General features: G+C 37.2%; 3 protein-coding genes, 1 long non-coding RNA gene and 1 other non-coding gene across 6 annotated transcripts; 3 read left to right on the forward strand and 2 right to left on the reverse strand.

Annotated features, from left to right (window-relative positions):
• The first annotated feature begins 27,422 nt into the window (after positions 1-27,422).
• On the forward strand, positions 27,423-30,611 carry LOC107761398 (putative disease resistance protein RGA1). The gene is given in 2 exon segments (XM_016579624.2): positions 27,423-29,618; positions 29,620-30,611. Coding segments are annotated over 2 exon segments (2,472 nt in total). The 5' UTR covers positions 27,423-27,783; the 3' UTR covers positions 30,257-30,611.
• Positions 30,612-31,958: 1,347 nt separating this feature from the next.
• Positions 31,959-38,452, reverse strand: LOC107761397 (guanine nucleotide-binding protein-like NSN1). The gene is made up of 9 exons (XM_016579623.2): positions 38,157-38,452; positions 37,820-38,064; positions 36,731-36,848; positions 36,430-36,603; positions 35,741-35,958; positions 33,406-33,673; positions 33,127-33,306; positions 32,811-33,022; positions 31,959-32,604 (listed from the first exon to the last, which is right to left on the reverse strand). Exons 1-9 carry the CDS (start codon positions 38,173-38,175, stop codon positions 32,221-32,223), a joined length of 1,818 nt encoding a protein of 605 aa, XP_016435109.1. The 5' UTR covers positions 38,176-38,452; the 3' UTR covers positions 31,959-32,220.
• On the reverse strand, positions 38,436-38,521 carry TRNAM-CAU (transfer RNA methionine (anticodon CAU)). Its single transcript is given in 2 exon segments — positions 38,436-38,471; positions 38,484-38,521. It is a non-coding gene; the product is annotated as a tRNA-Met (tRNA).
• Positions 38,522-40,158: 1,637 nt separating this feature from the next.
• On the forward strand, positions 40,159-47,518 carry LOC107761396 (uncharacterized). 2 transcript variants are annotated; one of them, XM_016579620.2, is made up of 10 exons: positions 40,159-40,295; positions 41,384-41,577; positions 41,823-42,128; positions 42,250-42,472; positions 43,081-43,227; positions 43,312-43,436; positions 44,667-44,871; positions 45,243-45,496; positions 46,416-46,488; positions 47,138-47,518. In XM_016579620.2, exons 2-10 carry the CDS (start codon positions 41,474-41,476, stop codon positions 47,312-47,314), a joined length of 1,614 nt encoding a protein of 537 aa, XP_016435106.1. In that variant the 5' UTR covers positions 40,159-40,295; positions 41,384-41,473; the 3' UTR covers positions 47,315-47,518. The 2 variants fall into 2 exon arrangements, with proteins under 2 accessions (XP_016435106.1, XP_016435108.1); XM_016579622.2 differs by lacking the exons at positions 46,416-46,488; positions 47,138-47,518 and adding an exon at positions 45,814-45,986.
• Positions 47,519-54,864: 7,346 nt separating this feature from the next.
• LOC107765211 (uncharacterized) lies at positions 54,865-56,125 on the forward strand. Its single transcript, XR_001643383.2, has 2 exons — positions 54,865-55,528; positions 55,743-56,125. It is a non-coding gene; the product is annotated as an uncharacterized LOC107765211 (long non-coding RNA).
• Positions 56,126-72,089: the final 15,964 nt, after the last annotated feature.

Here is a 72,089-nt window from a genome sequence, read left to right on the forward strand (position 1 = left end):
GATAGTTTCTACCACAGTTTGAACCTGATATTTTCTACCGGTGTAGGGAACGTGTTATGTATTGTGATTTCCTCCTGGAAGGAAGCAAGAGAAAAGTTTCTAACTAACCGGGTATGTAAATTGTTGGTGACTCAAAGTTGATAATGAGATTCTTGTGCTTGTCACATGATGGCATGATATATGTGGTGTGTTGTGCGGGATTAAGATTTACATGTACAAGGTAGCAGTTCATTCTTGATGGGAAAGTCACGAATTCTGGACAGAATGGCCAGTTTATATATTTATATCAATGTTATAACTGCTCGGTAATCCCTGAGAAGTGTGCGCATTTCAAAAGGCGCATTGTGTTTTGACTTTCGGATCTCATCAGTATTGCGTTACTCACCTAGTTAATAGACTGCTGATATTCAAATTATTGATATGTGGCACGGAAGAATTATGAAAATATTTCTAGTGGGATGATCGTGCATGAAGGATGTGATAGTCATTCGAGTGTTGGAGTTGTGATCAGTTACGATGGTTCATATGTTCTCTGAATTTGGGGAACTGGGAGTTCTCAGAAGCATATTATTTTAGGGTTGCGGCCTGTTTGAGGTGAGTATTTTATTTAAACTCAATGAAGGCACTAGTTGCGTTAATTATTTGTCATAGAAATGCCGAGGCGTACGACCCGATCCATCATAACATTGCCAAACCATAGATACATATATTTTATTGTTGATACGAACGATCCTGTAACGACCCGACTTGTCATTTTAAGAATTATCGTTCCGTTCGGTGGCTTAATATCTCGAGCAACTTTGAAATATATATTATGACTTGTGAGGGTGGTCAAGTTTGATTTTTTGGATGATTCGGGATTCAATTGAAAGAACAATTCTTGTTTTGGAAGTTTAAGTTAAAAAAGTGACCGGATGTCGGCTTATATGTAAACAATCTCGGAATGGAGTTTTGATGATTCCAATAGCTCCGTATGGTTATTTTGGACTTAGGAGTGTGTTCGGAAAATTATTTGGAAGTCCGTAGTGGAATTTGGCTTGAAATGGCGAAAAGTGAATTTTTGAGAAGTTTGACCGGGGAGTTAACGTTTTGACATCGGGGTCGGAATACAGTTCTGAAAATTTTTATAACTCCATTATATCATTTATGACTTGTGTGCAAAATATACATTTCATATTCAGTCATGCTCATCCATGTTATTATTTGAACATTTCCTACGTGTTAGAGAAATTGAGCTGAGACTCTTATTAAAGATCATGTTTAGGCTACGTGCCAATATTTTGGGACTCATGGGGTCGTGTTACTGTTAAATTAATTGTTTTAAAATATACATTTCATACTCGGTCGTGCTCATCCATTGTGAGGATATTTATGGGATCGGACTGCCCGCCTGCAGCAGGCTTTATTATTATATCGATCGGGGCTGTTCCACCTGCAGCAGGCCTTATTGGCTTTGTTATTATATGGATCGGGGCTGCCCGCCTGCATCAAACCTTATTGACTTTATTATTATATGGATCGGGTCTGCCCACCTGCAGCAGGCCTTATAGGATTTATTATTATACGGATCGGGACTGCCCACCTGCAGTAGGCCATATCGACTTTATATTATGCTTGGGCTGAAGGAGCCTCTCTGGAGTCTGTACACACCCCCAGTGAGCATAAATGATTACATATATTCGGGATGGATTTTTCTAGGGCATGGACTTGCCTTATTTATATTGTGATGAATTTACCTGGACATGGATCTTGTCCGTATCATTTACATTTGGGGATAAATTTCCCAGGGCTGGATTGTCCTTATACGATACCGAGAGACTGATTATTAGTCGATGTGTGTGTGTGTGTGTGTGTGTGTGTGTGTGTATATATATATATATATATATATATATATATATATATATATATATATATATATATATATACGGGATGGGATATCCCTGGGCCGGATTGGCCATAAACATTACCGAGTGACCGAATGATTTGTGACCAGTATTACATGAGATCTTTCCACTGAGATGTCATAATCCTCATATCATGCAATATTGATCTATTTTACTTGTACTGAGTTTAACTGTTGAACTTGAAAGCATGTCTACATTTATGTACCATTATTTATATTGGATTGTACCTGCGGAGCTCATCATTACTTTAAGCCCAGAGATTAGTCTTGTTACTTAATTGAGTTGGTTGTACTCATACTATACTCTGCACCTCGTGTGCATATCCAGGTACTTTCGGACACTACGATTGTTATATCTCAGAGTGTTATCCGTTGGAGACTATCAAGGTAGCTGCCTGGCTTCCGCTGACCTGGACTCTCTCTTTCTCTCAGTTATTATACTGTTCTATACCGTCAGACGGTGTTTTTAATCAGTCAGGCTTTGTATTCATTTAGATGCTCATGTACTCAATGACACCGGATTTTGGGGAGTGTTTATATCTATATTTGTGAGATTTCTCCCGCTGAATTTAATTATTATGTTTTCAAATTTAAAAGATATGGTGGTTTATTGAGATTGTCGGCTTGAATAGTATTGAGATAGGCTCCATCACGACAAGTGAGATTTTGGGTCGTGACAAGTTGGTATCAGAGCTTAGGTTACATAGATCTCACGAGTCATGAGCAGATTTAGTAGAGTTTTGCAGATCGGTACGGAGACGTCTGTACTTATCTTCGATAGGCTTCCGAGCCCTTAAAAAATTTCACTTTCTTGTATTCTATCATACAGAATTGATTCCACTTGAAACATAACTCTTTGAATTCCTTCCACGCATTCGTGTGCGCATGTGAGCGCTTGGTATCAGTTGTGCATCACTGGCTTGTGATTCCATGAACGAGGTTCGTGATATGTATTATGTGTTTTGGTGATGGGCCATTCTGGAGGACTTGAGGCGAGGGTTAAACCACAGCTTAAGCTCGGTAGCTTCAGTTGTGTGAACTTTTACATTTAGACTCATATTTCCGGTAGTGTCCCTATGAGTGGAATTTATGGCTCGATGAGCGGTTGAATGGCTATATGATAAGTATGATGTGATTGCGGGATGTGTTCAGATGGGTTGAATGTGACGAATGAAGTTTACTTATGACTCAAGAGTTTGCTATTGGGTACTTGATTTCTGTCTTGATTTGATGTATAGTCTCAAGTTGTAAGTGTATTGAAGGATCTTTCACGTTGTTAAATTGTGGGATAGATTAAATTCTCATGTCTTGTTAATGAGTTTGGACTCAGAAAGATTAAGTGATTGCGTAGTAATTGTGGCTGCGAAAGGGTATAACAAGATGCCAATTTGAGGCTAAGCAGGTGGGTTATCTCCTACAGAGTAATCTACGTAGGTGTGTTCCTTATATTGTTGAGTGGAGAGTTTCTTTTCTACCAGCGGAGTGTATGTGCTGAGATTTGAATTTGAATCTGGTTGAGAAAGTTGACTTGATTGTCACGAGAATGAAGGCGAGCTTAGCAGATGAATTGAGGTATTTTATGGTTTGTGTTACCTGAGCTTGTGAAGAATTTTTGTTGAACTGACTGTAGTATTATGGCAGTAATAGAGTATGGATATTGTGAGTTATGAAATATTTTATTCTATGGCTTTGAGCCATGTGGGGGAGCCTGATATTGACGATTTGATTTCATGATTATATGTTATACTGGTTTCGGTTTGAGGCATACATGTGATTCGGTTATGACTTGCAAAGATTGATATCGAGGATGACTCGAGCAAGAAAATTCCTAGATACAGGTTATATTGTGCTTTCTGAGTATATTAAAATTATGGGATGAGTGAGTTGTTATTGTGAAGGATGTAGTACGAACGAAGTATGAATTTGATCGGTGGTGTTAAGGCAAGGTTACTTCTTTGGGTGTTGTTGTGCTAAGGGGGCACATGTCTTTCGGCCCGTTTGGGCGGTACAATTCGGATTTGAGCAAAGTGCGTGACTCTAGAGAGGGTTCTAATGGATTCAAAATGTATATGTGGCAATTGAAAATTTTTCGGATTCGTATATCGCTAGAATCGGTTATCTACACCGGATGGTGCCAGGACTTGCAGTAATTCTGTATGACTATAGATTCTATATTTTAGTATAAGAAAGGTAAAAAGGAACAATTTTAAGTCCACATAAGGTCTTTTCAATGTGGAGGTCTCGGTTGTGGTACTTTTATGGTGCTTAAGAAGAATACAATGGCTTATGGGCCTTAGGGCGGTATGGTTTTATGTTAGGATGTCTTGTAGTAAGTTGTGGGGTAAGGATAGTAGTGTTCTGACAAGGAGAAATGTCAACTTAAGGGTAATTCAGAAGAAACTCGGAGAAAATAGGACAAATGGGTAACAAGTTGGATCAGTATGGTAATGGTATGCTCGGTTCATTTGGTAATTATGATGTGGTGAGATTTTTACAAATGTTTTGGTGGTAATATTCTTGGGTTTGATGACCTGCGTGGCTTGGTCGAATTGGAGGAATTTAGTTCTGATAGCTTGATTAGGTGCAAATGGATTTCAAATTGTTCTTGATAGTTTCTACCACAGTTTGAACTAGATATTTTCTACCGGTGTGGGGAACGTGTTATGTATTGTGATTTCCTCCTGGAAGGAAGCAAGAGAAAAGTTTCTAACTAACCGGGTATGTAAATTGTTGGTGACTCAAAGTTGATAATGAGATTCTTGTGCTTGTCACATGATGGCATGATATATGTGGTGTGTTGTGCGGGATTAAGATTTACATGTACAAGGTAGCAGTTCATTCTTGATGGGAAAGTCACGAATTCTGGACAGAATGGCCAGTTTATATATTTATATCAATGTTATAACTGCTCGGTAATCCCTGAGAAGAGTGCGCATTTCAAAAGGCGCATTGTGTTTTGACTTTCGGATCTCGTCAGTATTGCGTTACTCACCTAGTTAATAGACTGCTGATATTCAAATTATTGATATGTGGCACGGAAGAATTATGAAAATATTCCTAGTGGGATGATCGTGCATGAAGGATGTGATAGTCATTCGAGTGTTGGAGTTGTGATCAGTTACGATGGTTCATATGTTCTCTGAATTTGGGGAACTGGGAGTTCTCAGAAGCATATTATTTTAGGGTTGCGGCCTGTTTGAGGTGAGTATTTTATTTAAACTCAATGAAGGCACTAGTTGCGTTAATTATTTGTGATGACTACGTGTGTGTGTGTGTATATATATATATATATATATATATATATATATATATATATATATATATATATATATATATATATATATATATATGAGGTTTGAGCCCATGTGCGAGCATCGGGGCAAGTATTCAGATTCGGAAAAATATTTAGGCTATGATATGCCTAGAGTTGACGGTTAAGCGTAAAGTTATGATGTTTCTCTTATTCGTACCTTTGTTGAGAACTATCTAGGTTATACTTGAGGTTACCAAGAGGCTAATTCCCTAAATAAACTAGGTAGTTACTATTTCTGTGTTAACTGCTGATTTGAGCTACGATAGCACACTTTGTACATGCCTACACTTTAGCATGTCATTTATACCAGTCCAGGAACATGAGAATCTTATCATATTCATCATATACCTGTATACCTATTTAAATGCTCCCATATGATATATTTGGACTGGAGGCATGGGACTATACCTGGCGGGTTCTATTGTTAGCAGGTGAGTTGTACGTGCAGTGTGTGAAATTTCTGTTTCCTTGATCATTTATCTGATTAGATGTTTCATTCCCCTACATGCTATGCTATCGCCTAATCAGGGCAATTTGAGAAGAAAACAAAAAACAATGTGCACATGCACACACACATGTTCTTTTCACAGAATTTGATGAGTTGGTTTTAAATAATATTCTGTGTTGGAAAGGCAAGATTACACTGGAATAGCTAAAATTGTTGTGTTTGGTGATATAAGGTCATTGGACCTAGAATGGATACTATCAGGTTTGATTACAACGTGTTGGAAGAATAATTTAGAATTCGGTTGGCTATGGTACTTGTTGAACGAGGGAAAGCTCTGTGACTTGTTGATCTGGTAAGTGATCATGAAATTTTGCTTGTTTTTTCATTATCGGCAGTGTATGAAGGTTTTGGAATGAGGTGTTGTTTGATATGGGATTTAATACCGGTATCGGGTTTTTTTAGCAGCTACAATGATTAGAAACTATTGCGAGTATGCGGTTTGTGTGGTATATCATGTGACTACATCTGGAGTTATGGCTAAGTCTTAATACAACTTGTTAAGACTCATACAGAGTGTAGATGTGAGATTCGGGTCTTGAAAAGAAATTTTTGGATGTTGGAAATTGGATTCCAAGGTTTATGGGCTACTGCTAAATTAGTAATGTATGTGGTGTCGTCAGGCCTATATGGAATATGGTGACGTAGGATCGCCCCCAGGTATGTGCGTGATAAGGTGAAATAGTGATTTGAAGGTTTAGAAACAACTCTTGGCACGTTTGAGGACGAACGTATGCCTAAATGGGGGAGAATGTAACGACCCGACTTGTCATTTTGAGAATTAGCATTCCGTTCGGTGGCTTAAGGTCTCGAGAAGCTTTGAAATATGTATTATTACTTGTGAGGGTGGTCAAGTTTGGTTTCTCGGATGATTTAGGATTTAATTGAAAAAACAATTCTTGTTTTGGAAGCTTAAGTAAAACTAGTGACCGAATATCGACTTATGTCTAAACGACCCCGGAATGGAGTTTTGATGATTCCAATAGCTCCGTATGGTGAATTTGGACTTAGGAGCGTGTTCGGAAAATTATTTGGAAGTCCGTGATAGAATTTGGCTTGAAATGGCGAAAATTGAATTTTTGGGAAGTTTGACCGGGGAGTTGACGTTTTGACATAGGGGTCAGAATCTAGTTCTGAAAATTTTCATAGCTCCGTTATGTCATTTATGACTTGTGTGTAAAATTTGAGGTCAATTGGACGTGATTTGATAAGTTTCGATATTTAATGTAGAAGCTGGAATTTCTTAGTTTCATTAAGCTTGAATTGGGGTATGATTCGTGGTTCTAGCATTGTTGATGTAATTTGAAGTTTCGACTAAGTTTGTATGATGCTTTAGGACTTGTAGGTATGAATTGACGGGTCCCGAGGGGCTTGGTTGAATTTTTGGATCATTGGTTGAGAGACTAGTAAAGTTAAGAAATTTTGGGGTTTGACCATGGTCAATATCGGTTCAAGAGGATCTCTTTTCAGTGTTTTGAGGTCGCAAGAAGGTCCGTAGCATATTTTATGATTGACATTCATATATGGTTTGTGTCCGGGAGGTCCCAGATGATTTTCAGGGTGGTTTCGGATCATTTCGGAGAAGTTTGAGTTTGCTGGTTTCTGGTGAGGTACTGTTCATTCGCAATTGCGAAAACACTGTTCACTCGCAATTGCGAACAATGTTCATAGGAGGTACTGTTCATTCGCAAATGCGAACCTGGACTGAATGTTTAAGATCTAAAAATGGGACTTCGTCCCATTTTCCAATTTTAACGATTTGGATCTCGGGGAGAGGCGATTTTCGGGAGATTTTGAAGGAAAACATCGGGGTAAGTGTTCTTAACTCAATTTTGGTTAAAATACCTAAATCCATTGTTGTTTTTATCCCTAAATCAGTGAATTGGGTTGAAAATAGTAGAAATTTTCATAGACTTTAATTGAGGATTTGGAGGTCGAGTTGATGTCGGAATTTGGTAAAATTTGTATGGTTGGACTCGTGGTTGGATGGGCATTCATATTTTGTAACTTTTCTAGGGTTCCGAGACGTGGGCTCCACGGGCAAATTTTGAGTGCAATTTCGGATTTTATTGGAAAGAATAGTATTTTCATATGGAATTAATTCCTATAATTTGCATTGACCGAATCAAATTAATTGTGACTAGATTCGAGGCTTTCGGAGACCAATTCGCGAGGCAAAGGCATTGCAGAGTAAGAAATTACACGGTTTGAGGTAAGTAACACTTCTAAATTTGGTTTTGAGAGTATGAATCCCCGAATTAGTGTCATATGAATTGTTTGGAGGTGACGCACACGATAGTTGACAAGAGTGTGGACGTACAACATTGAAACTGTGACTTGAATAAATTCTATGAAGTTGTAAAAATTAAATAATCATGTTACTATCTGAACATTTCCCACGTATTAGAGAAATTGAGCTGATGCTCTTATTAAAGATCATGTTTAGGCTACGTGTCGATATTTTAGGACCCAGTCGTGTTGCTGTTAAATTAATTATTTTAAAATATATATTTCATGCTCAGTCATGCTCATTCATTGTGAGGATATTTATGGGATCGGGTTGCCCGCCTGCAGCAGGCCTTATTGGCTTTATTATTATATGGATCGGGGCTGCCAGCCTACAGCAGGCCTTATTGGTTTTATTATTATATGGATCGGGGTTGCCCGCCTGCAGCAGGCCTTATAGGCTTTACTATCATATAGATCGGGGGTTGCCCGCCTGCAGCAGGCCTTATAGGCTTTATTATTATACGGATCGGGACTGCCCGCCTGCAGTAGGCCATATCGGCTTTATATTACGCTTGGGCTAAAGGAGCCCCTCCGAAATCTGTATACACCTCAAGTGAGCGTAGATGATTATATATATTCGGGATGGATTTTCCCAGGGCATGGACTTGCCTTACTTATTTATATTGTGATGAATTTACCTGGACATGGATCTTGTCCGTATCATTTACAACAACAATAATAACAACAACCCAGTATAATCCCACTAGTAGGGTCTGGGGAGGGTAGTGTGTACGCAGACCTTACCCCTACCATGAGGTAGAGAGGTTGTTTCCAATAGACCATCGGCATCCTTCCCTCCAAGAACTCCCCACCTTGCTCTTGCGGTGACTCGAGCTCACAACCTCTTGGTTAGAAGTGGAGGTTGCTTACCATCAGAGCAACCCCTCTTGTCTGTCCGTATCATTTACATTTGGGGATAAATTTCTCAGGGCTGGATTGGCCTTATACGGTACTGAGAGACTGATTATTAGTCTATGTGTGTGTATATATATATATATACGGGATGGAATATCCCTGGGCCGGATTGTCCATAAACACTACCGAGTGACCAAATGATTTGTGACTAGTATTACATGAGATCTTTCCACTGAGATGTCATAATCCTCATATCATGCAATATTGATCTATTTCACTTGTAGTGAGTTTAACTGTTGAACTTGAAAGCATGCCTACATTTATGTACCATTATTTATACTGGACTGTACCTGTAGAGCTCATCATTAGTTTCAGCATAGAGGTTAGTCTTGTTACTTATTGAGTTGGTTGTACTCATACTACACTCTGTACCTCGTGTGCAGATCCAGATGCTTTCGGACACGGCGACTGTTATATCTTAGAGTGTTATCCGTTGGAGACTATCAAGGTAGTTGCCTAGCGTCCGCTGACCTGGACTCTCTCTTTCTCTCAGTTATTATATTGTTCTATACCGCCAGACGGTGTTTTTAGTCATGCATGCTTTGTATTCATTTAGATGCTTATGTACTCAGTAACACTGGGTTTTGGAGAGTGTTTATATCTATATTTGTGAGATTTCTTCCGCTGAATTTAATTATTATATTTTCTAATTTAAAAAATATGGTGGTTTATTGAGATTGTCGGCTTGCCTAGTATTGATATAGGTGCCATCACGACAGGTGAGATTTTGGGTCGTGACAGGCCCGCTCCCATGAGAGTATGGTACATAAATCTTGTCGAGGCGTATGACCTGATCCATCATAGTGTTGCGCACTGCCGAGGGTCGAACTACACGAACCATACATGTATCTATCCTGCCAAGGCGAACGGCCCGATCCCATTAGAATAAGAAGTTTTGACGGGTCCTTGACCCCACTCACTAATAGACGTGTGAGTTATAAACTTTTAAGGGAAACCTTTCGGTGAGAACGCATAACGTGGGAGAAATTCGTAAGAGGAGTACAATTATCTTGCGGCTAATCATGAAGCCCGTCGAATATCTACAATAGCAATTATATCACTCTACACAAGTCTAGTCTCACGTCTCAACGTAATATAAGGGAATTCAATATAAAAGAGACAACTCAAATAGTAAAGTTATAGCATGGCGGAAACCTAAGTCTACCCGGACATAACATGAATCTAGCTACGCACGGACTTTCATCACCTGGTGCGTACGTAGCCCCCACAACATGTAACACATAACAAATACATCTCCTAGGGGTAGTTTCCCCCTCACAGAGTTAGACATGAGACTTACCTCGCTCTGAAGTTCCATAACCGGCTCCAAAGCCTCTCTAACACCCCAAATCGATGCCCGTCGATCCAAAATTATTCAAACAAATGCGCAAACCAATCAAAATATATTCTAATACCCATAATTAATCATTTTAAACATTTCCCAACTCTATTCGAAAAGTCGATAAAATCAACCCTTGGGCCCATGTATCCGAATTCCGAAAATTCTTGAAGATAAACCTTACCCATAATACCACGAACTCAAATATATAATTTATTCTCAATTCCATGTCCAATTTCGTGGTCAAAATCCAAAAATACTAAATTCTAGGGTTTCTTCCAAAAATCCCAAATTGTTACTAATTACCATGTTTGAATCCTTATACAAACTATATATTTACCTTGTAATAGGTGAGAATCACTTACCTTGTATTGCTTGATGAAAATGTCCCCTTAAAACTCTCCAAAATTGCCCCAACCAAGTGAGAAAATGAGGGAAATGAGCAAAACCCCGATTTAAAACAATCTGCCTAGCCGACTTTCCACACCTGCGGAACACCAGACACACCTGCGGAATTTTCATCGCAGGTGCGATTCTAACTTAGTCCAGGTGCGTTTGCATCTGCGGACCCAAATGTGCATCTACGCTTCCGCTTCTGCGGCCAAGGAGTGCTTCTGCACACCCTCCTGCGGGCCTTTCCGCTTCTGCAATCATCAAACCTCCCAGGCCTTTTCGCTTCTGCGCTCCTTCCTCCGCAGAAGCGACTCCGCTTCTGCGGTCTTCACGTCGCACCTGCGACCACATGCCACCTTCTCCAGGTCTGCTTCTGCGCCCAAGTGCTCGCTTCTACGAGCTCGCACCTGCGGTCAATCTCGCGCAGGTGCGATTACACCAGAGCTAGTGCACTTCATCCCTTCACACAAGTCCAAATCGATCCGTTAACCATCCAGAAACTACTCGAGGCCCCCAGGACCTCGATTAAATATACCAACCAGTCCTAAAATATCAAACAAACTTAGTCAAGCCTTTAAATCACATCAAACAACGCTAAAAATACGAATCGCACATCGATTCAAGCCTAATAAACTTTAAAACATCATACTTCTACATCCTATGCCGAAACCTATCAAATCAAGTCCGATTGACCCCAATTTTTCACACAAGTCCTAATTGACATTACAGACCTACTCCAATTTCCAGAATCAGAATCCGACTCTGATATCAAAAGGTCCACTCCTGGTCAAACTTCCCATAAATCATTAAATTTCTAACTTCTGCCAATTGACGCCGAAATAAACTACGCACCTCCAAATCAACATCCGGACACGCTCATGCGACCAAAATCATCATACGAACCCGTTGGGACCTTCAAATCCTGATTTTGAGGTCGTTTACTCACAAGTCCAACCCTAGTGAGTTCTTCCAACTTAAAGCTTTCGAAAATAGAATTTTCTTTCCAAATGAAATCCCAAACTCCCGAAATTCAATTCTGACCACACGTACACGTCATAATACCTAAAGTGAAGCTACTCAAGGCTTCAAACCGCTGAACAATGCGCTAGAACTCAAAACGACCGATCGGGTCGTTACAAATAATATATTAGTAGCAGTTGAAGTATATTGTTGCAACATAATATGATACTCACATGGTATATTATCATATACTGACAGGATATCATAGAAGTCCGGTTCATTCCTTTCAGAAATATACTCAGTTCTCTATGATACCTATATGTTATATACCATATATTGACATGATATGATGTGTCATTCCTTCCAAAATAACACTCAGTCTTGATGATATCCAACCTAGTATATATCATATACTAACAGTGTATCACATAAGACTAGTTTTTTCGTTCAACAAAAAAAATATTCATCAGTCTTCTATGATATCCACATGGTATATATCATATACTAATATAATATAGGTCTTGTTCATTCCTTAAAAAAAAGAGTTCAGCCCTTAAAAAAGAGTATATGCTATGGTATGTATCATATACTATTTTGATGTATAGTATAAATTCATCTTTTTCGCTAGCTCAACTTAATTTCAGTCTAATGTTTACAATTTTAGTGCAAAATCTTTACCAAATTGGCTAAAAACTTTAGCCACAACATCCATTAAATATTTCAAGCTAAATTATTTTGTTTAAGAAAAAAATTTAAAAGGCATGAAGATTGTATTGAAATATTGAAAAAGGTTCAAGTGAAAAAGATACCAACATGGTATATATTATATACTAGTAGGATATCATAGAGGACTGATTCATTCCTTTAACAAAAAAAACTCGTTAGTACTCTTTGACACCTACATGGCATATATCATATACTGACAGAATAATGGTCTGGTTCATTCCTTCAAAAAAGAGTTCAGTCCTTTATCTATGATACCAAATTGGTATACAAGTATACTATTTTGATATACAATATAAATTCGTCTTCTTCGCTAGTTCAACTCAATTTCAACCCAAATTTTACAAATCTAGTACAAAATCTGCATAATTGGCTCAAACTTTAGCCACAACACCCATTTAACATTTAAAAGTAAATATTTTTGTTTAGAAAAAGATTAAAAATGCATGAAAACTCCATTGAAACATTAAGAAAGGTTCCGACGAGAAATTTTAAAAAAAATAAAAAGGATCAAATTGTAACAATATAATATTACACTATATTGTATATTACAACAATATACTGTTGGAATACTTGTCACGATTCGAAATCCTACCACATGCGTCGTGATGGAACTTAGTCTCTAAGACTAAGTAAGCCGATCATAATAACAATTCAATCCTGTTTTTTAATTCAATACAAGTGTCAAAACCAACAACGGAAATATTCAAACAACCTCCCAAGGTTGGTAATACTGAGTCACTAACTCTAACTGAATACATACAATGATCTCAAGTATCAAATATACAATATTGTTCGAATAAGAGTTGGCAGTACAATAAAATAGAAAGACTCCAAGGTACTGCGACGACCAAGAAACTCTACCTTGAATCCTTGCTATCGATACACTAACTATGCCTGAGTCTGATATCTCCAATACCTGGATCTGCACAAAAATATGCAAAGTGTAGTATGAGTACACCACAGTCAGTACCCAGTAAGTAGCAAAATGAACCTTGGTGGAGTAGTGACGAGCTACAGTCAAAACACTCACTAGTCTAATAACTTGTGCAACATAGCATACAAAAATAATAGAAAACAGATAGCAGTGATAGCAACAATAATTTACTAGTGATATAGACAGCAATTCAACAAGAACACCATAAATATTGCTCAAACGAATCATGAAGGCAAGTACAACCAATTAATCAAGTCCTTCAAAATATTTATCTTTTATCTATAAGTTTTTCAAATAAAAATCTTTAGAATGTAATCCTTTCAATTAAATATATCTCGAATATACTTTCTCCAAATAACTATCTTACGAATATAAATCTTTCAAATACATATCTTCCAATATAATTCTTTCAAATAAATATCTTTTGAACATAATTCTTTCAAATAAAATTTTTCGAATATAATTCTTTCAATTAAAATATTTCGAATATAATTTCTTTTAAGTAAAATCACCGTATGATACCTCACTTCATAATCATAAAGATTACGGGTCTCAGCCCACTTTCATATTTTCACGGCACTCCAAGCCCATATTTCTATCAAAACTGCACGGACAACTCACGTGTCAATAATAAAATCATCATATTTCTCCGGCACCTCGTGCCCATATTTCTTTCATAACCGCACGGACAATTCACAAGACAGAATACATAATAATATAATGAAATGACTGAGAAGTGAATAATGAGAAATTATAGAAAGACAACAACACAACAAATAGAGGTAAACAACAGGGGCGCTCCCGAGGTACCACCTCGTAGTCCCAAAAGTAAATACACAATAGGAGAATCTTCTGAGGTACCGCCTCGTAGTCTCAAAAGTAAATATACAACAAGGTATCTCCTGAGGTACCACCTCATAGTCCCAAAAGTAAATATGCAACGGGGGATAGTCCCAAAAGTAAACATGCAACAGGGGATCTCCCGAGGTACTGCCTCGTAGTCCCAAAAGTAAATACACAACAGGAGGATCTCCCGAGGTACCGCCTCATAGTCCCAAAAGTAAATATGCAACAGGGGAGATGGAAAAATAACTCAGCAAGAATAACCCCTTCTTAAATCCAAATTTATGATAAATTTATTAACGTCTCAATTTAAACTTATTTAATTAATTATTTACATATGAAAAATCCATAATGTAATTATTTCCAAGAATTGTCAACTCAACAAGCACACGGAATTCACATACAATTCAAAGTAGCAATCACACTAAATTATCATATAAAACAAAGTCGACAAACAAAGAACAAGGCATGACAAATAAGGATTTAATAAGTGCCAGCAATTTCCAACTTAATACTTAAAAAATGCCCACGACTTTAAACCAACAAAATTTATACGTATAAACCCGAGTACTTACTCGTCACGTCGCGTACACGGCTTTCACATTATACAAATGGCACATACGACTCAATGCCTAAGGGGTAATTCCCCCACTCAAGGTTAGGCAAGATACTTACCTTTTTGAAGTTAGGCCGATATTCCAAAATAGCCTTCTTGCTTGAATTAACCTCCGGACAGCTCAAATCTATCCAAATTAATTGTATAACTTCATTAAAATTCATCAAAAATAATTCTGAATAATAAAACGTCGACTTAAAATTTTACATTTAAAAGTCAACCAAAAGTCAACGCGGTGCCCGTCTCTTGGAACCCGACATAAATTTCACGAAATCATAACACCCATTCCGATATGAGTTCAACCATACCAGTTTTATCGAATTCCAATAATAATCGTCCTCCAAATCTTGAATTTCCGTTTTTGAAAAGTTTCATAGAAATCCCAATTTCCTTCATTAAAACTTGAATTAAACGAAGAATATAACCATGCTTTTATGAAATATAATCACTTTCGGATTTAAATCACTTACCCAAGTTGAAGTCGTGAAGAAATCCTCAAAATCGCCCAAGACCCGATCTCCAAAAATTGCCAAATCGAAAAATGGCGAAATTACCATATTTCGGTCCTTAATGTTTTTGCGTAGTTCCACTTCTGCGGAACAAATTGTCGCATCTGCGAGCGAAATCACGTTTCTGCAAAGTCCACTGGCCAGTTGAAGCCTCGCATATCTGGAGGAATTTTTGCTTCTGCGATGCCAAATGCGCATCTGCGATGCCTTCCGCTTCTGCGCCTTCTCTGCCCGCTTCTGCGATCACACAGGTGGGGGAATTGCTTCGCACCTGCGACCTCTGCCTAGTAAACTCCCATCCACTTCTGCGAAGAGCTTCACGCTTCCGCGACCAAGACATCGCATAAGCGATTGCACCAGTTGCTTCAAGTCCAAATTAATCCGTCAACCATCCGGAATCCACCCGAGGCCCTCGGGACCTTAACCAAATATACCAACACGTCCCAAAATACAATATAAACTTAGTCGAGGCCTCAAACCACATAAAAAAATGCCGAATTTACGAATCGAATTATAAGTTTTCAAATCTTTCAACTTCTATAATCTGCGTCGAAACATATCAAATCAATCCGGAATGACTTCAAAATTTGCACACGAGTCATAAATGTCGTAATGGAGTTGTTCCAACTTCCAGAATCTAAATCCAACCTCGTTATCAACCAATCGACTTACGGTCAATTTTATGAATATTTGAAGAACTTCATTTTCCAACTTTTCACCGAAATGTGCATAATTGTCCTACAGACCTTCAAATCCAAATCCGGACATACGCCTAAGTCCGAAATCACCATACGAAACTATTCACATCATCAAAATTTTATTCTGGAGTCGTTTGCTCAAAAGTCAAACTCCGGTCAACTCTTTTCATTTAAGCTTCGAAAATAAGAATTGTTCTTTCGATTTAATTCCGAATCTTCCGAAAACTAAACTCAACCATACATGCAGGTCATAATACACTTTACGAAGTTGCTCGGGAACTTAAGTCACTGAACAGAACGTTAATTCTCAAAACGACAAGTCGGATCGTTACATTCTCCACCTCTTAAAATATACGTTCGTCCTCGAACGTGCCAAGAATTATTCTGAGGACATTAAATTACTGAGTGTACTATAGCAACCTACTCGTGATGAGTCCACGTCACCGTAATTTTAACATGGTCCGACAACACCATCTCAGTTGAGATTATTTCTTTTATAAACTTTAAAATCAATTTCTTACACTCCAACATTTTCAAAAGGCCTGATTTACACATCAACACACGGTATTATTCTCAATCAGTTGTAGCAATTTCGTGGCTACGCACACATCATACGTATGCCCATAACCACATCTATGGTCATAATAGTTGTTCATAATTAATTCCAACATCGTCAATTAAACTCACATTATCCAAAATCTCATTTCAAATTTTCACAACACTGATAGCAATACGCGAGGCATGAAGGCCTCATAATTATATACCCGAATTAACGAGTCACATTTAACGTCACTTGGACACTCATCTCATAGGCTAAAACTCAATAGTTACAGCACAAATATGGCTAAATATGTACAGAATCACGTAAAGGAATTATCAAATAAGTTTAACAGGCATGACTCCCTATTAGTACCATAGTACAATTTAAATTTCACAAAGGGAGAATTTAAAATACATGAACTTAATCACAAGGATCTCATCCTGGTATAACTTCCATTGCGGCACGTAGCCTGGGTTAAACATATCAAATCACATTAAACGCGAGGACCCCATCCCCAACTCTGAATCACAAGTACTTTTCACATTATGCCAACTAAAATTTTCCATTTCTTTTCTTTCTTCTTTTTAATAAATTTCGTGAAATAATTTCACAACACATAAGGAACCCATATACTGGTAGAGCATATAATTCATAAAATTGAAATTAATTATCCCGACATTACATCAAAACCCATTGTAGTGACTAATAGAAAGTCAGTTTTGGACTCATAGCCCTCAATAGTGTACAACACAAAATAATAGACATGGCTATCGCAATAAAATCTCCCATCAGTGGTAAACACATAAGTAGGTTACAGAATTACGAAGCTCACCCATAAGTGGAGCGTAATAGGAGGGCTTGTCCCGATACTCAGAACCGAATCAAACTAAGGAAAATATTCCTTTATAACAAATCGGGATCGTACCTGTAATGACACCATCTGGTGTAGCGGCCTCGGCCATACCATAGCAATTATATCGACGGGTTGGACCTCCCTCTCTAGGGCGCCCTCTACCCATCTGTCCTCCACCCCTAACTGTCTGTGCATGGAGGGAAAATTTATGTCGTGACAGCTTGTAGCTGGAGTGTTCTTATGAAATCCACCCCTCCCAAGTCTGGGACAATCTCTCATGATGTGCCTAGTATCACCACACTCATAACAACCCCTCTGAGGTCGCGGCTGCTCGTACTGAGTCTGTGCCGGATAACGGGAATAACTACTGTAAGAACCTCATACCGGTGGTGCACTAAAAGTATTAACTGGAGCACTAAGAGTACTCTGAATTGAGGAATGGGATGACCGATTGCCCGAGCCTCCGCCATGATGAGTCATGTCTGCAGAGTAGAATCCACTGAATCCTCCAGAATTCTGAGACCCTTTGACCTCCTTAGACTCCTTTTCCTCACTTCGAACACGTTCTAACGTAATGGCAATCTCTACTACTTGCTGAAATGGAATGCCAGTCTGCAACTCTCGAGCCATACATATTTTAAAATCATAATTGAGCTCATCGATAAATCTGCAGACTCACTCTTTAACTGTAGGAACCAAGATAGGTGATTAGCGGGCTAACTCACTGTACCTGATAGCATATTCTGACACCATCATGGTACCCTGACGCAACCATTCAAACTCTATGCTCCACGCATCTCGGAGAGTCTGGAGAACAAACTCTTTCAAAAATATCTCCGAAAATTGAGCCCAAGTTGGTGGCATTGCATTGGCTGGTATGCCTTCTCCATAAACTTGCCACCACTCACTTCCATAGTACCCTAGGTGTAGAGAATATGGTGACACTTTTCTAGAAATCCCTGGGCATCCTCGGTAGTTGTGCCACTGAAGGTAGGTGGACTATACCTCTTAAATCTCTCAAGTATCTTTTGTTCTTCTTCTGATGCCTCTGGCCTGAACTCAGGCTAAACCGGAATAACATGTTGTACCAGTACTATACCCGGAACCTGAACAATGTGAACCTGCTACTCTGGAGTACGGGCGGTAGGAGTCTGAGCTCCTCTCCCAATCTGTGAAATATTTGGTGAAACGAAGATCAATCTCGTCTGAGTAAATGTACTAAACATGTTCAGGAACTGTGATAAGGTCTCCTGAAGTCGGGGGGTAACAATAGGTGTCTTTGGTGCCTGCCCCCAACTGGAGCTACTGGCGGCTCCTGAACTGCTGCTCTGATAGGTGCTCTAGCTGCGGCACGTGCCCTTCCTCGGCCTCTACCTCGGCCCCGGCCTCTTGCGGCCCTAGCAGAATGCGCGAGAGTATGCTCAGCTGAATCGGTAGCACGTGTCCTCACCATCTGTGAGAGAATAGGGATACAAAGGCTCAAATTTCAAAATCAACAAATCCGCATGATAGGAATGAAAGAAGTGGAAATTTCCTAACGGTTCTATAGCCTCTCGAAGATAAGTACAGACGTCTCTGTACCGATCCATAAGACTCTACTAGACTGGTTCGTGACTCGTAGAACCTATGAACCTAGAGCTCTTATGCCAACTTGTCACGATCCAAAATCCCACCACAGGAGTCGTGATGACACTTAGTCTCTAAGACTAAGTAAGCCGATCATAATAACAATTCAATCTTTTTTTTTAATTCAATACAAGTGTCAAAACCAACCGCAAAAATATTCAAATAACCTTTCAAGACTGGTATTACTGAGTCACGAACTCTAATTGAATACATACAATGATCTCAAGGATCGAATATACAATATTGATTGAATAAGTGTTGGCAGTACAATAAAATAGAAAGACTTCAAGGGACTGCGATGACCAAGCAGCTCTACTTTGAATCCTTTCCTTGCGATCTCACTTTAATTCTGTTCGAGTCTGATAGCTCCAATACCTGACTTTGCACAAAAATGTACAAAAGTATAGTATGAGTACACCACAGTCGGTACCCAGTAAGTATCAAGACTAACCTCGGTGGAGTAGTGACGAGGTACAGTGAAGACACTCACTAGTCTAATAACATGTGCAACATAGCATACAAAAATAATAGAAAACAGATAACAGTGATAGCAACAATAATCAACCAGTGATATAAACATCAAGGCATCAAGAACACCATAAATATTGCTCAAAAGAATCATGAAGGAAATTACAACCAATTAATCAAGTCCTTCAAAATATACATTTTTTATCTGTAAGTTTTTCAAATAAAAATCTTTAGAATGTAATCCTTTCAATTAAATATATTTCGAATATACTTCCTCCAAATAACTATCTTACGAATATAAATCTTTCAAATAAATATCTTCCTATATAATTCTTTCAAATAAATATCTTTCGAACATAATTCTTTCAAATAAAATCTTTCGAATATAATTCTTTCAATTAAAATCTTTCGAATATAATTTCTTTCGAGTAAAATCACCGTATGACACCTCACTTCATAATCATAAAAATTACGGGTCTTAGCCCACTTTCATATTTTTACGGCACCCCGAGCCCATATTTCTATCAAAACCGCACGGACAACTCACGTGTCAATAATAAAATTATCATATTTCTCCAGCACCTTGTGCCCACATTTCTTTCATAACCGCATGGACAACTCATGTGTCAATAATAAAATCATCATATTTCTCCGGCACCTCATGCCCACATTTCTTTCATATCCGCACGGACAATTCACAAGGCAGAAGACATAATAATATAATGAAATGACTGAGAAGTGACCAATGAGAAATTACAGAAAGACAACAACACAACAAATAGAGGTAAACAATAGGGGCTCTCCCGAGGTACCGTCTCGTAGTCCTAAAAGTAAATACACAATAGGGGAATCTCTCGAGGTACCGACTCGTAGTCCCAAAAGTAAATATGCAATAGGGGATCTCCCGAGGTACCGCCTAGTAGTCCCAAAAGTAAATACGCAACAAGGGATCTCCCGAGGCACCGCCTCATAGTCCTAAAAGTAAACGCAAAACATGGGGATCTCCTGAGGTACCGCCTCGTAATCCCAAAAGTAAATACATAACAGAAGGATCTCCCCAGGTACCGCCTCGTAGTCCCAAAAGTAAATATGCAACAGGGGAGATAGAAAAATAACTCAGCAAGAACAACCTCTTCTTAAATCCAAATTTCTGATAAATATGTTAACGTCTCAATTTAAACTTATTTAATTAATTATTTGCAGATGAAAAGTCCATAATGTAATTATTTCCAGGAATTGTCAACTCAACAAGCACACGGAATTCACATCCAATTCAAAGTACACTACAACACAGTGCTACACCGCAGACCGATGAAAACATAGAACACCCCAAGCCCCTTTCATAATCCACTGCAAAAGCTCGATACTTGACCATACCACGAACTCGAAATCCTTAGGCACCACACTTAAATTTTGAACCTACCAGGACCATTGTTGAGAGTCACCCACTCTGACTTGTTCCCGAATACAATCAAATTCCAAGGCCCTGCTAGCACATGAACACCCTCTCAAAGAAACAACCGGCTGAATTCTTTTCCTTGTACATCACATCCACACGAAGCATAGGCTCTGAGTCTTCCCAAAACCTGAACATGAACCGATAAGACCAAATGTAGCACACATTCCTTAAATCCTTTTGCTCAAATTACCATTGATGTTTTCTTTCCTTAGTCATAATAACCCACTAATACACTGATAACCAGAAACCGCACAAGTAGACAACCACGCAATCTAATCATAGATGGTGGGCTCTCCCACTTAGCTTGAAGCTACAATTACATAACCCTGGGACCCACCGAGATTCCTTCTTCCCCATCGACATCAGCTAAAAGTCCAACAATACATCCCAATCTCGAAGTCATGTTGCATCCAAATAAAATTCGTGGACCTAGTCTCTACCCATCATGAATTCCCAAATGGCTCCAAACTTTCCTCAAGGCATATGGCTATCCTACCACAGAACCCACATGTTACTTTGTCACTCTCCCACTTTGGTTAAACCCTCTCCTTTAAGCAACTCCTCGACTTCTGTTTTTCATACTTGACCTTCTAGTAATTTAACCACCGCAAAACGCCTCCCACATGACCTTCCTCGTCCTTTGCTGCCCAATTGTTGCCTCAAATCCGAATCCATCTCTGTAATGCTTGATCTAATTATTGCCACCAACTAAGGCTGTCCCGGTCCCGTCCCGTCCCACTTAATTTTAAACGGGATGGGCCCATGTTAAACGGTACACGGGATGGGACGGGATGGCCATTTCTTCCCGTTTATCCCATCCCATTTCTCTTAATTTTCTCGCAATCAAGTGATAAGTTTCAAGTATTTGGGCAAATTTTTGGAGCAACTTTCAAGCTTCAAATTAGTTCGTCAAGTATTTGGAGCAATATTTTGGGCAATTTCTTCAAGTTTCAATATTTAATCACGGTGCACTCGTTCCATCTCCTAATTTTAATATATATTTTTTGCGCATTATTTTAGTGCTTAATTTTTGTGTTTACTTTACGTGTTCTATTTTCGTATTTTATTTGTGTTTTTAATTTTTGTGTTAACTTTTTAAATTTAATTTCGTATTTAAGTTATGGCACCTAAAAATGTATTTGGCGTATTTAAAAAAATGAGTAAAAAAAGTAGTAAAGGTGAAAGTAGTAGTAATCTTAATCCTAGTCCTAATCCTATCCCTTCTCCTATAATTAGAAAACATATAGATGAAATGACTCATGTTGATGAAACTTCATTTTTCCAACCCCCGCATGTTATAATATTAATTTCGGAGAACAATTAGATCATGAAACTTTACAAAGACAATTTGGCAATGATATTTTTATTGAGGACGAAGAAAATGAGGATGAAGAAAATGAGGATGAAGAATTAGATGAAACATCCACTAGTCCCGCAACACAAGCTCCAACTCAGAGTCAATCTCGGTCTGGAGCTTTACCCCCTGTACCTCCTGTAAGGGGTAAGCCTAAGGGTGAACGTCCCAAAACATCACTTGTATGGAAATTTTTTAAACATGATAAAGTCAATCAACGTGTTACATGTGAAATATGTAAGCAACGATTTGCGCACACCAAAAGTGGTGGGGCGGGGGGTTTATCTAGGCACTTAGGTAGGGACCACAAAGCTTTATAGATACAAGCTTGTGGAATTTCTAGCATATTTGTGAAATTTCTGTTATATTTGGTAAGTATAAAACTAATCCAACTTATGCACCGGCCATTAATTAAATAATTGCAAAATTTTAAAAGTATTTTTTCCCTATTCCCCAAGTTTATTTAATTTCTACTATACTTAACCCATCTTTAAAATTAAGAGGTGCAAAGGGACTTGTTCATAAAATTTATGAGAATTTAGCAATTCAAGAAAATGAACAACCATCTCTCGAAGAATGGAAAGCTAACATATATTCTTATGTTAGATCAATGTTTGATAAATATAAATCTATGGAAACAACAACAGGTGGTGAAACTGCTCCTTCTACTTCTAAGTCTAGAGTAGAAGTTCTATGGGAAGATATGGATGATATAACAAGTTTTGATTCCTCTATTGATGATGAACTTGATTTTTATCTTAATCAAGGATTGGAAAGTATTAAAGACGAAGAAGGCAACAAACAACTTTTGGCATGGTGGAGGAGCATGGCAAGACTTTTCCAACACTTTCAATAATGGCCCAAGATATCCTTACTATTCAAGCATCATCAATAGCATCGAAGAGTGCTTTTAGCGCGGCAAGATTTCAAATCGGAGATCATAGAGATTCATTAGCGGAGGACAGCCTAGAGATTTCCATATTATTCAGAGATTGGATTAATTCAGAAAGAAGAAATCTTGGTTTTGAAAAATTAACCACAAGGGAAGAAGAAGAATACAATGAGATACTTAGCAATGGGAGCGATGACGGCATGAAACTCATGAAACATCAATCAACATTGTCAATTCCAGAACAATGTCCGAGAGAAATTATAGATAAGTTACAATAAAGTTATATAGGAGCTTACAAATATTAGTATGATAATTTTTAATTGGCTACTAAGAGGCCTAATTCAAACAGAACCCTTCCTAGAAGGTGGCTGCGTAGATTAGGTGCTCTTCAAAAGAATTATATTTGTATGTGAGATTGAAAAGTTCTATTAATAAAATAAAAGGCTCTAAGCGTTGAATTTGTTTTATGAATTGTCTTACACTCTTACATAGTTACTTAATGGCTTGAAATTATATTAAATAAATTATAACCCTATTATAAATTTATAATTACTAGAATATTTCATTACAAGTCTTTTGTTATAATATTTTATAATTCTTTACTTAGTTTCCTAATTTTCGTTTAATTTTTAAGTTTATTAAATAAGTCAAGAAACTAGATATTGCAAACTTTAAAAACTTAGTCATTGTCAAAAGAATATTCGTTGCCAAACTCAATGCTTAAATAATTTTTTTTTAAAACGGCACTTAAGGCCCGCGAACCTGTCCCGTCCCATCCCGTTTGTTAGCGGGATGGGATGGGCCTACCGTCCGTCCCGTTCCATCCCGTCCCGTTAATTTTGTCCCGTCCCGTTGGACAACCATACCACCAACTCCAAGCCTCCTAGAAGATCATCCTTATCGAGCAATCAACATTAGAAATACCCCTTCGATTCCGAAATTGCTACACTCTGTTATCTCTGACAACCGCTCATACGGCACCATTTCACACTACCCTGCCCCGAAGGCAAATTGATGAAGACCATAACACCGGCAAACCTTAATGTGTTCAACAAGGACGATGATACCACATCACAATTAAGAATTCCACCACGCTCGAAAATACCAAGTCTCGTTACTCCATTATCCCAAACCTGAACATTCATAGTCTGATTGCCTTTCCTCCGCTGAAAATAGAATATTGAACCTCTGAATCATGCATTGAGAAAAACCTCCTCTCAAGTCATTAACTGCCTCGACACATAAACAAGCACCCTACCATTACTTTAATATTGTACGATAACAACTCATGAACATCATAGCAATTGGTGCATAGCCCAAAAACCATAAGAAATACAGCTACTAAGCTGAAATGATAGAACATCCTTCCGCAAGGCGATGACATTAACCCAATCGAATACGCGGGGAGAAACATCCTGCACCACCTCTGCAGTACCATTACAACTCCTCGATTCCCAATTGACACGAGCGATGAACGTCGTATAAGAATGAGTAGGAAGGATATAAAGGCATAAGTCTCAAAGGAATCAAATCACACGATGAGGAATCAAGAAGGGAAGTGCTCCTAACAGCCCTGTAGCCTCTCGAAGATAAGTACAGACGTCTCCGTACCGATCCGCAAGACTCTACTAGACTTGTTCATGACTCGTGAGACCTAAGTGAACCTAACGCTTTGATACCATGTTGTCACGACCCAAAATCCATTAATGGTCGTGATTGCGCCTAACACCGCTGCCAGGCAAGCCAACAATAGTTGATTAACTCGATTATTCATTTTAGTATTTTGAAATCAAAATTTTCCTTCAATTAAATAATCAGAAATAAAATTCACAGAGTAAATGACAATATTTTCCCAAGTACAATGCTGAACAACTCATAAGTACCCCCAAAATCTGGTGTCACAAGTGCATGAGCATCAACTACGAAGTAAAATAAAATACAACATCTGTCCGAAATACAAATTAGACAGGAAAAATACAAATAACCCTGGAGGAGACTCTGCTGGCTGCGGATCATAACCAGAAATGCAGCTCGCGGCAAGCCCCCCGATCATCCGTGCCTCCGTGCCCAAAGGACCACCGGACATAAAAGTACCTGCACAAAAATGTGCAGCAAGTGTAGTATGGGTACGTAAATCCACGCATACCCAGTAAGTATCTAGCCTAACCCCGGAGGAGTAGTGACGAGGGGTCGACATCGACACTCACTAGTGATCCAATAATATCGGGTACAGTAAGGAGGTGAACAAATATGAGGCAAAGTAAATAAATGAAATAAACAACTATAAATCTGTGGTACAATTATCCTCCTTACAATAAACTCAAGCTCTTAAGTAACAATTCCTCCTCACACACACACACACACACACACACACACACACACACACACACACACACACACACACACACATATATATATATATATATATATATATATATATATATATATATATATATATATATATATATATATATATATTATTATTGGTACACCACTTGCTATTATTGCTAACAGTATCATGTCTCTTGATATGATATCTGCAAGTAATACTTAACATGGGAATATTATTTTGATTCCGCCGGAGGCATCTACAAAGAATAATCTTGTTACCAGAGTCGACTCTTTATAATATAGTCTTGAAAACTTGTTCTTGTTTAGGATTTAGTTTGATTGTGCTTTCTCAGACACTTGTATAACATTTTGATTCTTAATAATATACTAACCTTTTTACTTTGTGCTCTAACGCTCTTTTTATGAAATAAATTTATGTACCCTAAGATTTTTTTTAAAGTTGAATAAGAATTTTACTCATATGATGAATTTAAAAAATAATTGAATTGAATTCTCTTGCTAAATAATTAATTTAAAAAAATTAATTAATTGGTTTTAACATAAAAATATATTCTATGTTGATTATGATCTTAATATTAGTTTATCTCTTGTTTTGAATATTTAATCTTAATTATAATTTTATCCACCATAAATTTTATTTTCAAAGAGTAAAAGATTGATATGACATTTCACATTTAGATCTTTATGTTTGTAGAATCATTAGTGGTATTGACTCTTGCCAACTATTTTTTTTTTCTCTTTCTCACACAGTTATATTCTTAAATATTTTCTTAGTTGTTGTTTAATAATTGGGTATTTTTTAATATTACACGAAAAATTTATAAAAAAATATATTATTTGAGTAGGAAAATAGTTCAAATATAATATAAAAATATATTATCATGGGGGTATTTTTTTCTTCTCAATTTCAACTCTTTATGTAGTCCATTTAATATTACTTTTATTTTTTCTTCGTATTGGACATTATGGAGTGGTAATGTATTTCCAATACGGAGGATTCTTATGAAGTTGATTTTATTAAACTTTCCTACATATTTTTAATAAGAATTTAATAGACAAAATTTTATTAGTTTTAAAATCTTAAATATTAAAAATTAGCATAGAAAGTATTGTAGTCCAAAAAATAGGTTATTGCAGTTATATCCTTTCCTTATGAGTTCTTCCGTTTAATATTTTAAGGATATTTTGATATATTAATATTGTATTTATGTTTTTTAATAATATAGGCTCTCATTTTTCTAAATGGATTTGGACAATATAATACACTCTCAAATTAAATTAGTAATAAGACATTTTAATACGTTTTCAAATTAAATTAGTAATAGGAATTTTTAAGAAGTATATCCTAAAAGTAATAGAGTTACATGACTAAAGATATTTACTTGTTCCATTTTATATGAATTAGACAGCCGAAAGTAATTATACTAATAGGATTCCTAAAGGTAATCATGTAGGATTTCTAACATGTAATATTATGTCCTAAAACTAATAGGATTATAAGACTAATATCTAGAATTCTGGTTATATCCTTTTATTATGAGTTATTATGCTTAATATTATAAGGTTATTTTTATAAACCGACATTGTATTCATGCTTTTATAATAATATATATATGATTCTTAGCTATTCCAAGACTAGTAAATACTGTAGAATACTAGTATTAATTGTAGTCTACTAATACACTCATATAGTCATATGTACAGATAATTGGTATTTACAAGCAACAATTTCTAGTATTTTTCGCCATATATTTTCCTTGGTTGAGTTGTACTTCTTACTTGGCTCAAAACTACACCTACCCCAATAATCACACGGGGTTGACCCAATCTCCAAACCAAACTAGATAGTCTCCTACTATTAGATTGATCATTGATCCAGGGATTTTTATTTTTTATTTTTTTATTATCACCTTCCGGCTTTCTTATTCCGAGAAAGTGTGTAGTTGCAAAAATACAATAGTAGGTCTAAAATATTAGTCTAAGGCCCCGTTTGTCCATTTATTTTTTAAAATGTGTCGAAAATGAGTTTTTCGGACCCCAAAAAGTAGTTTTGACCACTTTTTCAAAATTTTCATAAAATTTTATTCTTCACCATTTTTTCAATTAAAATACATATCCAAACATAATTTCAAATTTAAAATATTATTTTTTCTAACCTAACCCCATATACTATTTTTTTTCAAAAATTACAATTTTTTTAATGTCCAAACGCCTACTAGATCACTTTTATAAAAACTTGCATCACTTTTCAAAGGGCTGTTGACTTGGAGAAGGTAAGTGCTGCTCTTACAATCCATGGCAGAAACTTTCTTGTTCAACATCATTGAAAGAGTTTTGGCAAAAGTTTCTTCAGTTGCTGTATATGAGATCAGTTTAGCTTGGAATGTTAAGACTGAGTTAAGAAAATTACAGAGCACTTTATCCACAATCAAAGCTGTACTTTTAGATGCAAATGAGCAGCAGGCAAAGAACCATGAAGTGAGAGATTGGCTGGAAAAGCTAAGAGATGTTGTTTATGATGTCGATGATTTGCTCGATGATTTGTCAACACAGCTAACACTACAAATGCATTTTCAGAAAAGCCTTAAGAAGAAGGTAAGAAAATTCTTTTCAAGTTCAAATCCAATTTTTTATCGATTCAAGATTGGTAGAAAGGTAAAAGAGATTAGGGAGCTATTGAATGAGATTGCACATGATAGAAAAAGTTTCCATTTTACTGAACATACTTATCTAAATCCAGTTGAGAATATTTGTAGAGAACAAACACATTCCTTTGTAAGGGCCTCCGATATTATTGGTAGAGAAACTGATCAAGAAAACATAGTAAAACAGCTCATAGATGCTCGTGAAGAGGAAAATATTTCTGTGATTCCTATTGTTGGACTTGGAGGGCTTGGAAAAACCACACTTGTTAAGTTGGTTTATAACAATAATAAGGTAGTTCAGAATTTTGACCTGAGAATGTGGGTTAGTATTTCAGAAGATTTTAGTCTGAGTAAGGTAATTGAGAAAATTCTGCGGTCTGCAACAGGAGAGAGTTTTGGCCACCTAGATATGGACCAATTACAAAGTCATTTGAGTGAGGTTTTGCGATCGAAAAGGTATTTACTTGTACTGGATGATGTGTGGAATGAAGATCAAAACAAGTGGACGGACTTGAGGGAGTTGCTGATGAATTGTTCTAGAGGTAGTAAGATTGTTGTCACTACACGCAGTAAGATGGTTGCTTTGATTACTGGAACAGTTGCACCTTACTATTTGGGTGGTCTTGCTGATGATGAGTGCTTATCTTTATTTTTGAAATGTGCATTTGTAGGGGAGGACAAATTGTTGCCTAATCTAGTAGAAATAGGAAAAGAAATTGTAAAAAAGTGTGGAGGAGTGCCTTTGGCTGTGAAAACCTTGGGAAGGTTATTGTATATGAAAACAGATGAAAATGAATGGTTGCGGATAAGGGATAATGAGATATGGGAGATCGAACAGAAACAATCCGATATTTTACCAATATTGAGATTGAGCTATGAACAGATGCCATCACATCTAAGACAGTGTTTTGCCTATTGCTCCATGTTATCCAAAGGTCAAGAAATTCCGAGAGAGGACTTCATCAACCGCTGGATTGCTCAAGGATTTATACAGAGTTCAAACGGATCCAGGAAGTTGGAAGATATTGGTAATCAGTACTTTGATGAGTTACTATCAAGGTTTTGCTTCCTAGATGTGGTACAAGCTTTTGATGGAGAAATATTGGCTTGTAAGTTACACAATCTTGTGCATGATCTTGCACAGTCAGTGGCAGGTTCTGAATGTTTAAACGTGAAATCTAATGCCTCTGTGGTTTCTGAAAGAGTTCGCCACTTATTTTTTCATGCAGAAGATATGTCTAGGAAACACTTCCCAAGATTTTTACTTTCTTTGCAAAAGTTGAGGTCTTTTTCTTACTCATTTAACATTGGACCTGTAAACAAGTTTTTTGTCAAGACAATGTTATCAAATTTCAAATGCCTTCGGGTGTTAGTCTTGAACAATTTAGATTTTGGGGAGTTGCCAACTTCAATAGGTCACTTGAAGGAATTAAGATATCTTAACCTTAGTGACAATGGTAACATCAAGTTTCTCCCAAGGAAATTTCAAATTAGTAAATTTGCAGACTCTTAACCTCATTAATTGTGAACAGCTTAAGGAGTTGCCAAGAGACTTTGAAAAGTTAATCTGTTTGAAGACCTTGTATTTGACTACATATAAGATATCAGCAGGGAAGAATCAACAATCTTTCCCTTCTCTTCAATTTTTGCTTCTTTTCAAGTGTTGTTTCCCAAAATTGCAGCCAGAACTGGTGCAGCAGTTTACTGCGCTTCGGATTTTGCGTATCTATGAATGCCGGAGTTTATATTCTCTTCCAAGCAGTATTAGATACCTGACTTCACTTGAAAAGCTATGGATTTGGAACTGTGAAGAACTTGATTTGATGGATGGAGAGGGAATGGTAGGCCTAACAAGTTTACGATCGTTGCTTCTAATGGGGCTCCCTAAGTTGGTGACTCTACCATTGGGGCTTAAAGATACTGCTCATGCAACACTGAAGTACTTTAGAGTTGCCGATTGTCCCAACCTAGCGGTGCTTCCAGAATGGCTGCAGAATTGCTCTTCACTTCAGAGGCTGTATATAGAGGATTGCCCTGTATTGGCATCAATACCCCAAGGAATCTACAACCATAATGCCGAAGTCCATATAATCGACTGTCCATTGCTAAGTGGAGGATGTTAATGACACAGGTGCAAGATCAGTGTTATCAAAGGTGCGCTTAAGCCTTGAAGCGAGGCTCAAAACATGTTGAGCGCTTAGCAGGCGCTTCAGTGTTGTCATCAAGGCTCTAAGACATTCTGACACTAAGCAATTGATATTATCATAAATTTTCTTCAATTTCTTTGTCCATATATTTGGTATTCATGCTTATAGATATTAGTCTTGGACTACACATACATATTTGTTATTTTTCTCCATTTGCGCTTTTTTTCATTAAAGCCCACACTTTATTTGTGCTTTGCGCTTAAAGCCCTAACAAACATTGGAGTTTTTTTGCGTTTTTCACATTTAATAACACTGTGCAAGATTATCCAAACATGTTTTACAAATTTTAAGTGTGACTACTAGAACAATGTGGACGTAGTTTCACTTTTTGTGAAGTCTTATTTTTCTTCTAAATTTCTTCAAATCATGATAAATTCTGGTATCATTGTTAATTCCCTTGCTTATATATTGTACTTAGGTAACATGTCCTTCTCAACAGTAAGCTTTTTCTTGCATCTCTTCTTTTGGTACTACTCAGAGGCGAAGACACAAGCCAAACTACGGCTTCGATCGAACCCAATAGCTTTTGATCAAACAGTGTATTTGGTGTTTAGAATGCACTAAATATGTACAAATATTAAATTTAGAACCCAGTCACTAACACTTGAAGTAGCCGCTCTAAAATTCAGAACCCATAAGGTTGAAATTCTGGCTCCGACTCTGGTAATACTGACAAGAACTAGCTGCATTACCTCCACTTCTGTGTTACATACAGACATCATTTGCTATTGTGGGAGCATTCTAGACTCTGTTATGTCCAGATGCTCAGCTCAGATAAGATCAATGTTTTAGTTGCTGCTATTGTCAATATCCTTAAAATGCAGTATAGAAATTAGTTGCTTATTTGAAATATTTGTATGGACCTCTTGAAACCCATAAATTTACAGCCATCATATAGTGCTTTATTTGATTGCGCTTTTTATGTCGAAGAGGCAAAATCTTAATTTAAAGTCAGTCTTCGCCCTTAAGAACAAACAACTGAAGAATTGTGTTTATGGGAGAAACTAGGTAAAACACCTTTCTATGGAACACGGTTTCTTCTCTTCACCGCTTGAACATTAAAAGACACTGTAAAAGTAAAATCTAATGTATGTAGGCAACATATCCTAATACAAACATTAGTGGCTGATTTCATGTTTGAAGAGTTCAATTGCGGCACGAGAAGAGGTACCAGGTAATTCTGTTCAGTAAGGCTTGGACAGATGGAAAACAATGTTTAAATATATATTTTTTACACTACAGAAATTAAATCTTAATTAAAAGGCTTGTTTCCTCAGCTATTTAGGAAGACTTAATACTACAATTCATTTAAATTCTAAAAGATCGAGTTTCTAATTTACGTACGGATTGTATTAATTTACTGTATTCTTGGATTCCAGACTTTAGAGTATTTTCTTTCAATGTTAAATGGACGTACTATTCGGCAACGGTCTTTTCAGGCAAGATGCACTTCGTACATGCTTACATCTTAATTAAGTACTTTTTCTCATCTAAGCTAACTGTTCCCTTCTCCAACTATTTAATAGTGTAGAGTTTCATGACTCCTTTTCCCTTTATTGATTTCCCAAGTGATAAAATTTGTTTGGCAGAAAAACAATATATATATCTACAGGAGAAGTTTACCTAAAATATAATTGCCTTAATTTTATGCAGTTAATTGGAAAATTTTAATCTCAAATAAAAAAAAATTACAGGGCAAATAACTACTCCACCATGAGATCCTATCCTATAAAAAACAACAATTTTCTTTTTTCAATGACGTAGAGGTAGAGCACGCTTACGCGCACCTCGAGTTCAACAGCGCAGTAGTATCTTCCACCAGTACAAGTACCGAGGAACTTTGTACACCGCCAAAAACGATGATTCATTGCGGCAGCTCTTCATTCATTATCCAACTCATTCCCAATCCCAGATGGTATCTCAAATCTGTTTTTCTTGCTTTCATCAATTATCACATCATCTTCAGCATCATCCATGATGGATTCCTTCTTGAAATAATCTACTTTAAAGTCATAATCATCATCCATCATATCACTGGTAGTAGAGGCTTTGTCTTTCTTCCTCCTTTTCTTCTCAGCTTTTCTAAGTTTGTTATTTAGCATGCCTTCCTCAGTATATAACTTCTCATTTTGTCGGCTACTAGCACTCTTGCCACTGGTCCGGCCTGCATCATCTTCTCCTGCATCCATCGCCTCGTCACTGTCTTCATTAACAAGGTTATCCGTTGCATTATCACTCTGAGTCACTGGCTGCTCCAAATTGTCCTGCAGTTTAAACATGCATTGTTAATAGATGTCAACTTTTTCAGGAACCAACAATATTACAGTATTATTTGTGCATAACGAGCACTGTAGGCAAGATTTTGATTTGCAGAGCAAGTGAATAGCAGTTACAGAATTCACGGGATGTTAAGAAGAATGCTAAAAAGGACTGATCTAAAAAGAAGAAAGTCTAAAAGGAAATCACTTACCTCTAGCATGGTCTCGTCAAAGTTAACAGGGTGATTAGATGGAACTTCAACTGGGTGATAATCATTGACTGATTTCAGGCTTCCAATAATCGAGGATTCGCTTCCATAAACTTCATCAACATTGAACTCTTTTCCAAGTTCTGAAACTATCTTTACCTCTGAATGCTCCCCCTCGTTCCTAGAGGGGGGCATGGTGTAGTACGGTATTTTCCCTGAAATGTGTCAGAGACATCAAACTACTAGCTTATGCATGACATATGCGTCTTTTTCAAATTCAAATCTCTCCTGGAGGAAAACTAGCAGTTATCACACTTACCCTCATTCCAGCCATGCAGAACAATCCTCGCTGCAGCATCGATGTCGACAATTCCACCCTTTTTGAGTTTACCCCTAACAGTAGCAACTTTCTGAAGAAAGTCATCGACTGATTCAAAGCTAGGAACCTTATATATAGATACCAACATCCTGGCCGGACACAGTTTAAGAATCTCCTTTACTGCACAAACCACAGTACTAGCAAAGTCAGCCGCATTGATATACTAATTGAAATAGAACATAAAAGTTATGTAAAGATGCTAAAACCAAATCCAGTTACCAGGACCAACTGGGTCATCTAACTTCTCTATCCTCTTGCAATTTCGAAGAGCAATAGCTGCATCATTCTGTGATGATGACCTAAGCATCACAATCCCAGGGCAGTCCAACAACTTAACATTCTTATCTAACTGGACTTCTTGCATGGATCTAGTTAATCCTGGTGTAGCACCAACATTGACTACGTGAGATCTCTTCAAGCTATTAATCAGGCTACTTTTACCAACATTTGGTAGACCAATGATACCAACAGTGATTGATTTTTTAATCTGCAGCAAGACTTACCATTAGCACAGAATCAGCAAGACTAGAGCAAACAGTGCAATTAAAATTACATCAGCATTGACTAAAGACAGACTGGTAGTGTCCCATACGCCAAAGTCCTATGCAGTACACTAAATTTCCTTATTTTCTTTCATTAATTCCTTCCTTTTTCTGCAAACACCCAAAAATCCAAGAAATTCATCGGGAAAAAGATGCCATCAGCATTATGGAAAAAGTTACTCAAAGTGCATCAAAAAGAGTCAAGACAGCCATTTGGCCGCGGCACCTAACTATATGCATCTAAGGTGTTGCACACCATAGCAGATTTCTGAGGTTGAAAAGCTACGAAAGCGCAAGTTAGATACCTAGAAGCAAGTTACCGTTCATGATCGGACATATTGAGATAGGAGTCTTGAAAGATATCCAGGTTAAAGTGAAGAGGAGGATGGAGAGACAGTTAAAGAGTTGAAGCGCTTCTTCGATTTTAAATTTTATCCAGGGTTATCTACTGGAATCAGAGAGCATCTATCTAATGTCCCATGGAAATTTGCCATCCCAGGAGGCTAGTGGAATTGAATAATCAATCAACTATGGTTCAATTCCAAACTAGTTGGAGTCAGCTATATGAATCCTTCATATATATTTAGGGATGGCAATGGGGCGGTGCGGGTTTAGACATATGCAGGGCGGGGGAGGTTTAGACAAATGCGGTGCGGGGCGGGTCAAAATAATTTTTTAAAATATCTGTGCGGTGCGGGTTTGTGACTTTGTGTTAATTCTCTTCAGCCTTTGCTGTTCCCCTCTTGGTTCTACCTCTAAAGACACAAGCCTGAAGCTCTCTATCAGTGATAGAATGCAGAAGATTCAAATTCTTTATATAGAAATCAAATCATATTAAGTCTTGAAATCGTTCTATCACCTAAACCTGTAGACTTAACTTCACAGCAATTAATACATTAAGAATTTAATTTGATTTAATCTGTTACTTGGATTTAGCTTCTGATTTCGGTGAAAACTTTCAATTTTTTTGGGCTTATCTTTCTGGCAAATAGTAACAAAATCCAGCTTTAATTTACAAATACTTAAGTGAATTATAAAGCAAAAAAGAAAACCTATCTTTTTGTTATTAACGTTCACTCTTAGTGTTTAGCTTCTGTATGCTTATCTACTTAATTGCTTACCGTTAAAAGTGAAAGATTTAGATTGACAATGGCATATATATAAATATAATTGAAAGCAAAAATGAATAAACATAAAAATAAGACAAATTTTAAAATAATAAAAATTTTAGGGGCGGGGCGGGGCGGGTGGACGCGGGTGGGATGCGGGGCAGGTGAACGTGGGTAAAGAACTATGCGGGGCAGGTAGAAATTTTGCGGGTTAAGACAGAACACGCCCCGCCCCCGCCCCGCTTGCCATTCCTATATCCATTCTGCTCTATTTGGTCCTTACTAATTCCAATGCTGCAACAATTGACTTTTCCGACAAATTAAGTTCTCTATATCTCATATTTATTCCTACACTGACGTACAAGTCGCTGCAAACCCCAGACCTAATGCAAAAAAAGGGCAGTCCGGTGCACTAAACTCCCGCTAAGCGCGGGATCCGGAGAAGGGCCGGACCACAAAGGTCTGTCGTACGCAGTCTTACCCTACATTTCTGCAAGAGGCTGTTTCCACGGCTCGTACCCGTGACCTCCTGGTCACATGGCAGCAACTTTACCAGTTACGCCAAGACTCCCCTTCCCAGACCTAATGCAAGTGTAACAAAATTAGCAATTTAAATTCCACCAATGTGACCTTTGCATAGCCAGTTGTCAGTCCACATAAAGGATGGGGGTTGCTGTAGGTTGAGAAACAGAGTACAAAAAGTCATAATGTCATGATCCTTTAGAATGGAATTGAACAATGACTCAACTTGATAACATTGGAACCTAGGTGAGAATAAATGTAGCTGATTTGCGCATGCAACCAAATAAGAAGCATGAGTAGACACAGTGCACAAAACATAGAAGTTCAAGTCAAGGCGCATTCCAGAACTGAGACCCAAAAAGAAAAAGATCCTAGAAATACCTCATGGCTCCGTGAGTAATTCTTCAGCAATTTTATGAGAGTCTCAGCTCCAAGGCAATCACTTGTCTGCAAAAGATTGGTAGTTTTTCCAGCCTTTGAGGAAGACTTCCAGCCCAAATTTGACTTTTGCTCTTGGGTGCTACACTTGAAAGCAACTGTTGGTAGTTCCTCTCGCAGATACTTTAGCCACTTTTCTGCAGCTTCCCGAGGGACAAGATCTGATTACAAAGTCAAAAGAGTAAATAATGTCATCCCTATGAAATGTAGGAAGTAACTTTTCAAACCATCATATTAGATAATGCATAAGCTAAATGACGCTTGCTAGCAAAATTTTTGCATAAGCAAAGCCTGCCTGGAAAAGGTCTAGTGACCTATATCAAAAAGAAGAAGCAGAGGTGCAAATATTATTTTATTTGAGGTGCAAATATATACATAATTTTGATCAAGTAAATATATACATATTTATCCACATATAAACTTGTATCACTGAGAAAACCATTCCACTTCTTTTGTGCTTCTATAAGTCACCATCACTCGTCAAACACGAACTTCATGTAACAACCTTTTACTTCGTATAGCACAGCACATGGGTACAAGAAAATGGTATGTAGCTATCTATGATTGGTTTCACCATAAAATGAAAGTTCAAGTAGAAACAAGATAATGCTATAAGTAAAACAAGGGGATACCAATTTTATTGAGGAGCAAGACAAGATGTTTCTCAGGTCCTGATCTCATCACCATCTTTTCCATGTCAAGACAGCGTGTACCAAGAGGATCTCGAGCATCAAGCACTTCCAAAATGACATCAGAAGCTTCAATCACTTTGACTAACTCCTTGTAGAAAGCTCTTTCCGAGTTATCTGCATCAGACAAGCAAGTGTAAGAGGCCAGAGAGAAAAATAAGAGGTAAAGAACCAAAGCCACTACACTTCCTCCAACAACTGACCCATGACAAAAGACAAAGCATAGAAGAAGGCTTTGGCATACCACGGATTTTAACAAAAGTAGTTGAATCGTCATTTTCTCGTTCCTCCACCATCGAAGCCATATCTGCAGGTTTATTCATATCATCATCCTCAATTAGTCCTAGCTTTCTCTTCTTAGCCTGGAAGCCAATGCATGGTAGTTAAATAACTGCCGCAAATACCATGAAGAAAAAGAATTGTGGGAAGACAAAACTATAAACATCAAGAAAAGCTATCCGCTAGGGAAGACATATTTTTCCCACCATAAAATGAGCATGGCAATGCAGTCTCTTACCCACTTCAAGGATATCGTGTTAATTGAGTAAAACATTTTTAAATCAATTTATTCTTGCAAATAACCTGTGAAAATCAGTGGATTCTACAATTATTTGTATGATTTACACAAACGCAGTTCAGCATTTCAAGTGGAGCATGATTACATGACAAGCAGTCAAGCATTAGTCAATCAAACTCTGAAAACATAGCAAAAAGATCTCTTTTTTAGAATACCCGAGTCAATGCCACCCTTTCACAGCCTCTCAATTGTAAGATAATGTTCCAACTACAGAACATCTGATTATCAGGTGAAGCAAGCATCAAAACCATATTACAAAGATAACAACAACTATGCCTCCATATTAGTTGGAGTCTGCTATTTGAGTCCCCAATATAGATTCCGCACAAAGGCCATTAGACATTTCAAGTTGAGCATGATTAGTGTGACAAGTTTTAATGAATCAAACTTTGAAAATATAGCAAAAAGATCTCTTTTTTATGATACAGAGAAAATGCAGGCGCACAAAGGCCATTCAATATTTCAAGTTGAGCCTGATTAAAGTGACAAGCCTCAATCAATAAAACTTTGAATATTTAGCAAAAAAGATCGCTTTTTTATGGTACCAAAGTCAATGCAACCCTTGCACTGCCTCTCAATTGTAAGATAACATTCCAATTACAGAAAATCTGGTGAAGCAAAGCATCAGACCTATTTGACAACAATAACAACAGCTACGCCTCAGCTCCAAACTAGTTAAAGTCAGCTATATGAATCCTCAACATATACTATACTTTGTTTAGAATTAAAAACACATCAATAGACAAAAATTATTACCCTTTCTTTTCGGGCAGCTTTCTTCTGCTCCAATTCTTCAAGAGCACGAGCACGACGAGCCTCAAGAGCCTTAAGCTCTTGTTCCTTAAATGGCCAATCATTGGGGATTCCTGGGTCCTTTTCTGCCTTACTCTTTTTATTAAGGCCCAACTTTTTCGCCTCTTTGGATTTCTTCTTGTGATGCTCTTTTACTTTCCTTATAATCTTGTACTTCTTCTTCAGTGATACCCTGTTGCTCTTACTCTCTGCAACACCCAAAAGAAAAAAACTCAACACCGAAAATCAAAAGAAAAAATTGAATAAATATTGATAGAATAAAAGTAGTAATTTTGCTTACTCTTGCTTTTCTTCACCATTTTTGTTTGCTGGAAAAGAAGTGTACGGTTTCAGAGAGGAAGTGGGAAATTGACTTAGGGTTTATGAGTTAGGGGTAGGGTTTTGGGAGGGGGAACTATCCGAAAAGGTCGGGTTTCGTGTACGAGGGTCAAATAGGCAATGGTCTTCGAGTTTATTCGAAGCGGGGATGGGTCCTTAAATTGGAGAAACTGCAAAAAGCAAAAGAGAATTGGGGTGAGAGAGGCTCGACTCTCAGAAACTGCAAAAAGCAAAAGAGAAATGGGGTGAGAGAGGCTCGAACTCTCGACCTCAGGATCACTCGATATGCTATGAGACCTACGCGCTAGCCAACTGCGCCACCACCCCAGTTGTCTGTTTCTTCGTTTGTCTTTGCAATTAAATGTAGCTATAAGCTTATGAACTGCTGACACGGAAATGGGTATTTATTTTATACTCTACCATTGAGGCGTGAAATATGCATGTTATGTTCCTTCTCTCTCTTCCTTCTCTCTGTATCATCAAGATTCTCAAATCCTCTCTCTTCTCCCTCAAATCTCTCTCTTCTCCCTCAAATCTCTCTCCCTTTTCTATCAAGACAACCATCGTAGCATCCATTCTTTATGACGATGGTGGACTTTATGAAGCGAAAATAATAGATTTGAAGTGAAGGGGGAGTAAGCGAACAGATATGGCCATGGCTACAGATTGAGCTTTTGGAATCTGAAACAGAGTCGCCATAGAAAATTTGAGGGCCGGATTTTTGTTCGTCTCCATTTTTAGCTTTAATACAATGTATATAGTATTTTGCTTGGACGGAAAGCGTCATCTCCAACGAACTTTCTTCTCTTCCTTGCTATTGAGTCACATATAATGATATAAATACATTGTATTATGTACAAATATATTTAAATATATTATATTTTTTTATATAAATACATTATTTTTTCGCTTGTATTTTATGTATTCCGAAGGTTTATATTTTTTTAATACAGCCAAATATAACTGTTTTGTGACTTTTTGTTATTTGAATACAGTCAAATTGAATATGGTGAATTGAATACAATGTATAATAGTGACTAATAAATATCAGTGAATTGAATAGAACGGTATACACCTTATTTCTTATTTTTGTTGTTGTTTTGAATACAATTGAATTCAATATAGTGAAATTGAATACAATTCAATATTGCGCTTTCCGTTATTAAACACCCGTAATCCTTATTTTTTAGGCGTATTATCTCACTATATTTATAAATACATTATGTATTTATAAATACATTCGCGTGAATAGATGGAATACATAATTAAACAACTGTAAATTAGGAGTGATACACGCTAGTTGATCCTCTTTACGTTATTAAACAGATGGACTCCCTACTTATTAGGCGAATTACGTGATTGTATTCATGAATACAGTAGCGCGAATACAACGAATACAATCTGGTAGCAACGAAATCTTAGCTATAAGAAGTAAATGTGTATATGGTAGCTATAAAAAGTTAATAGTCATTAAACTATACTGATTTATGAAAATTTTCTTTTTTTTATTTATTTATTTATGAAAGATCGAAATTTGAATTATATGTATGCGCGTCATTACAATTACAATATAACCATTGAAATACAATTTACCGTTGAAGAACATTCAAAATTATAATCATCCGGTGACAATAGACTTCTCATTGTTAAAATGTATAATGCCATATATTTATTTATTTGTAACGTTTGCGTTAATTTTATCTTTTGTGTTTAAAAGGGTTAGATTTGCTCATGCACTATGCAAAATGATCCATATATGCCTCGATAATTTCTGGAGTTAATTATGCTCTTATTATTACAAAAATGAGCTATATTTTCGTCCTTATTGATTAATAAAATTAATTAATAAAACACGATTTGTTGCTCCGGACTATGCTAAGCGATATAGATAAATGCGATGGCTTTCCTATTAAATAGCGAAAATATAAGTTATTTTGAACCAACTAAAAAGCAAAATGTGTCTTGTGAAAAGGGACTAATGACTAATGAAGTATGTAAATTTTAATTTCAAAAAGTCTTTGGGTATCAAAAAAACAAAAAGGGAAAACAGCTCCACCTCGGTTCTTCGTCGGGTCATTCTGTTGGTTATCTCCAGCTCAAGGTACGCACATTTCTCATCCATAAATCCTCATCAATGGCACTACTTTATTTTGCTTTTTGCTATCATTTTCCTCATTTGACTTCTCTATTAATGTTACTTTTCATACTACTGGAGCTATGTACTTACGCTCTATGTCGTCGTTTCCAATTCCAAGTTCATTTACGAGCTATGTACTTACTGTTCACTCTCAATTTCAAGTTCCCAATTGCTCAAAATGTCTAAGCACTAATCAATTTAAGCAAGTGTATAGGTATGTTGATGAAATATGAGGCGGTAAATGAACCGTAGCTTATTAATGTGCTTCACGACTTTAACCACATTCTGCAACATTATGCATTTGAATTCTCTATTTTCAATGTAATAGAGGAGGAGTAACACCTTTATATCCGTGGGAAAATAGTTTGGACTTTAAGTATAAAAATATATTTAAAAAATCTGTAAAACTATTTGTTATAATTCGAGCGGAATGCAGTAAGTGAACTCTATGAATTGCCAGTGTAAGCGCTCCTCCATAAGTGCACTTGTGTATCTTATGTCATACTTTGGTGTCCTGCTGATAAGAGCAGACTGTAGTTTGCTTGAAGGGTTCAAGTGTTAGTTCTAGCTTTCCGTAGTCTGGTTACAATGTGCATGTATGTAAGGTGCATTTTAGGTCATTTCTGATGCAGGATGTTTAGTTTAGTGAGTTATCTAGCTAGCTGGCTTCCTTATTTCTTTTTTTCTGATAAGAACATGTAAGATTGACATTTGTGACAAGTATCGATCCCCGTACCTCTATTAGCTGCCTCTTTCTTCAAAGAGAGGGAATGGGAGCAGGGGTACAGGAGTGACTCTGGTGCCTTTCTGATCACAAAAATGGTAAACAGTTTGTTAGAATTCCATGAGCCATGTATTAATACAATTGGCAAATATGTACGTATCAGAAAACAGAAAGCAAATATGTTTTCTTATGGAATATATGTGTATAAGGACAATGTATGGCTTCTGTAGATCACTTAGGATGCATATTTGTGGTTTTATTCTTGCATTGTAGGAGAGCATAATTTTCTTACATTCTCAACCGATGAAATTATTTTTGCTTTATGTAGCTGTTGCTTTGGAAACCAAGACAGATTGGGCCTTTCGTAGGATGCGAACCAGCAACAGGATCTTCTGACTGGGAAGACTGCAAAATATAGATGGCAGAACTCGTGGCCTTTCCATCAAGTTCTAGGCTGCTGGTCAAAGGAAATTTCTCAGAGCAGCTCTCTGTGTCTAAAAGCTCAGCTATGTTGATACACAGGTCTTATTTCCTCTTTCAATAACTCCAGTTTTATTTGACTGATGTGCATTATTATAAGCTTGAAGCTTGTTTATCCTCTTAGTATTTTGGTTGTTAGACTTGATGGGAATGCTCAAAGATACGTGCCCTTTACGCTGTTTAATTGTTCTTGATTTAATATGCTCTCCTCTTTTATTATTCAACAGCCAACTTTATGAAAAATTTCTTTATGTGGTAGTCTGATACTTTGCAATTTTTTGGTTCAGGGGATTTTGCTTTGGAAATTGTGGAGTATCTCGCTTGCCTTCATCAAATATATCGAAGCTCATTACTCCTAGTTTAACAAAACTGGAGAGCAGACCAAACATGCATAGTTGCAAGAGGGGTTTTAGCGTCGCTTCTCTTGTTAATGCTGATGTAGCAATAACTTTTGAATTGGTTCCTGCCATTGATCAAATGCTTCTGATGACTAGTATTTTTCTTACATATCTAGCTGGTGTAATACCTTCAAATACTAGAGAACAGATCAAAAGCAAAAATGTGGACAGTGATGGGACTTCCTCTTCTGGTAGGTAAGAACGGTATTAGATGAGGCATTTTACTGATGCAAGTAGTATTATTAGCTCACTTCTTTGACTTGGTTTAATTTACGTATCATTTTTTATTGCTGATATTTTCTTCTTTTATTTGCAGTGCCAGGAGAAAGGACAATGACATTAACACAAAATTTGCCTGGGATGTAGTGAAAGGAAAACTCCTGAGTTCTCTGTCTTCTGCAAAAGAAGAATTGGACTTTGGTGCTGCACCTGTTGAATTCGAACAAAACCGTAGAAGACAGCCTTCAAATTTATATGCTCTTGCCGAGGGTCCAAGGTTGAGGTTACTTTGGGCATCTTTTCAGTTACTCAAGAAAGAGGCAGGCACTGTCTCTATTATTGCCCTGTGAATTTGAATAGAACGTTGGTGATTTTTTAGAATGGAAGATTTCTCTGTTTGATCACACATTAGGTAATTAAGGCTGTTTAAATGTAATTACTAATGAAACTTATAGAAGATAAAGGAAAATGTCAAATACCATTTCATTGATGCATTTGATGCAATACCATTTCATTGATGCATGCCATCCCTCAAGGTTGTGTCCAGGATTTGACTTTTTCTAAGAATACTTTTAAGTCATTTTTTCCGTGGTCAATATTACTTTTTGTGTGATACTGGAGGTACTTAAGCTTCCAACAATGGAACTAAGTGTTCCAACTCACTTCAAAAGCTTCCCGGAATCAAACCAACCATCCCCACAAGTCACATAACAACAGCACACACGAGGAGTATCGAATGGGGAATGGGGCTCAAATACACAAAACGACCGGCCGGGTCGTTGCACAGGGGGAGTGTACTTTTTAATTTTGTAGTAGGATTTTAGCAGGGAGTACTCATGATTATTCACTTTGACTATTTTCCATTTCTTTCTGTCTACACAAGCAGGTGGTTTCGTTGTCATCACTTATGATTTTGCAACTTTTACAGGTTGATTGTATATCCGCGAATGCTGCTACCTTAAGCAAGGGAAATTTCTTGGCCATTTATAATGATGTCATTAAGAACTCATGTCAGCCTTTATGTGTAACTTGGCTGGAAGAGGAACTGCTTCTAAAAAGTAACAAAACCAACAAGGTATGACCTGAAAAATATATCCTTTTCTTGTTAAGTACATTCTTGTGACTTACTTAGGTATATCTTCTTCCAATATATTGTCAGGAATGTCTCTCCATTGTGATTGATAAGTTAGATGGACATGGTAATGTCCTGATGAATATAAAAAAGTCAGGGAAGGAGGATCTGTATGCAGAACTGATATGTTTTCTTAGATTTGGTTTTATCAGGTAATATCACTTCTTCCAGTCGTGTGAATTTAGAATTACTATGATTTTAGGATGTGTTCTTTTGTTTCTTTACCTTCTTTTTGATTAAATGAAGTAGTATTTTAACCCTGACATCAACAATAATTTCTGCATTATTCATGTATCTTGTACTTAGCAGAACTGGGTGTTGTTATCACTCTGTATTCTTTTATTAACCACTGTCCTTGAGAGGGTTGAAAATGCTTTGATTTGTTTGGTTCGCTAACTGCTACCTGGTCCTAAACACTATTCCATGTCTTAGTTTTAGCTGTGTACCTTACGGTCATAGATATGGTAAAAATAGCTACTCTTCATTTGCAGTTTGAATCTCTCTTGTCACTGAAGAGCTACCATTAGCCTTAAAGCTTCTTACATCTCTGGTTTGTTGGAGGAGTCAGTGACCCATTTGCATCTTTTATCTTTTTGTGAGAATTCCTTAGATAATTCTCTATTTTAGATAAGCCCTTAGATCTTTGGTTCAAGGGCTAAGGCTGTACAACCGAGATACGTGTAGTCGCACATCATGAGTATGAGTTTGAATCTTGGTGGCTGAACCAAGTTTGGTATTTACGTGGAGTAGGTAGAGAGGTGGGCCTAATATCCACCGAGTTTCGAAGTTGGAAACAACAAATTTTTCAGTTACAAAAAAAAACAAATTAATATATAAAATTAAGGGGCTAATTTCCTATTCTAAATTTGTGATTTTCAATTCCTTATCATTAACATACATATTGCTAACATTCTTGTAACAATTAAGATATCACTTTGTCAACTATATTTTTGTTTTGTTCTATCTTCCGGCGCTTACTGCCTTTGTGTCTGTATTGGAAAGGGGAGTGCCTATGTTGCACTATACCCAGCTTCAGGACTGACGCGCACTAAAGCGCGCCTCAACAACGCTGATTTTACTATGTGCTGACTTTGAAGTGCTTTTCAAATGGAGATCTATGGCGGTAAACTGTAGCTCCACATAAATAGAACTGGAACTTCTAATATGTTACTATGTTACATTTTCCTCTTAATTGGTTTAATCTATGGCGGTAAACTGTAGCTCCACATAAATAGAACTGGAACTTCTAATATGTTACTATGTTACATTTTCCTCTTAATTGGTTTAATTAGATGTTCCTTCTGAGTTTCGAACCAGTCCTGACTAAGAAAGAAAATTGTTCAAAAAGATGCCTTAATTTGCTGTAATGCTGAATATGACAGGAAGGATGACCTTTATGATAACAGCTTGTTTATGGAGCATGGGGTCTCTATACTGGAGGATCTGGTGATTATGTTAGCAGATGGGATTGCAAGTATGTATTTGGGCCTTATTTCTGTTGATAGTAGCATGTCAAATGAAATGAACAACCTTGGTTTGAGTTTATGTACAATGTCAACCAGAGCACTTCAGAAGTTACGCAACGAGGTATTAACTTTTGCTTATGGCACCATATATTTGGTTATTGCATTCATGTATAAGTCAATGCTTCATGCTATGAGACCGAATGCTCTCTGCATTATATAGAACTTGTCTTCAGTCTTCACACAGTCACATTTGCTCTTTTTGAGAATAATTACAAGTGTGCGCTTCACTTCAAAGAAGCATGTGCTTCATTTCTTGCTTTTTGCTTCACGTTGCATGGACCTTGTTCTTTGTGCTTTTCGCTTTACTGCTTTGTGAGAATCACAAATGGCTTAGAGTATACAACCATAAGCCACCAGCAGTGAATGAAGGAACATATTATTTATACTATAAAAGAAGCTGAGATTAATGTCACATTTTAAAATATTTAACAGGTTGCTCTCAATCAGTGGTTGCATCAGAACATGGAAGCAGTTGTCTCCATGTATGAAGATCGGTTTGACTTGTGCATATTTCAATACCAACTTGTTGAGGAATCTAGCAAGGACAAGGATCAAACTATTAATTGGTGGAAGAAGCTTAATGTAATAAGTTCTAGACCAGTGTCACGTCAATTGAATGTTGTTGTGATCGACCAAATATCTGTGCCTGTTAAGCGGACCAAGGAACTAAGGGCTTTGACTGGGTGGTAAGTAGAGGCCTTCGCAGCTCATACCTCCTCCATATCACATTGACTGTTTTTCTTCTTTGTGTCCACTGTGAAGCCCTCTGGGTCTTCGTCGGCTATTTACATGATTCTTAGTGATAATGTTTTATGGTATTCTAGTTCATTACTCATGCTACTTGAGACTGGATGTTAGAACAGAACATTTACTTTTAACATTTAAAAGAATAAAAGTTCAACTGTTAGAAGAATTAAGCTTTTGTTTTCCAGTTCTTGACTCACTAAACAAAGAATCAAACTCAGACCGAAATTTAACTTGATTGAGATTATTTCAATTGTAGGAAGAGGAACTGCGTAACTGCTTTACTTGAGAGTTACATTTTGTAATTCCGGACATTCAGGTGAAGATGTATAGTTCTAAACCAAGGATTTGATGGAATCCAGAATAGTTCAAAAATGCGGGTCAGTGTCAAACGAAGAAATGGAATCCAGAATAGTGTTGACGATTGAGGAAATTATAAAAATTCGTGGTTGGCAACTGTATTAGTTAGTGGTTTTTGATTAAGAAATACAGTTCAAATTTATATAAAAAAGTTAGTCCTAAGACTGTTAAATGTTGAATCATGAGATGATTGATTTCAGATATTGAGGTTGTCAAGTTGTCTTTAGTTGGTATTGAGGTTTTCATGTGCTGTCGATGTGGATTTTGAAACTATTGAATGATTAATTGCAGTTTGTGGTCAAAAAGTCTTATTCCTGGAATACTTGGGAAAACTGCTCTTATTTTTTTTATTTTAAATCAGACGCTAGTTACTATTAGTCTCGTCATCTTGTTATATTTCTGAATATGTTCCAATTCTCTATAGGTCCCAATTTCTTTGCCTGTGGAGGCATTGTCCAAAAGAAAATTAACTTACCAACCTGTGTTTCTTATCCTTTACAGGAGATACTACTACAGTCTTTTCCTTGAATTGGCTGATATTGCAATGCCATTGGTGAGAACTGTTATCGCTAAGGTGAGTGATGCAATCTCATTCTTTCTGGTTTGTTTGATAGGGAGATCACTGGGGCTTATTTACACTGGGATAAGACAATCCCTGCGGTGGAAGAACTAGGCACTGGCCAGTCTCCTTTTTGTGTTTGCTACAAAATTTTCCCCATGCATTATCTTAAACATGTATTGACAAAGAATACAGTATTACTTAGAACATTGTCAATCTTTTTGGGCCCATTCGAAGCATAAATTCGATTTGTAGCTAGGATTCTTCAGTTTTGCTCTCAATAGTTGAAACTAATAGTTGAAGGAAAGTCCTAGAAGCTATTGTTCTATCTTTCATCTGCAGAGTTACTTTTGTATTCGTTCAAGGTTAGTCCCAACTTATTTAGCTATCTGTGAACCATTATATATAAAAAAAATTAAAAAGAAAAGAAAACAAAGCTTTTAGAATTCCATAACCTCAGTGCTCAATGAAAGCACTATTGCCTTTACTTTTTTACATGTTCTTTTCGCAACGAGCGAGTCAAGCTACTGGGAATAAGTTTTGCCATTTGACCACACACTTTGAGTACTAGAGTAGTTCTTTAGCTTCTGCTATATATAGTTAAAGTCTTATCATTTTGATTTCAGTAGCATCTCTGATTGCTACTTTTCCACTTTGCCTCAAGGTACTCAAGTACCAACAATGGATGTGTTTTGTTTGTCTACAACATTGGTCGAGCTCGAAGTTGCACTACTCTCTGTATTTGAACTCTTGGCTAGCCACCGGAATTGGAGCTAAAGAATTTTCAGTTCATAAAATCACCAAAATGTTAGCACGTTTGCAACTTTGCACAAATCACTAAAGTATTATGGAAACCAATGGATGCAAACATTGGAGACAAGGACAAGACCAGGGTAGGTAATAAGAGTGGGTAGAAAAGCAAAAGTAATCTCAGAGGATAACCTTTCTGTTGTGTCCTACCACCTTTACACGATAAGTCTCTAAGAAAATTCTTGTTATACACTAATTAATTCACACTATTTCATAGTGTTTCACTTTGCATAAAGTAACCTTTTCCCACTTTGAACTTTCACTTTCCCTAGGAGACCTAATTATCAGGGTTATACAGTTTATTTTCTAACAAATATGAATATGAACCCATAATTTCAGAAGTATAGCCAGTTTAGTGTTAAGAATTTTAAAGATTGAGCCGTTCAAATACAAATCATGGATTCACCTCAACTATTTCTTGAGTGGTAATAAATCTTAAAATAAAGATTTTGAAATTTATAAATGTGTTCACTATTAGAAACAACCTCTCTCTCCGAAACAAGGGTAAGGTCTGCGTACCCACTACCCTCCCACGTGGGATTACACTGGTACTTTTATGATGCATGCTTAGTTAGCTCAGTCAATACTTATCAGTCATACAGGCATGCAAGATTCGACAGTACAAAAGAGAAAAAGCATGTGTTACTTTTATTCAATTCCTCTTGAGATGTTTGTTGCTTCATGTTTCACTTTTGAAGATCGGAACTAAGGAGAAAGAAACGTATGTGAATCAAGATGCTCCAAAAAATCCAGAAAAAGAAAAGAAAAAAAGAATCTGCTGCTCAAAATCAGTGTTTCAATTAGGAATCAGTGTACCAAGAGGTCTGATAGGATGGAATTTCTCCAATACCCTAATTAGAGACCTAGGCTTCGAGCCATGAGAATGAATAATGAGCACTTTACCTCTTCCCTCATAGTAGGCTTGCAGCTGATCCAAATTAGTCGGGTCAGTACGTGGGTCATTGAATGCCAAATGATTAATTGGAAAAAAAATGAAATAGGGACCAATGTATACGTCTATTTCTGCATTATTGGCCCCATGCCCCTCTCTAGTCCCCACAAAGAAAAGAAAAGAAGAAAAAACCAAAAACTAGGTGCTGAAGCTTTATAGTGATCCAACGGGTACAATTATTATTATTTTGCTTTATGGTTTCATGCAAAGGCCGTAAAAATAGTACTATGATTTTTTTCATCTGTACCTCATCAACCAAATTAGATTAAGACATGCCTCCTACAACCCCACCACCCCACCCCGGGATGTTGGAATTTATTTAATGCTTATTGGCAATTATATATCTACTCATGTTTTACATTGTTATGGATATAATATAGATAGCCTGGAAAATGGCTAAGATAAATATTTTTGTCAAGTTGGCACCAAGATTAGACTCATAGAGATATTTAGCATTTGTTGATATTAAGATTAGTGGGTCATGATATTCAAATAATGCCAGTAAAGTCCAGGTTCACTTGCATATCTATAGATTAGTGGGCAAAAATAGTTCCATACAAAGAATTAAGCTGAATTGTTTTTTGTCTTTGACAAATATATAGAGGATGCGGAATCACTTGTAAATTTTTTAGATCCCTTGCAGGGCCTGCTTGAGGCCAAAGAAAGTAAAGCATTGGCTTGAGGCACCCCAAATTCTAGGGGCCCCAAAATTTCTTATAGTTAGCTTTATGGTTTAAAGATATTTAGAAAATATTGAAATTTTTAGAGAAAAAAAAGGTAAAAAGCATTTGTAAACTTCATAATTCATGTTGACCCTCCCCAAAAAAAGCTCAAAGAAAATGAGAGCATAGTGAACGCTTACTGTAATGAAATGCATATAAAAATTTGATTTTTGGCAAGACAAGTTTCCTTCTAATCTTGTCTTCCTAATTCATATTCATTCTTATGCTCTTTCTTTTCTTTGGCCTAATTCATATTCATGTCCTCGGGGGGAACGGGGGGTGGGGCGGGAGGTAGGGCAGGGTTTAGGGGGTGGGGCAGGAGGCAAGGGAGGTAAAGGGAACAAGGGTGTCTGTAGGTTGAGAATTGGATCATGGAACGTAGGTACATTGATGGGTAAATCAATAGAGTTGGTGAAGATCCTCCAGAAGAGGAGGGTCAATATAGCGTGTGTCCAGGAAACAAGGTAGGTAGGGTCGAGGGCGAGGGACGTGGACGGGTATAAACTTTGGTACTCAGGAGTCCAGAAAGGTAAGAATGGAATGGGCATCTTGGTGGATAGGGAACTTAGAGAGTCTGTAGTTGAGGTTAGATGAGTGAATGATAGATTGATGATTATTAAGTTGGTGGTTGGAGAGCGCACCCTAAACATCGTTAGCACCTATGCGCCGCATGTGGGCCTAGATGAGGAGGTTAAACGACGCTTCTGGGAAGGGTTAGATGAGATAGTGTGCCAGATTTCGCCTGCTGAGAAGCTATTCATAGGAGGGGATTTCAATGGGCATATTGGGTTGACCGCAGGTGGTTATGGTGAGGTGCATGGAGGCTTCGATTTTGGAGAGAGGAACGGAGGAGGTACATCGTTGTTTGACTTCGCTAAGGCTTTTGGGTTGGTGATTGCGAACTCTAGATTTCGGAAGAGGGAGGGCTATTTGGTTACTTTTAAAAATGCGGTGGCGAAGACCCAGATTGACTATCTCCTCCTCAGGAGGTGTGACAGAGGGTTGTGCAAGGATTGCAAGGTGATTCCGGGTGAGATACTCGCGACGCAGCATCGGCTCTTGGTGATGGACGTTGGTATTATGTTAAAGAGGAGGAAAAGGTCTACTCGAGAAAGACCGAGAATCAGGTGGGGAGCCTTAACTAAGGATAAAGCCCAAGCGTTGGAGGGGCGGTTGTCCTATGAGAGCTTGGAGGAGTAGTGGTGACGCGAGCACTATGTGGTCAGCGACAACAGACTATATTAGGGAGGCTGCGAGAGAGGTGTTAGGGGTCTCGACGGGCGTATCTGGTGGGCACAAAGGAGACTGGTGGTAGTATGAAGTGGTCCAAGGTAAAGTGGAAGCAAAGAAGGTGGCGTACCTGAAGTTAATGGAGAGCATAGGTGAGGAGGAGAGGCGAGTGTGCATGGAGAGGTATAAGGCAGCTAGGAATGAGGCTAAGTTGGCGGTCACAGAGGCTAAGACTGCGGCTTATGATCGTATGTACTAGGAATTGGGGAAAAAAGGTGGGGAGAAGAAGTTATTCCGGCTGGCCAAGTTGAGAGAGAGGAAGGCTCTGGATTTGGACCAAGTGAGATGCATCAAGGACGAAGATGGTAGAGTATTGATGGAAGATGCCCAGATTAAGAGGAGATGACAGACTTACTTTCATAAACTTCTGAATGAAGAAGGGGATCAGGATATTGTGCTAGGTGAATTGGAGCATTCCGAGAGTCACTGTGACTTTGGGTACTGCAGGCGTATCGAGGTTGAGGAGGTCGTGGGAGCTATGCGTAAGATGAGTAAGGGCAGAGTGACCGGGCCAGACGAGATTTTGGTAGAATTTTGGAAGTGTATGGGGAGAGCAGGTTTGAAGTGGTTGACTAGGTTGTTTAATATTATTTTTAAGGGGAAGAGGATGCCGGATGAGTGGAGGTGGAGTACGGTGGTTCCATTGTATAAGAACAAAGGTGATATCCAGAGTTGTAACAATTATAGGGGTATCAAATTACTGAGTCATACCATGAAAGTGTGGGAGAAGATGGTTGAAGCGAGGGTGAGGATGACAGTGTCTGTATCCGACAACCAGTTCGGATTCATGCCGGGTCGTTTGACTACAAAAACTATACACCTTGTTAGAAGGTTGGTGGAACTATACAGAGAGAGGAAGAAGGATCTGCACATGGTGTTTATTGACCTAGAGAAAGCGTATGACAAGGTCCCTAGAGAAATTCTCTGGAAATGCCTGGAGTCAAAAGGTGTGTCGGTTCCCTACATTATGGCGATTAAGGATATGTATGATGGGGCTAAGACTCGGGTTAGGACAGTAGGAGACGACTCTGAGCATTTTTCGATTGTAATTGGGTTACACCAAGGTTCTGTGCTCAGTCCATTCTTATTCGCCCTGGTGATGGACGCGTTAACACACCATATTCAAGGGGATGTGCCATGGTGCATGCTATTCGCCGATGACATAGTTCTGATTGATGAGTCGCGAACCGGTGTTAACGAGAGGCTGGAGGTTTGGAGACAGGCTCTTGAGTCTAAGGGTTTCAAGCTGAGCAGGACGAAGACGGAATACCTGGAGTGTAAGTTCAGCGCTGAGCCAGGGGAAGAGGGCGTGGATGTGAGGCTTGATTCGCAGGTCATCCCGAGTAGAGTCAGCTTCAAGTACCTTGGTTCGGTTGTCCGGGGAGGGGGAGGGGAGATCGACGAGGATGTCACACACCGTATTGGGGTAGGATGGATGAAGTGGAGATTAGCATCTGGAGTCCTGTGTGACAAGAGAGTGCCACCGATACTCAAAGGTACGTTTTATAAAACGGTGGTTAGACCGGTCATGATGTATGGGGTTGAGTGTTGGCCCGTTAAGAACTCACATATCCAGAAGATGAAAGTAGCAGAAATGAGGATGTTGCGGTGGATGTGCGGGCACACGAGGATAGATAAGATTAGGAATGATGATATCCAGGAGAAGGTGCATGTGGCTCCCATTGATAACAAGATGCGGGAAGCGAGGTTTAGATAGTTCGGACATGTTCAGAGGAGAAGCCCAGATGCTCCGGTACGGAGGTGTGAGCAGCTGGTTGTGGATGACACGAGAAGAGGTAGAAGGCGGCCTAAGAAGTATTGGGGAGAGGTGATCAGGCAGGATATGGCGAGGCTCCAGATTTTCGAGGACATGACACTTGATAGGAAGATGCGGAGGTCGAGTATTAGGGTTGTAGGTTAGGAGGTAGTTGAGTCGTGCCTTACTTCGTACCATTGTGGGACTAGCCATGCAGGGTTTTTGTCTAAGATAGCTAGTGACAATGTTGTGGCTTACTATTTCGCTTTTCAGTGCATGTCCTATTTACTAGCTATCGCTTTTGCTTTGCATCTTTCTTCTAGATTTCACGGTGTTCCTATTTTTCTTATGATTGTTGTGGTGATACTAATATTTACTAATATTGTCTCCCTTTGCTTTGCATCTTTCTTCTGGATTTCATGGTGTTCCTATTTATCCTATGATTGTTGTTGTGATACTAATATTGTCTCCTTTTTGTCATTTTGTCTTTTTATTTTTTTGAGCCGAGGGTCTTTCGGAAATAACCTCTCTACTCCTTTGGGGTAGGAGTAAGGTCTGCGTACACATTACCCTCCCCAGACCCCATTAGTGAGATTTTACTGGGTTGTTGTTGTTGTTGTTGCTCTTTCTTTTCTTTTTTTCGTAAGCATTTTTATATTGTGTCAAACAAAAAAGTACATTTATTAATTTGAATTGCATATTCTTTCCATCCTAATTTATGACAGGCCGCCCTTTAAAACTTGTTGTCTAGAAAATATGAGTCATGTTGTTAGAAACTCAAAAAAAAAATTGAAACTTTAATACAATCACAATCTCAAAAAGACGTTCTTATTAAAGTATTAGCAAGAGAGTATTCTTTTCAAAAGTGAAACTAATTAAAATCTTATATAAGATCAACATTGTTTCAAGAAAAATAAATGGATTAGCTTTATTATTAATTGAAAAAAATATTTAATGAAGAAATCAATTACAAGATATTAATTACTCATTTCAAAATTTAGAAAAAAAAATTACAAATAAAATATAAATGAAATTTTATTTAAAATATTTAAGGCATTTGCTTAAAGTTTCGCGTTAGCCCCCACTTACATTGATCCGCCCTTGATTCCTTGTAAGTTGTAAGATACAAGCCCCCCCCCTCTCCCCCCCCTCAATGTACATATTTTGCTCTTGGATACAAGTACCAATTACAACAATAACATATCCAATATGATTCCACAATTAGGGTCGCTAGAGAGGGTGGGGTGCAAGCAGACCTTATCCCTACCTTGTGTGAGGTAGAGATGCGATTTTCGGTAGACCCTGTCTCGAGATGAATATAACAGTACCTTGCTCAAAAAAAAAAAATGTTTGTTATACGTGTTAATTATTACTGATTTTTTGGTGCGGTTTCACAATCCTCTATTTTAATAATCTTGTCAATGGTCTTTTCCTTTGACTTCTGAGCCCTAAAACTTTGTCATGGAAAACATTATTGGTTGGTTTAATTCTTTCCCTATTTTAGAGACTAATTGTCAATATTTGAACAGCAGATCTACAGCTGTTTGGTTTGCTTGTTTTCTTTCTCATCTTCTGATTTAATACTTAAATCAATTAGTCGATTTTTCTCACATATCTTGTCGCAAAATGCAAAAGGATGATATAAGGCGGGTTAAAGAAATCTCATTGATAATTGAAGGAACACAGGAAATTTTGGGGACCCATTCATGAAATATCTCTAAACTGCTCCCTTTCTATTTATACTTTACACGGTTTTCATACTAGTTTAACTTGTAGACTTTGATAGTGTGATCAATTATTATATTATCGCTATCTAAAGATATATAATCACAAACTTGCTGTAAGAAGGTAAAGTGCGCTAATAGAGCAAATTTGTTTAAATATATTTCACACTTTAGATGCATTTTAATTAGGGGTGTCAATGAATATTTAAAAGCCGACTAAACCGACCGAACAGTACCGCACCGAATTGATTTTTAGGGTTCTTTTAATAAAACCGTAGGTTTTTATACAAATCTGTAACCTTACCGTTAATTAGGGTAGGTTTTTTATTTTATGAAAATAATTCGAAAAAATACCGAACCGTACCGAATAAATTTACAGATGAAAAATATATTTATATATTAAGTTTGAAAATAATAAAGCATATTCACTAACAAAATTCTAATTCACAAACTTATTATACTATTCCTGCCGAAACTAAATTATTTCCAGCATATTCACTAGCAAGACACATAGTATTCTAGCGATTATAAGTAGCAAATTACAATGTATTGAATATATTTCCTTTCGTATAATTTAGATTTATCTTTTTTGAATATTTAATTTTATATAGATTTTATTCTTGAGTTCCAACTTGGTTAGTATATCTTTCCACTAATGTGATTTATATTTTGTGTCTTTGCTTAGTTTTTTTACACTGTTATAGAATATTTGATGGATACTTTGATCATCTTATATATTTTCTTAAATCATCACCTTTCAAACAGTAAAAATATCTAGAGAGTTTTGATAATTTATACATAATAGTGACTTTTACAAGACACCGAGTCTTTGCATTCTACTAGTAACTTTTAAAAGATAATGAAAAAAATATCGAAAATTAACCGAACCGTACCGATACCGAAGAAAAACCGACATGATTGGGACGGTTTCGGAAAGTCTAATTTTGGTTATACATAATAGAATAACCGAAAAATTGGTATGGTACAAATTTCATAAAATGCCGAACGGAATCATTGACACCCCTAATTTTAATATGTTGTTGTAGGTTACTTGCCTTATATTTTAGGTTACTAAACTTGCTAATTATGTATGGTTACTATATATAGTTACATTTTAGGCAGCCAGACGCTGTAAAATCCACGTATAAAGGTTAAAACTCTCCATGTAATTTAGAGATAGATTAGGGTGATCATTTTAGTTAATAATTGATATAAATGCTAATTATTAAGAAGAAGGGACACCAAAGTCAATTTCAACCCAATCTTGCACCTTCAATATATAATCCCTGCATTGTTGGATATAGGTTCTTTTTTATTTGTTCTTCAATTCTCTAAGCAAATGTGTGTCCCATTTCAAAATCTCTCCTTTTCCAACTTTCATCCACTTTAATTTCTCCAAACTAAAGCTTCTTCCCCCTTCTTTCTGTCTTTTGTTCTCTCTTTCTCTCTTTCCTTTGTGCTGTCTTCAATTGATTAATTATTGCATGGCAACATTGAGAAAAACTGAAATCTCCACATTTAACTCTCACTCTTTCATTTTCTTCTTCACCCTTTTCTTCCTCTTCCTCATTTTTGTTCAGTCTTCTTCTGATCATGATCATGATACTGATTCCTTTAAACCTTCCTCGCAAAATTCATATCATTCCTCTTTAGCTACAGCTTCAATTAACTTGAACTCAAGAAAAATCCCCATAAATCCTAGTACATCTTCTTCTTCATCATCTTCTTCTAGTGATACCTCTAGACAATTTGAAGCTAGTGAGCATGCAGTTCCTAGCGGGCCGAATCCATCATCAAACCGGTAAGTTCAGAGGTGGATTCAAGATTTAAATTTTATGGGTTCAAGCTCATTTATTTTTAAAGTTATGGATTCAAATCTATTATTTCTTGCCATTTTAGTAGATTTCTTACTCATAAATTGCTACTCCGTGTCGAAAGTACCGGGTTCAGATGAACCCGGTACTCTCAAGCTTCATCCGCCCCTGGGTAAGTTAATCTCTTCTTGGCGTTTCCAGGACCTAGAGTCAGCAGCGCAGTTCCATTCCGGTTCCAGGATTTAGAGTCAACAATGAATGTAATCTTATTACATGTATAAATTTTATACCGAACCTTTTCTTTATATGCATAGATAGTTCGAGTTGAAAACAATAAGTCCAATTGTACACACAGAAGAATAGTCTCTTCTTATGCATATATAGTTCGAGTTGAAAACAGTAAGTTCAATTGAACTCCCTTTAGATCCGCCTCTTCAAAGGCCGACAAAGAAGATTAGCAAAAGGAAGCTTGAAAATAAGGATATACATAGGTGAATATCAGAGTTTGTAACGGCGTTTAATATTTATTGTTGTTTCATCATCTATTCTGATCAGCCATTAATGCTACTTGTCTTCTTCACTGATGAGAAGTTTGTTGCTACCTACTAACTTTGTTGTTATCGTCACTATTGTTAGCTAACATTTTGAACTTCTTTTCTCTTCCCTGAATTTGTGTTTTCGTCCTTGTTTTCTTTCTATGGACTTGTATAGCAAGACGTTTTTTTACTTGGTGAGTTTAATGAGTTTTGATAATTAATCTTTACTTGTTGAATTTAATGTATTTTGAGGCAAATTCTACGAACACTCAATTTAACATTACTATTCATGTAGATATGTATGTATCAATCTTTAAGGGAAAGTAGCTGCTCTCAAAATAATTAATAGCCAAAAAAAATATATTTTTTGTATATATATATAATTTGTATATTTATATACAAAAATTATAACTGTACAAATTTTATACACTTTTTTCGGCTACCAAATAAAAATAGTTTCCGGCGAAGGCTAAAAGTGAAAAAAGTCCAATCTCTAATTATGCAACTTTGGTGATATCAGATATGTAGAATCCTCTAGTGAATTTTAAGTTTACGTATAACTGATAAAATATTTCCATCTCGATCATGATCTTCCTAAGTTTACACTAAAGTAATGCGTCCTTAATTTTTCGTATTTTATATATATTGTGAAAAAGAAATAATATGATTTGTTGTAAATATTGTGCGGTAAGTTCTAGTTAGAGGTCACTAGTGCAAATATCTGGAACGTGGTATAAGAGAAGAAGAGAACACACTGTTTTTGAATGTAACATGATTTGAATTGCTTTGGACGTTTCCTTGTGTTTTCTTTAACACACAAAATCCAAGAAAGCTGACCCCAAAAGCATTATGAACCTATGATTTGATAATCACCAAAACTTCATAAAATAGTGTCGCTATTCTACTACCAATATTATTGAACAGCAGATCTAGTAAGTGTAAAGTGAAGAAAATAAAAAATAATTCTAGACTATTGGTTTTCCATCTAGTGTTCCGTATTCGTATTGAGGCCGACTAAATCTTGATTCGTACCGAGAAGTCCCATATTTGGGGGTAAAGTGCTCTCTAATAAAAATGATTTTATATCCAGAGTTTGAACACGAGATCTCGGTTAAGGATGAATGAGTACTTACCACTCGATCAGAACCTTTGTCTAATGACTATCAGCTGTGCTTTAATGTTGATGTTATTGGTCCTATGAAATTCTCTCTCGATCCGCCCTAGTTCATTTGAGGCAAATACAATTATATTCACCTAAATTCAGTTATTTCGATGCAAAATATAAATATATATTAAAAATAACTAATAGTTTAATAATTATTAACTTTTGAATTCATAACAAAAAGTACAATGTATTTAGTTTCTAAGGTCCAGAGTGTAGTAGAAGAAGAAGAGGACACTATCTTTTTACCAGATAGCATATGATTTGAATTGCTTTGGACTTTTCATTTTGTTTTCTTCAACACACCAAATCCAAGAAAGTGGATACCAAAGATTATCATGAGCGAATGATTTGATAATCATCAAAATTTCATTGGTTTCCTATTTTTCAAAGAAATTGTAGAGCTGATCTAGTAAAGTGTAAAGTAAAGAAAAATAAAGAACATTTCTAGACTTTTAGCTTTGCCTTAAAATTCATGCTATTCCTACTTTGATATTCTCTCTTTGTTTTATTGTCGTCCCAAGGGGCGGAGGTATTGTATGGTTTAGTGGTCGGACGAACCCAGTACCGTTTGCTTAGACCTATTTTATATTAGAAAATTTATTAAATATATATAAATTTTTAACAGCGAACCCAGTAACTAAACGAGCTATGGGTTTGGTGGTAGATTCAGAACCCATAAACTTCAAATTTTGGCTCCGCCTCTGGTCGTCCCTATGTGTTGGGCGAATCTTTATAGTGTAAGAGAATCTTTACCGGATTATATACTGTTATTCACATATTATATATGAATTATACATATATTATATATCTGCAGATTATCTATTAGAGTTAATTCTTTAGTTTTTACAGTATATAACTTAATTCTTTTATAACATTTGATTTTATTTTTTAATTGGATGATATTTGGAGACATCATGGGGTGTTTCTTGTCTCTATATATTTATTTACCTTCCCCAAAGACTTACTTTTTCTTATGTTTGATCGAACTTTATGGTATTCATTAGAATCCATAACATTTAATTCGAATTATATATGTGTGCCTAAAAAACAAAAATTAACACAGAGAAAAAAAAACCACTGACTCTATCGTGGATTTGCCACTATGTAAAGCTATAAAAAAAATATTTTTGGCTTTGCAGACAATTTCGTTTGTGGTTGAAGGCCCCTTCTATGTGTTAATTTCTTCTTATTTTTTAAGAATTTTCCTTTGAAACAGCTACTCATGTAATAGAATGTGCCTAGCACCTCTGCCTATGTACTTGAACCGCTCTTTTAAATGTTCCAGTTTATGCAATTTTGGCAATTTATTTGTTTTAAAATTTCCTTTGAGTTGTTTAATTAGAATATTCTGATTTATAGTATTATTTTTGTATAGTTTCCAGATATGTGTATTCATTATAATCTACACGAAAAATCCTCTTGCTTTAAACCTACCATTCTTTTGGAACGGTGAAGTATTGTTATACACACAGTGGCGGAAATATGCACAACTTAGCAAAATGTGTCATGTCACAAAAAAAAACTTTTATATATGTATAACAAAATAATAATTTTCTATAAAAATAATATATAATATATTCATATACAAGACGACACTGCATACAAAAAATAAAAGTAAATACCAATTTAAGATAATAAGTAGAGATTCAAACCAACACAGTCCTAAATCAAATCCCATTTACTGACTGATTCTGATAATTCACCATTAATTGACACCATTTGTACAAATCTTGTGAATGCGACTGTCTACGTATTTATAGGTACATAATTAATACTTCCTTTATTCCCGTTGAGTTGTGATGTTTCGTTTATCGAGGGTTTAATTACATAAACTTTAACCAATATTTTAATATGTATTTTCGCACCATATTGATACGAGAAGAATTGCAAATTATAACGCGTTTCGTATATTTTTCGAATATCTAAATTTTAATTTTAAAATATTGAGATAATCTAATCTAGAATTCCGGTTATGTCCTTTTATTATGAGTTATTATGATTAATATTATAAGATTATTTTTGTAAACCGATTTTGTATTCGTACTTTTATAATAACTAGTCTCTATATCTTTCGTTAATTATATGAGTTATTATTCGTGCACGTATATCTTTCGTTAATCATTATAAAGAAAAATTCTAGTGAAAACAAAATTGACATATGTTTATAAATTTTGTATATTGCATTATTGTGTATAGGTTTGTATTTCTCTCGTCTTTGTACATACATGTTTGAAAGTGAATGAAAATTTGAATCTTTAGCTCGTCGTAGAAAGACTGTAGTCTTAGAAATAAACATGGTAAGTCTCTTTAGGCAATTCATAATAGATTTCAAAATAATAGTGATAATAATTTCATCCAACATAAAATATATTTACTGGTTGAATCCTAGATATAATTTATAAATTTATCTCTTTTATATTTGTTTCTTCCTTTTCATCATCTTATATTTCCCTAAATTTGGTTATATAAAATGTTATTTTTTACTTTATTTTTTCCCTAAAATATCCGGCCAATTTTTTTAACACAATGTAATTCTCCTGCAAATTTCAGGCTCGTCAAGAGGTTCAATGTTCATTATTCACTCATCTGCTTAATACGTATTACAAGTCACATTCATATAATCTATATTTGAGGTCTAAACTTATATTATAAATCAAACTTCTTATGGATCTTAGGCTATAGACTATTTTCATATCATATCTTAATTGCCAAACTTACGGGCAAAACGAAATCTCAATACATTACCTTAGGCACAAATGTCTGCGCAGTCAAATCAAAAGTTGTATTGGATAATCTCTCATTATATTTTACAATAACTGTTATTGATTTCTCAAACTTCTTGCTGGCTCCTAAAATTTCTCATCAAATTTATGAGAATAAATTTACTATGTCATACAAAATACAAATAAGGTGAAAAGTAAGTGAATTGAAAATCTAATTTCATAAGCAGAATGATGAACTACAAAAAGCATCACCAATCAAGAAAATTAACAAGAGCCTACTAATTCTAGCAACAAAAATAAATATGAAATTCTATCTCCTAAAACTAACTGAAATTATAATTCTGCCAAGTACAATCTAGAAGGTATATACGTGACAAGAGAAATTAAAAAAAGACATACCTTCAACCCAAGCTTTGATTATCTGCACGCGTGTCGTATTTCACTTCATACACAATAATATCCGGAAAAAGAATATTCTTATCACGACCCAAAATTCCCATATTCGGGACCGTAATAGCGTCTAATATTTCACTTGCTAGGCAAGCCAACGTTAGAATAATATTAGCCATTTTAAAATAATTTTAAATTAATTAATAACAAAGAAATAAATGCGGAAGTAAAGTCTGAAATGTAGTGAATAATCCATAATAATAGCGATGTCTAAATACCATCCCAGAACTGGAGTCACAAGTACACGGGCTTCTAGAATGATACAAATAAGGGTCTGAATAAAATAAAATTGTCTGAAAGCAAACACACAGCTAAAGTAAAGTGGATGGGGACTTCAGAATTGCGAACGCTGTACAGTTATACCTCAAGTCTCCTCTGGGTAGCTGAAATCCGAGCAAGTCTATGGTACACCGCTGGGACCAACTCCGAAATCTGGTACAACCGACCCCATGTACTGGTAAGTGCCGAGCCTAACCTCGACGGAGTAGTGACGAGGCTAAGGCAGGTCGCTTACATTAACCTGTACGCAATAATAATAATAACAATAATAATAATAATAATAATAATAATAATAATAATAATAATAATAATAATAATAATAATAATAATAATAATAATAACGGGAATAGTAGTAAGACCAGTAAATAATTTTGATAATTGAAATCAATTCAGCAGTCACAATCCCTCAACTTGTTTCCATTATGGTGTGCAACCCGTTCCCCCAACATAAACTTTAAATAAGTCTATTGCAGCGTGCAATCCGATCCCCCAATATAGACTTTTAAATAAGTTTGTCGCGGCGTACAACCCGATCCCCCAATATATTTTAACAACTCATAAAGGTAATAGAAATTATTCCAATAAATACCACATTCAATGAGAAACTATTAAGCATTAAGGCACACAATAATTATAATTTATTTGTGAACAAACAACGATAATTAGCAATTAATTATGGAAATCATGGAGAAAATAGGCAGTTTAATATTTAGTATGCTACATGTCAAATAGCAATTAAGACACATAAGTCAAATAAGCATGTGACAATTATTGTAGGAATTCAAGAATTAATATTTGACAAGGAATATGAGGGAAATAATTAATATAATAATTAATTCATGATTTAAAATAATTTATGATTTTTTGAGTAATTATGCAAACAATTAATTTGACGACGTATAGACACTCGTCACCATGCCTATACGTCATACACATGCATCTCACATAACAAATAATTTAAGGGTTCTATTCTCTCAAGTCAAGGTTAACCACGACACTTATCTCGCTTTGCAACCAAATTTCAAGAATCCAATAAACCTTTGCCTCACAAATTCATGTCTGAAATCCTCAAATCTAGTCATAAATAATTCAATATACTCAATACAAATCGTAAGAATTAATTCCATATGAATTTACAAATTTTCTGGATAAAATCCAAAATTCAATTTAAAGATCAACAATGGGACCCACGTCTCGAATCCCGGAAAAACTCACGAAATCCGAACACCCGTTCCGATACGAGTTCAACCATACAAAAATTATCGAATTCCGACATCGGAATGGCTTTCAAATCTTCATTTTACATCTTTGGAAGAATTTATAAAAATCTGATTTTTCTTCCATAAATTCACGGATTCATGATGTAAATGAGTATGGAATCATGAAATATAATCAATATAGGATAAGGAACACTTACCCCAATGTTTTCCATGAAAATCGCCCAAAATCGTCTTACCCGAGCTCAAAATCGAAAATGGTGGAAAATTGGTCGAAATCCCATTTCCAGAACTTAAGTTCCGTTTGCCCAGATTTTTTATTCATTGCGATCACGGAATTTCGTTCGCGATCACGTAGAACAACTTTTGCCCAGGTCCATTTTACTCTTCGCGATCGCGGATAATTCTTTGCGATCGCGAATCATGTTTTGGTTGCTCGGAATTTTAACTCTACACGATCGCGTAAATGGCCATGCGATCGCAGAGAACATTTTCTCAACCTTACGCGATCGCGTACTAACTTGTGCGATCGCGTAGCACAATTTTGGTGCTTCAGCTTCTGCCTCATTCCCCCTTCGCGAACGCGAGGCTTCGATCGCAAACGCGAAGCTTTGCACTTCGACCCTTCGCGAACGCGTGCCCTCGGTCGCGAACGCGAAGCACAAAATGTGTCAGTCCAACTTTCCTCTTCGCGATCGCAGGAATGGCTTCGCGATCGCGAAGCACAATGCACCAGATGACAGCAGAAGCTAAAAATCAGATTTTTCTCAAAGTTCAAATGGTCCGTAGGCTATCCGAAACTCACCCGAGCCCTCGGGGCTCCAAACCAAATATTCACACAAGTCCAAAAATCTCATATGAACTCACTCGCGTGATCAAAACACCAATTTAACACCTAGAATTATGAATCGGATACCAAATCAAATAAAATTTTTAAGAAAATTTTAAAACTTCTATTTTCACAACCAAACGTCCGAATCACGTCAGATCAACTTCGTTTCTTACCAAATTCGACAGACAAGTCATAAATGACATAACGGACATATAAAAATTTTTAAAACTCGAATCCGACCCCGATATTAATAAGAGTAAATTTGTAGTCAACTTTGAAATCTTTAAGCCTTTAGGCTTCTAGTTTTCGCCAACTGCCGATAATTCAAGCTAGGGACCTCCAAATTAAATTCCGGGCATACGCCCAAGTCCCAAATCACGATACGGACCTACCGGAACTGTCAAAATACTTATCCGAGTCCGTTTGCTCAGAATGTTGACCAAAGTCAACTCAATTGAGTTTTAAGACTCCATTTCACATTTTAATCAATTGTTTTCATATAAAACTTTCCGAAAAATTATACGGATTGCACACTCAAGTCGAGGAATGATAAATAGTACTTTTTGAGGTCTTAGATCATAGAAATTATTAACTTTAAAGATTACCTTTTGGGTCATCACATTCTCCACCTCTAAAACAAATGTTCGTCCTCGAACGGAGTTGGAAAAAATACCCGAGCTGGTGAAAAGGTATGGATATCTACTCCGCATGTCTTACTCGGACTCCCAGGTAGATGCTTCTACCGGCTGACATCTCCATTGCACCCAAATTGAATGGTAACTCTTATACCTCAACTGTCGGACCTGCCGGACTAGAATAACTACTGGATCCTCTTCATAAGTCAAATCTTTGTCCAATTGGACTTAGCTGAAATCTAAAACATGGGACGGATCACCATGATATTTTCGAAGCATAGATACATGGAACACCTGATGAACCGCTGATAAACTAGGTGGTAATGCAAGCCTGTAGGCTACTTCACCCACCCTTTCAAGAATTTCAAAGGGTCCAATATACCTAGAGCTCAACTTACCTTTCTTTCCGAACCTCATTACACCTTTCATAGGTGAAACCCGGAGCAATATTCTTTCTCCAACCATGAATGCAATATAACGAACCTTACGGTCGGCATAACTCTTTTGCCTAGACTGAGCTGTACGAAGTCAATGCTGAATAACTTTGACTTATCCAAGGCATCCTGTACCAAATCGGTACCCAACAACTGAGCGTCTCCCGGTTCAAACCATCCAACTAGTGAACGAGGTTGCCTTCCATATAATGCCTTATATGGAGCCATCTGAATGCTCGACTGGTAGCTATTATTATAAGCAAACTCCACAAGTGGCAAGAATTGATCCCAAGAACCTCCAAAGTCTATAACACAAGCGCGAAGCATATCTTCCAATATCTGAATAGTGCGCTCTGACTGTCCGTCTGTCTATGGATGAAATGTTGTACTCAACTCAACCCGCGTGCCTAACTCACGTTGTACAGCCCTCCAGAAATGCGAGGTGAACTGTATACCTCGATCAGAAATGATAGACACGGGCACACCGTGAAGGCGGACAATCTCACAAATGTAAATTTTAGCTAACCGCTCTGAAGAATAGGTAAATGCCACCGGAATGAAATGTGCTGACTTGGTCAACCTGTCCACAATGACCCAAACTGCGTCAAATTTTCTCTGAGTCCGTGGGAGCCCAACAACAAAATCCATAGTGATACGCTCCCACTTCCACTCAGGAATTTCTAACTTCTGAAGCAAACCACCAGGTCTCTGATGCTCGTACTTAACTTGCTGATAATTCAGCCACTAAGCTACATATGCAACTATATCCTTCTTCATTATCCTCCACCAATAATGTTGCCGCAAATCTTGATACATTTTGGCGGCACCTGGATAAATAGAATACCTGGAACTGTGGGCCTCTTCCAGAATTAATTCACGAAGCCCATCCACATTAGGCACACAAATACGACCCTACATTCGCAGAACTCCATCTTCCCCCGCAACAACCTGTTTGGCATCACCGTGCCGCATCGTGTCCTTGAGGACAAGTAAATGAGGTTCATCATACTTTCGCCCTCTGATGCGCTTATATAAACAAGACCGAGCGACTGTGCAAGCTAAAACTCAACTGGGTTCTGAAACAACTAACCTCACGAACTAATTAGCCATAGTCTGAACATCTACAGCTAACGGTCTCTCACCAACCGGAATATAAGCAAGGCTGCCCATACTCACAGCCTTTCTACTCAAAGCATCGGCCACCACATTAGCCTTTCTGGGGTGATACAAAATGATGATATCATAGTCTTTCAACAACTCCAACCATCTTATCTGCCTCAAATTGAGATCCTTTTGTTTGAACAGATACTGAAGGCTACGATGATCAGTAAATGCCTCACACGAGACACCGTAGAGGTAATGCCTCCAAATCTTCAGCACGTGAACAATGGCTGCCAATTCTAAGTCATGAACTGGATAATTCTTCTCGTGAACTTTCAACTGCCGCGACGCATATGCAATCACCTTGCCATCTTGTATCAATACTGCACCAAGCCCAACACGAGATGCATCACAATACACCGTATAAGATTCTGAACCTGTGGGTAATACTAATACTGATGCCGTAGTCAAAGCAGTCTTGAGCTTCTGAAAGCTTAACTCACACTCGTCTGACCATATGAATGGGACACCTTTCTGGGTCAGTCTAGTCAATGGGCTTGCTATAGATGAAAATCCTTCCACGAACCGACGATAATAACCTGCCAAACCCAGGAAACTCTGGATCTCTGTAACTGAAGCAGGTCTAGGCCAATTCCGAATAGCCGCAATCTTCTTAGGATCCACCTTTATGCCTTCTGCCGATACAACATGCCCCAAAAAGGCAACTGAGTTTAACCAAAACTCGCATTTTGAAAATTTAGCATATAACTGATTATTCTTCAAAGTATGAAGCACACTCCGAAGATGCTGCTCATGCTCCTCTCGACTGCTGGAGTAAATCAAGATATCATCAATGAATACAACTACAAAAGAACCCAAATTGGGCTTGAACACCTGATTCATCAAATCCATAAATACTGCTGGGGTATTTGTCAACCCAAATGACATCACTAGGAATTCATAATGCCCATACCGAGTCCGAAAAGCTGTCTTAGGGATATCAGATGCCCTAATCTTCAATTGATGGTTACCAGACCTCAAGTCGATCTTTGAAAACACCTTGGCACCCTGAAGCTGATCGAATAAGTCATCAATTTGGCAGTGGATACTTGTTCTTGATAGTAGCCTTGTTCAACTGCCGATAATCTATATATATTCACATTGAACCATCTTTCTTCTTTACAAATAATACTGGTGCACCCCAGGGCGAGACACTAGGTTTAATGAATCCTTGATCGAGGAAGTCTTGTAACTGTTCCTTCCATTCTTTCAACTCTGGCGGGACCATACGATATGGTGAGATAGAAATGGGCTGAGTGCCTAGAGCTAAATCAATACAGAAGTCAATATCTCTGTCAGGTGGCATCCCCGGCAAATCTGCAGGAAATACTTCTGGAAATTCATGAACAACTGGTACTGAGTCCATAGAAGGAACATCCGTACTGGAATCGCAAATGTAAGCCAAATAGGCTAGACACCTTTTCTCGACCATACGCCGAGCCTTCATATAAGAAATAACCCTGCTGGTAGAATGACCAGGAGTTCCTTTCCACTCTAACCGAGGTAACCCCATCATGGCTAGGGTCACCGTCTTGGCATGACAATCCAATATAGCATGATAAGGTGACAACCAATCCATACCCAAGATGACATCAAAATCTACCATATCAAGAAATAGAAGATCCACACTAGTCTCAAGACTACCAATAATAACCATACACGAACGATAGACATGGTCTACTACAACAGAGTCTCCCACCGGTGTAGATACACACACATAAGCACTCAGAGAATCACGAGGCACAACCAAATATGAAGCAAAATAGGAGGACACATAGGAATAAGTAGATCCTGGATCAAATAGAACTGAAGCATCTCTATGGCAAACTGGAATAATACCCGTGATCACAGCATCAGATGACTCAGCCTCAGGCCTAGCTGGAAAAACATAAAATCGGGGTTGGGCCCTACCACTCTAAACTGTGTATCTGGGACGGTCTCTAACTGGCTGGCCTCCACCTCTAATGGTCCGACCTCTACCTCTAATGGACTGACCTCCACCTCTAGTTGCCTGACCCCTACCTCTAGTTGGTTGAGCAGGCGGTGAAGTAACCGGTGCCGGTATGATGGCACGAGAATCCTACTGAGATCTGTTACTCAACAACCTTGGGCAATATTTCCTGATGTGACCAATGTTACCACACTCATAACACCCATCCTGATGCCCTGGCTGCGTGGATGCTGAAGCTGAAGCTGACCCGAACGGGCCGGATAACCGCTGTAGTGACTCTGGAGTGGTGGTGCACTGATATGAGCTGAATGTGCACTAAATGCTGGCTGCCCAGAGTAAGGCATAATAGGACCGTGACTCCCTGAAGCACCAGAAGATGCCTAAAGTGCTGAATGAAACGGTCTGGGAGGATGATCCCTACCAAAATTACCCCTTCCTCCATAAGAGGCACCACTGAAACCACCGAACTGACGAGGCCTCTTATGTGACCTCTTCCCTCTCTCTTGTGCAAGAACCATCTCGATCCTCCTCGCGACATTAGCATCTTCCTGAAAGGAAATCTCACTTCCGATCTCCTTGGCCATCTGAAGCCTAATAGGGTGAGTGAGTCCCTCAATAAACCTCCTCACTCTCTCTCTCCCTCAGTAGGTAGTAAAAGGAGAGCATGACGGGCTAAATCCACAAAACGGGATTCATACTAAGTAATAGTCATACTGCCCTGCTGTAGACGCTCAAATTGCTTGCGGTAATCCTCTCTTAGTGTGATAGGAAGGAACTTCTCCAGAAATAGCTGCGAGAACTGCTCCCAGGTAAGTGCAGGCGATCCAACTGGTCTGGTTAATATATAATCTCTCCACCACCTCTTGGCGGAACTTGTCATCTAAAATACAGCAAAATTGACCCCATTGGTCCCAACTATACCCATGTTCCGCATCACCTCATGGCAGCAGTCAAGATATTCCTGTGGGTCCTCAGAAGGTGTACCACTGAAGTGAACTAAAAAGAGCTTAGTAAACTTATCCAGTCTCAATAAGGCCTCAAAAGACATGGCGGGCCTATCACCGGTCTGTGCCGCAATAACTAGCTGAACTACCCTAACTGTCGGGGCTGCAGGAGCCTGATTCTGGGGAGTCATCTGCTCCGGCACGGGAGTAGTGGGAGTTTGTGCTCCTCCCTTAGCCTGTGAGACGGCTGGTGCCACCGAAAATGTACCATTCTGGGCCACGCCCTCCATAAGACTTCCCAAATGGACTAAAGCGTCCTGAAGCACTTGAGTAGCTATAAATCCTTCCGGGACCTGAGCTGGTCCAACTGGTACAGTTTGAACTGGAACCTCCTCCTAAAGATCTGCTTGAGGTTCTACAACAGGTGCGGATGCTCAAGCTCTATACTGAGCCCTACCTCTGCCTCGACCTCTAGCACGACCTTGGCCTCGACCTCGACCTTTACCCCTGGCCGTAGTTGCCACCGGAGGCTCTGGTCCCTGTTTGTCGGTAGATGTATTACATATTCTCACCATCTGCGAGAGAATAAGAATAGAATGGTTCAATTATCGATAATAGAATAAGATCGCACGACAGAATAAGAAAGAAGTGATATTGTTCCTAAACTTTATAGCCTCTGAAAGATAAGCACAGACGTCTCCGTACCGATCCTTCAGACTCTACTAAGTTTGCTCGTGACTCGTGAGACCTATGTAACCTAGTGCTCTAATACCAACTGTCACGACCCAAAATTCCCACCTTCGGGACCGTGATGGCGCCTAACATTTCACTTGCTAGGCAAGCCAACATTAGAATAATATTAGCCATTTTAAAATAATTTTAAATTAATTAATAACAAAGAAACAAATGCGAAAGTAAAGTCTGAAATGTAGTGAATAATCCATAATAATAGCGATGTCTAAATATCATCCCAGAACTGGAGTCACAAGTACACGAGCTTCTAGAATGATACAAATAAGGGTCTGAATAAAATAAAGTTGTCTGAAAGCAAGCACACAGCTAAAGTAAAGTGGACGGGGACTTCAGAACTGGGGACGCTGTGCAGTTATACCTAAAGTCTCCTCTGGGTAGCTGAAATTCGAGCAAGTCTATGGTACGCCGCTGAGACCAACTCCGAAATCTGCACAAGAAGTTCAGAATGTAGTATCAGTACAACCGACCCCATGTACTGGTAAGTGCCGAGCCTAACCTCGACAAAATAGTGACGAGGCTAAGGCAGGTCGTTTACATTAACCTGTACGCAATAATAATAATAATTAGTTTTTTGGCACGTGCGTTGCACGTATATGTCAAGTGATGTAAAATAATATTAATATTTTTAAATAAAATTTTGAGTAAGTAATTTTACATGGAAGAATACAATATAAGTTTTTGTGAATGACTGATGTAAGTCGTCGTATGGTGGATTATTTGTTGAGGTAAATATGATTGGATAATAATCTATTTGATACATGTGATATTTTTTGTGTTTATTTTAATTTATTTTGTACAGGTATGTAATGAAACTTTTGTAAATAAAATAATATTGATAAAAAAAAATTACTAACTCTTTTTTTAATTTTATGTTAAAAGGCATCATAGAAAAGTAGCAAAGAATAATATTGACATGTATATCAATATCAATTTTTATAATTAACAAATATATAGTTATTAAGCAAATAATAAGATCATTCCCCCTGTAGCAATTAAACTACAAAAAAAAACTATTATAAAACGTGGACTAACTTTAGATTGGAAAAAACAACAACTAATTTTATAAGTTGCATGAGCTTTGCAAGACATGACTTCTAATGCAATCGTATTATCACAAGTAAAAAAAAATTATATGCGAATAAATATACATCACCAATTTCGGAGATTTGTTGTTTGTTGAATCATTCGATTGATTAGCACTGTTCTAATCAACTTTCCATTTTTGACACCACATGATTCCTTCAATAATGACAAAAAATTAAATAACGCATTAAGAATACCCTAATTATTTTTTGAAGAAATCTCAAGACAACAGAATAATCTTCAAATTAAATACTACTCCGAATTACGTTTTATTTTCGTATAACGTTACATGACTAATAAAAACCATCATTTTCCGTTGTTCCCAATCAAAGGCTGCCCAACATGTAATTTTCAATATTCACTCGTTTTTTTTTTTCTGTAAAGAGAAACTTGACAAAGATGTATATATTTTTTAAGAATAAATTACAAGACAGTCAGAAAAGAAAAAATACTTAGCCGTCTATATGAGCTTATGCAGGTCCCAAACTTTTGTAGAAAAGCTAAGTGACTGGTTCATCTCCTGGAGTCCGCGACCATTACAAAGGCCGGAATAACTATCTAAAGTACTATGAATCGAAAGTTTATCAATTAATAGACTTTCTTTTATCATAATTGGAAACTTGCTGTCATGACTCCCACACAAAATAGTACCCATCTTTAGTCTCTACGTTAGACAGGCACATTTGAAAGTGCGTTTTGCCATTAGAATCACTTCTTTATACTTTTTCCTCAAATTGGTCTTGAGATAAATGTCACTGCATTATCGAATGAATAGTCAAAATACATATGATGCCAAATAAATCTGTTTGTAGGTTTTTTCACTAATAGTTGTGACTGTTAGTATTGCATGAACCGGCGTGATATGTTTGTAAGTGACAATTTTTATTTTATAAATCAAGTATTTAAATTATTTAAAAGGATATTTTAGTAATTCAACTTTTAACTTTTGAGGTTCCCACTTTTATAATAATATAGATAATAACGGGAATAGTAGTAAGACCAGTAAATAATTTTGATAATTGAAATCAATTCAGCAGTCACAATCCCTCAACTTGTTTCCATTGCGGCGTGCAACCCGTTCCCCCAAGATAAACTTTAAATAAGTCTATTGCGGCGTGCAACTCGATCCCCCAATATAGACTTTTAAATAAGTGTCATGACCCGAAATTCCCACCTTCAGGACCGTGATGGCACCTAACATTTCACTTGCTAGGCAAGCCAACGTTAGAATGATATAATCCATTTTAAAACAATTTTTAAATTTATTAATAACAAAGAAACAAATGCAGAAGTAAAGTCTGAAATGTAGTGAATAATCCATAAAAATAACGGAGTCTAAATACCATCCCAGAACTGGTGTCACAAGTGCACGAGCTTCTAGAATAATATAAATAAAGGTCTGAATAAAATAAAGCTGTCTGGAAACAAACACACAGCTAAAGTAAAGGAGATGGGGACTTCAGAACTGCGGACGCCGTGCAGTCATACCTCAAGTCTCCTCTGGTAGCTGAAATCCGAGCAAGTCTATGGTACGCCGCTGGGACCAACTCCGAAATCTGCACACGAAGTGCAGAGTATAGTATCAGTACAACCGACCCCATGTAGTGGTAAGTGATGAGCCTAACCTCGACGAAGTAGTGACGAGGTTCAGGCAGGTCACTTACATTAACCTGTACGCAATATTAGTAACAACAACAATAATAGAAATAAATTAAGTAACTCAATTTTAATAGTTGAAGCCAACTCAGCAGTCATAACCAATTATTATTTCAACCAACTTCCGTTGCAGCGTGCAAACCGCTCCCACAATATATTCATTTTCAATCCTTCGATATATTTATTTTAATCAAGTATATATATAGACTTTTAAATAAGTCTGTTGCGGCGTGCAACCCGATCCCCCAATGTGGACTTCTAAATAAGTCTGCTGCGGCGTGCAACCCGATCCCCCAATATGGACTTTTAATAAGTTTGTTGTGGCGTGCAACCCGATCCCCCAATACATACTTTTAATAAGTCTGTTGCGGCGTGCAACCCGATCCCCCAATATATTCATTTCAATCAATTCTGTTGCGGCGTGCAACCCGCTCCTCCAATATATTCATTTAATAATTCTTATAGAAGAAATTGCCCCAATAAATGCAACAATTAATATAAAATTTTAAGACAACAAGCATACAATTATTATGATTTAATTATGATACAAACAATAAAAAATAGCAATTTATTATAGAAATCAGGGAGAAAATAGGCAGTTTAATATCCAATATGCTAAATATCAAGTAGCAGTTAATGCACATAAATCAAATAAGCATGTAGCAATTATTGCAGGAATTCAAGAATTAATATTTGACAAAGAATAGGAGAGAAATAATTATTATAACA

The sequence above is a fragment of the Nicotiana tabacum genome, chromosome 22 (genome assembly GCF_000715075.1).
Source record: "Nicotiana tabacum cultivar K326 chromosome 22, ASM71507v2, whole genome shotgun sequence".
NCBI lineage: Eukaryota > Viridiplantae > Streptophyta > Magnoliopsida > Solanales > Solanaceae > Nicotiana > Nicotiana tabacum.

Excerpts from the sequence above, each read along its gene's own strand:
- LOC107761396 (XM_016579620.2), top strand. The coding sequence starts at position 41,474 with ATGGCAGAACTCGTGGCCTTTCCATCAAGTTCTAGGCTGCTGGTCAAA. Across the intron at positions 42,129-42,249 it reads GGGACTTCCTCTTCTGGTAG|TGCCAGGAGAAAGGACAATG; the intron begins GTAAGAACGGTA and ends TTTTATTTGCAG. Across the intron at positions 43,437-44,666 it reads CTTAGATTTGGTTTTATCAG|GAAGGATGACCTTTATGATA; the intron begins GTAATATCACTT and ends TGAATATGACAG.
- LOC107761397 (XM_016579623.2), bottom strand. Across the intron at positions 33,307-33,405 it reads AGATGACCCAGTTGGTCCTG|TAAAGGAGATTCTTAAACTG; the intron begins GTAACTGGATTT and ends TGGTTTGTGCAG. Across the intron at positions 32,605-32,810 it reads TTGACGAGACCATGCTAGAG|GACAATTTGGAGCAGCCAGT; the intron begins GTAAGTGATTTC and ends TTTAAACTGCAG.